At 51.0% G+C, this 70,706-nt stretch overlaps 2 protein-coding genes across 4 annotated transcripts; one reads left to right on the forward strand and one right to left on the reverse strand.

Annotated features, from left to right (window-relative positions):
* Window positions 1-11,604: 11,604 nt before the first annotated feature.
* LOC101944104 (adhesion G protein-coupled receptor E3-like) lies at window positions 11,605-42,369 on the forward strand. Of its 3 annotated transcripts, none has more exons than XM_065576114.1 (18): window positions 11,605-11,709; window positions 23,066-23,122; window positions 24,894-25,049; window positions 25,786-25,941; window positions 29,431-29,586; window positions 30,599-30,666; window positions 33,391-33,495; window positions 34,154-34,331; window positions 34,870-34,989; window positions 35,644-35,846; window positions 36,508-36,732; window positions 37,677-37,871; window positions 38,411-38,646; window positions 39,393-39,459; window positions 40,234-40,325; window positions 40,594-40,762; window positions 40,879-40,986; window positions 41,515-42,369. In XM_065576114.1, the coding sequence occupies exons 1-18, from the start codon at window positions 11,679-11,681 to the stop codon at window positions 41,518-41,520; spliced, it is 2,328 nt and encodes a 775-aa protein (XP_065432186.1). In that variant the 5' UTR covers window positions 11,605-11,678; the 3' UTR covers window positions 41,521-42,369. The 3 variants fall into 3 exon arrangements, with proteins under 3 accessions (XP_065432186.1, XP_065432187.1, XP_065432185.1); XM_065576115.1 differs by having other exon boundaries at window positions 36,508-36,678; XM_065576113.1 differs by having other exon boundaries at window positions 24,912-25,049; window positions 38,384-38,646.
* Window positions 42,370-53,317: 10,948 nt separating this feature from the next.
* On the reverse strand, window positions 53,318-54,427 carry LOC135977173 (ultra-long-chain fatty acid omega-hydroxylase-like). The gene is made up of 2 exons (XM_065576467.1): window positions 54,201-54,427; window positions 53,318-53,874 (listed from the first exon to the last, which is right to left on the reverse strand). Exons 1-2 carry the CDS (start codon window positions 54,425-54,427, stop codon window positions 53,670-53,672), a joined length of 432 nt encoding a protein of 143 aa, XP_065432539.1. The 3' UTR covers window positions 53,318-53,669.
* Between the last annotated feature and the right edge of the window lie 16,279 nt (window positions 54,428-70,706).

The raw sequence follows: 70,706 nt of genomic DNA on the forward strand, positions 1-70,706 counted from the left end.
TCTGTTCCCCCAGCTCATCTCTCCACGTCAGAGGGGAGCTCAGTCCATCCCCACTTACACAGCAATGAAGAACGTGGAGAGAAAGTGGAGCCTTGCATGTCAGAAACACCTCCCTGCTCCCGCCCAGCTCCAGACACTGCAGCCTTCGCATGGGAGAGGAAGCTGCTGGTTCATTACAAACAGCTGATTGCAGCTCCTCGAGGTGGGGGAAGGGAGCTGGCTCTGTCTTTCCTGGGCGTGGGAACCCTGTTAGAACCACCCCCAGCAGCTGGAATATTCCACAGAAAAATCAAGCGTAACCCCATTGACTTTGGTAGAGTTACTCTTACCCTACACCTGGGTAAATGAGAGCAGTAGCTGGCACTTCTCAGAAACACACTGGTGTCCTGCAGCTCTGACTTATCTCCTAAAGCCCTGGGAAGTGGACAGTCTCCAATCTTAAGGGTGGATTCTCAGGGGAAAGAATAACCAACGTCCTGGTCAGGAACCCAGAGGGGCAACATCCCTAGGACATTACAAGGCCTTGTGGTTGAGGAGCTACCAAGAGCCTTTCACCTCCAGAGCAGCAGCTGACCCCTTGCTGAGGAGAGGGGCCAGATCAGCCTGTGTTTGACCTGCACCCTAGGACTACCTACCTCTTCTGTAGCTCATTTCCTCAGAAGGTCTCAATGTCCTTTACAAAGGAGGCCATCGTCAGTATCCCCATGTTACATAAGATTCCTGGGAAGCAAGTGGCAAGTTTTGGAATTGAAGGGCCGGGAAGCGCAGTCCCTGGGGATTGTTAGAGAGTGTTGGCAGATTCTCCACACCCGAGTCTGGTGACATGGAGCTGAGCTGCATCCACACTACAAAGCGTTTGGGCTCTGACTTGCATCACAGTGGGACTTTGGCTCTGACCCCATCCCCTCGCAGGCTCTGCAGGCCTGAGTCAAACTAACTTCTGTGTGGGCAGATGTGGGACTTAATCTTAAATCTGAGTCAGAGTAACGGCTTAGTATGCTGTGTAGACATACCACTGGGGTCTACCCTCCGTCAGGGCCGGATTTCCAAATCGGCATAATAGGCACATGTCTAGGGGCGCCGGGCATTCTAGGGGCACTTTACCTCTCTAAAACTGTATGCAACACGAAGGTCAGTTGTAGGTGGGGGGGCGCTGAAGATCCTGTGCCTAGGGGCTCATAAGCTGTAAATCAGGCCCTGCCCTCCGGGGTTTGAGATGCTGCCATTTTAAAGTTACAAACTGATGTCTGAGTCACTGTGATTGTCCCTGCATTTTACATGCAAAGCTTGTACGTTTTTCCACTGCTGCCTCCATTGCTGTTGCTCAGTCTGTCGCTTTGGGCCAAGTTACGTCCCCTTCTGCCAGCAATCGGCTTTGAATTCCCCCATTGGTTTGTGGTGTTACTAATCTGCCCTGCAGCACATAGGACATTTCCAACCGAGCGCTAGTCAGCTAATAGTTTTAGCTCTTCCACGTACACAGCTACGGTTTCACCTCCTCACTCTGCCATGACACTTGAAACGTTCTACAATAACGCTTGGCTGTGGTGTCTGTGCTTGCTCTGTTCAGATCTCTTGCAGATCTTCCCAAGTTTTATCTCCTGCTTCCTGGGAGTGCAACAAACTCCTGAAGATGGAGTAGGTTGATTTAAGCAGCCCCTGAGGAATATCCCTCCATTTGTCTTTTATTTATAATTTCATTTGCAAGGAAATTACTGGCTCCAGGTTTCCATTTTCCTATAAGTTGCCAGTCTTACATTTTTCCTCATCACCAATGTTGTAAAGTGACTGCTCAGTGCAACTAAAATAAGTGTTCAAGAGTGCCCGCTGGGAACTCGCTGCTTCACTTAACTGCATCCTCACAGAATGTGTGTACAGGAACTGGAAGCCCCGTGGACCAACGCCTCCCCCTCACTCCCAGCACTTCACACCCGCTGCGATGAGCTGTTCAGCGGTATGCAGGAGGTGCTGTGGTGGGGGGAAGAGGTGCGGTGGGGGCTGTGGGGAAAGCGTGGAGGTCTAGCACCCTGCCAGGAACTGAGGAAGTCGGTGCCTGTGTGTGTGTGTGTGTGTGTGTGTTTTCCTCCCATAATGTTCTGGGCAACTCAGCCAAGACCACTTCACACACACACCCCACCCCAGACAGACAGGCAGAGTCGTGGGGCCCCCTTTTACACCCCCAGGAGCAGGCAGTAGGGCCCTCCCCATATTTACCTTTCTCCAAACCATGTGCAATTCCGCACATGTCGGCTTTCCCTCAGCCCTTAGTTTAAAACCTGCTCTATGACCTCTTTAATTTTAAGTGCCAGCAATCTGGTTCCATTTTGGTTTAGGTGGAGGCCATCCTTCCTGTATAGGCTTCTCTATTCCAGAAAGGTTCCCCAGCTCCTAATAAATCTAACCCATTCCTCCCTACACCATCGTATCATCTATGCAGTGAGACCCTGCAGATCTGCCTGTCTAAATGGCCATATGTGTGGAACTGGAAGCATTTCAGAGAATGCTACCATGAAGGTCCTGGACTTCAATCTCTTACCTAGCAGCCTAAATTTTCCCTCCAGGATCTCTCTCCCATCCTTCCCTATGTCACTGGTATCTACATGTATCAAGACCACTGGCTCCTCCCCCGCACTACACATATGTCTGTCCAGATGTCTTGAGAGATTCGCAACCTTCGCGCCAGACAAGCAAGTCGCCACGCGGTTCTCCCGGTCATCGCAAACCCAGCTAACTATGTTTCTAATGATTGAATCCCCATTACTATTACCTGTCTCTTCCTAATAACTGGAGTTCCCTCCCCTGAAGAGGTATCCTCAGTGAGAGAGGATACCATGGCATCCTCTGAAAGGAGGGTCCCAACTATGGCACCATTTCCCTCTGTTCTGCTTTGATGTTCTCCTTCCCTGAGACTTTCATCCTCCTCAATAACACAGAGGCTATTGGAGCGGGGGTGGGACTGTTCTACCATGTCCCTGGAACCCTCCAGAAGCCTAAGGACCCCACTAAATGGACAGCTGCGTACAAACGGCTTAGATGCTTGTCAGACCTGAGTGAGATTTTTCCCCATGACCAATGTATACATCTCATCCCGTTGCTTTGCTTCCATCGCCCAGTTCCTGAGACGCTGACTAGAGCATTTCTCCAGGTTTGAAACTGTTGGTAAATTTCAGGCTGAAATGTAATTAACCAGCTTTGGCCCCCATTCTCTGCTGTGCCCCGTCTGGGAATGGGGCCCTCAGGGAACCTCATTGGCAGATACTACACCAGCCTTGTTGGGGGCTGGAGGAGCCTGGGGCGGGGGGGCTGATTTAAACCTCAACAGCTGATAATGGTCCCTACAGTCCGTCCCTGCCCTGCCTCTGATGCTGGAGCTGGAGGGGAGGCTGGCTCAGGGACTAGCTACACTGGCCCCACCCTACTAGGGCCTCTCCTCCCTCGGGGACATGCAGTCAGTGTCCGTACAAAGGGAGAAGAGTGGGTCAGACGCTCAGACCACAGGGCATATTGCAAATATCACACTAGTTATTCCCTGTTCACTCTCACTGGCTGTAACAGGAACTGTGCATGGAAATCTTATGGATGGAGGCCAGGCTGCACAAACGTCACTGGGTGATTGAACTCTGGGTGCTCAAAACCTGGTTGATGGGGAAAGCAGGTTCACCGAAGCCTGATTGTGGAGATGGGAGGGCATATCAAATCTTCTCTGTTTGGGGCTGCTTTTCTGCCAGTGTCTCCTCCAGCAGAGAAGAGCTCGTGCAGCTGCTGGATCAAGCATTCTCCATCAACAGCTGTTCTTCTCCCCCTCCCCCACTGCAACCTCCAGTGAAACATGAAAAACACTGAGGAAATGAAATGCACAAAAAAAGGAAATAAAAATCCGGTCAGCGACCAGCACATGCCCTCAACGTCTCCACTCCAGGCAGGCTGCACTGTCACCCTCGCTACTGCGCCACACACTGCAAGCTTAGCGCTGCCCCCCAGGAACACCAGCCTTTCCTCAGCCGTGTGCGCTCAGCCCTTCGCCAAGTGACTCTGCCAACAGCACCAGCTACTGCCCCAAACAGCCACAGCCACTAGAGGTGGGGAAGAACTGAGCTGGGGAGGGGAGCAGAGGTCAGGTCGCAGGTCGCAGTCTGTGGCGTATGGGGATGTGTAACTCAGCCAGGGGTAAGCAGGGAGCCTCGCTAGCTCTTGGTGTCTGGGCTTTGCCTCCATCCTTGGCCTGATAGTCTGGTTCCAGCAGCCTTTGCACTGCGTCTGAGGCAGTTTCCTCAATGTAGACGTAGGGTAGTTTCTGACGAGTTTCGTCATTTTTCATTAACTCCCCATTTCTAATCCCTAGTTTTGGGCACGACTCCACCCCAGAGCAGTTGTCCACTCATAATATAGGGCCAGAACCTCAGTTGGTGTAAATGGGTGTGTGGACGCCTTTGGACTGATGCCGATTTACACCAATTGGGGATCTGGGAATATCTGTAGTTCTACACTGGTAACTTGTGTTTGTGAATCTAATTAAGGGCGCTGCTCAGAACAGCGTTGCCGACGCTCATTCAGGCAGGGACAGCTGAGTTTACGCTTGTCTTCAGGAAGGCACTCGAATGAGGAAGCTTTGGAGAATGAAGGCTTGGTTGGCACGACAATATAATGGGGCCCCAACTAATGACCCCAGCATGCATGCCATCAGAGAGAAGGCTTTGGATTCCTCGACCATGGGATGGTGTTCCAAGAAGGAGGAGTGCTAGGCAGAGACGGGCTCCACCTAACGAAGAGAGGGAAGAGCATCTTCGCAAGCAGGCTGGCTAACCTAGTGAGGAGGGATTTAAACTAGGTTCACCGGGGGAAGGAGACCAAAGCCCAGAGGTAAGTGGGGAAGTGGGATACCAGGAAGAAGCACTAGCAGGAGAGCACAAAAGGGGAGGACTCCTGCCTCATACTGAGAAATCAGGATGATCAGTGAGTTATCTTAAGTGCCTGTACACAAATGCAAGAAGCCTGGGAAACAAGCAGAGAGAACTGGAAGTCCTGGCACAGTCAAGGAATTGTAATGTGATTGGAATAACAGAGACTTGGTGAGATAACTCACATGACTGGAGTACTGTCATGGATGGATATAAACTATTCAGGAAGGACAGGCAGGGCAGAAATGTAGGGGAGTGCATTGTATGTAAGAGAGCAGTATGACTGCTCAGAGCTCTGGTATGAAACTGCAGAAAAACCTGAGAGTCTCTGGATTAAGTTTAGAAGTGTGAGCAACAAGGGTGATGTCATGGTGGGAGTCTGCTATAGACCACCAGACCAGGGGGATGAGGTGGACAAGGCTTTCTTCAGGCAATTAACAGAAGTTACCAGACCACAGGTCCTGGTTCTCATGGGGGACTTCAATCACCCTGATATCTGCTGGGAGAGCAATACAGCGGTGCACAGACAATCCAGGAAGTTTTTGGAAAGTGTAGGGGACAATTTCCTGGTGCAAGTGCTGGAGAAACCAACTAGGGGCAGAGCTCTTCTTGACCTGCTGCTCACAAACAGGGAAGAATTAGTAGGGGAAGCGAAAGTGGATGGGAACCTGGGAGGCAGTGACCATGAGATGGTTGAGTTGAGGATCCTGACACAAGGAAGAAAGGAGAGCAGCAGAATACGGACCCTGGACTTCAGAAAAGCAGACTTTGACTCCCTCAGGGAACTGATGGGCAGGATCCCCTGGGAAAATGACATTAGGGGGAAAGGAGTCCAAGACAGCTGGCTGTATTTTAAAGAATCCTTATTGAGGTTGCAGGAATAAATCATCCTGATGTGTAGAACGAATAGTAAATATGATAGGCGACCAGTTTGGCTTAACAGTCAAATCCTTGCTCATCTTAAACACAAAAAAGAAGCTTACAAGAAGTGGAAGATTGGACAAATGATCAGGGAGGAGTATAAAAATATTACTCAGTCATGCAGGAGTGAAATCAGGAAGGCCAAATCACACTTGGAGTTGCAGCTAGCAAGGGATGTTAAGAGTAACAAGAAGAGTTTCTACAGGGATGATAGCAACAAGAAGATGGTCAAGGGAAGTATGGGCCCCTTACTGAATGAGGGAGGCAACCTAGTGACAGAGGATGTGGAAAACGCTAATGTACTCAATGCTCTTTTTGCCTCGGTCTTCACAAACAAGGTCAGCTCCCAGACTACTGCACTGGGCAGCACAACATGGGAAGGAGGTGACCAGCCCTCTGTGGAGAAAGACGTGGTTCAGGATTATTTAAAAAAGCTAAAGCGAGCACAAGTCCATGGGGCAGGATGCGCTGCATTGAAGGGTGCTAAAAGAGCTGGCGGATGTGATTGCAGAGCCATTGGCCATTATCTTTGAAAACTCATGGTGATCAGGGGAGGTCCACGATGACTGGAAAAAGGCTAATGTAGTGCCCATCTTTAAAAAGGGGAAGGAGGAGGATCTGGGGAACTATAGGCCAGTCAGCCTCACCTCAGTCCCTGGAAAAAGCATGGAGCAGGTCCTCAAGGAATCAATTCTGAAGCACTTAGAGGAGAGGAAAGTGATCAGGAACAGTCAGCATGGATTCACCAAGGACAAGTCTTGCCTGGCTAAGCTAATTGCCTTCTATGATGAGATAACTGGGTCTGTGGATGAGGGGAAAGCAGTGGATGTGTTATTCCTTGACTTTCGCAAAGCTTTTGATATGGTCTCCCACAGTATTCTTGGCAGCAAGTTAAAGAAGTATGGGCTGGATGAATGGACTATAAGATGGATAGAAAGCTGGCTAGATCATCGTGCTCAATGGGTAGTGATCAATGGCTCCGTGTCTGGACGGCAGCCGGTATCAAGTGGAGAGCCCCAAGGGTTGGTCCTGAGGCCAGTTTTGTTCAAAATCTTCAGGAGGATGGTGTGGATTGCACCCTCAGCAAGTTTGCAGATGACACTACACTGGGAGGAGTGGTAGATATGTTGGAGGGTAGGGATAGGATACAGAGGGACCTAGACAAATTAGAGGATTGGGCCAAAAGATGAGATTCAACAAGGACAAGTGCAGAGTCCTGCACTTAGGATGGAAGAATGCACTGCTACAGACTAGGGACCGAATGGCTAGGCAGCAGATCTGCAGAAAAGGACGTAGGGGTCACACTGGACAAGAAGCTGGATATGAGTCGACAGTGTGCCCTTGTTGCCAAGAGGGCTAATGGCATTTTGGGCTGTATAAATAGGGGCATTGCCAGCAGATTGATGGATGTGATCATTCCCGTCTGTTCGGTATTGTTGAGGCCTCATCTGGAGTACTGTGTCCAATTTCTGGCCCCACACTAGAAGAAGGATGTGGAAAAATTGGAAAGAGTCCAGCGGAGGGCAACAAAAATGATTAGGAGGCTGGACCACATTTCTTATGAGGAGAGGCTGAGGGAACTGGGATTATTTAGTCTCCAGAACAGAAGAATGAGGGGGGACTTGATAGCTGCTTTCAACTACCTGAAAGGGGGTTCCAAAGAGGATGGATCTAGACTGTTCGCAGTGGTACCTGATGACAGAACAAGGAGTAATGGTCTCAAGTTGCAGTGGGGGAGGTTTAGGTTGGATATTAGGAAAAACTTTTTCACTAGGAGGGTGGTGAAGCACTGGAATGGGTTACCTAAGGAGGTGGTGGATCTCCTTCCTTAGAGGTTTTTAAGGTCAGGCTTGACGAAGCCCTGGCTGGGATGATTTAGTTGGTGTTTGCCCTGCTTTGAGCAGGGGGTTGGACTAGATGACCTCCTAAGGTCATTTCCAACCCTGATATTCTATGATTCTATGATAGACTCCTGGGGCTAATGGCAAAGAGGATAGCAAAGAAATTTCTTTAGCTACAGGGAATGTGTTGTTCTAAAGCAGACAGAGGAGGAAATAAGGCAAGTGAACCATACCCCACTACTCACTACAATCCAGACTGGACGGAGCGAACCACCAGGAAACGTCTGAGAAAGGGGAAGTCACTGAACAGAAACTGACTTTATATGGGCAAAACCCACATGTGTGTGCAGTGTTTTTTCTCAGTGGAAGGTTGATCTATTTGGAGGAAGCATGTGTGTGACACTGATTGGACCAGAGCTGTTCCTCTAGGAGGGGGCCACAAGAAAAGGGGACCTGGTAAGACCCCACATGAGAATGATCCTAGGAGGAGGAGCTTGAGTGTATTTCTTTGCCTCTCTTCACCTTGAGCTTATGGACAACTGGATGGGAGGCCTGGAGAGCCCCAAGTCCTGAGCAGTCACTTCCTTGAAAAACCTGCCGTATGGGACCATTGCCAAGGACCATCTATCAGGAATCAGGGCCTGCTGCAGAGCCAGTCTCCAGGCAACCTAACGAGTGCAGCTGGCCTGTATCAAACTGCCTGATTGGTGAGAAGGGTCAGCAGACAGGCTCTGAAGCCCAGCAGTAGCAGTTCAGTAGCTGCTCAAAGCTTTTGCCCACAGCTATGATAGCTCCGGCCTTGGTCCAGCCCAGCTCCTGCCTGGCCTCTCTCCAGGTAACCTGGTTCTGACCCTCAGCTCTGATTCCTCATCTCCAGCTTCAGCTCCGACCCCGATTCTGACCCTGGGTTCCGACTCTTGGCTCCTGACCCTGACTCTGACCCTTGGCACTGGCATTTGGCCCCTGGCTCTGACCCACAGCTCTGGTTATTTGCTGCCAGGTCCTGCTCTGACCCCTAGACATGACCACCCACATCCCGCTCTCTGACACCTTCAAGCATGGATAGTCATTAGCCACCTATTTCATCTTCTTCCCATGTTAATCCTGTTACTACGGCACCACCTGGACCAGGACTGATGTTCTGTCTGCGTCTCCAAGACGACAGCTGCAGACAAGAGCTATAATCACAGCTGAGACTTGGACAGCACCATCTCACGCATAGGGAGCCGCACTGTGAGCTGGATGAAGATCTGTTCTTCTGTTTGGTTTTTGTTAAGAAGAGCTACTGCTCAGAAAGTGACTTCGGCATTACAGCTGCACCACCTTAGATGACTACTTACAGCAAAAAGAACAGGAGTACTTGTGGATAGACTTCACAAAAACTAGACCTGTCATTATGCAAGACTCTGAAACCTATTTACAGCAAGACTCATTAACAACCCCAATGACACTGAGATCTCTGACCATTATGTTAGCAACCAACCACTCAGTATGGGCACCTCTTACGTTTTACTGAATGCAGGATTAAAAAGATTAGTTGTGACCAGATACTTCACATGAGTTAATTTTAACAAGAGGGAAGGAACACTGGCCAGAATAGGGAAATAACAGATGAAGAATATTTAGCTAAGTTAGATCTATGCAACTCGGCAGGGCCTGATAAAATTCACGCTAGAGTACTTAAGAAACTAGCTGAAGCAATCTCTGAACCATTAGCGATTATCTTCCAGAACTAATGGAGAATGGATGAGGTTCATAGCAAGGGCAAACTTCAAAAAAATGTAAAAAGGAGCGCTTAGGGAAGTACAGACTAGAGAACCTAACTTCAATACCCAGAAAGATACTGGAACAAATGATTAAACTACCAATTTATTAAAACCTAGAAGATAATAAGTGATAAGTAATAACCAACATGGATTTGTCAAGAACAAGTTATGCCAAACAAACATAATTTCCTTCTTTGATTGGGTACCCAGTCAAGTGCACTGGGAGAAGAGGTGGACGTGATGTATCTTGAATTTAGTAAGTGTTTCGACACAGTCCCACACGACAGTCCAGAATTATACTGGCACTAGAAAAAGTTCAGAGAAGGGCAACTAAAATGATTAGAGGTTTGGAGAGGGTCCCATATGAGGAGAGATTAAAGGGGCTAGGACTTTTCAGCTTGGAAAAGAGGAGACTAAGGGTACGTCTATACTTACCTCCAGGTCCGGTGGTAAGCAATCGATCTTCTAGGATTGATTTATCGCATCTTGTCTAGACGCAATAAATTGATCCCGGATCGATCCTGGAAGAGCTCGCCATCGACGCCGGTACTCCTGCTCAGCTTGAGGAGTAAGCGGCGTCGACGGGGGAGCCTGCCTGCCGCGTCTGGACCCGCGGTAAGTTTGAACTAAGATACTTCAACTTCAGCTACGTTATTCACGTAGCTGAAGTTGCATATCTTACTTCGAAGTGGGGGTTAGTGTGGACCCGCCCTAAGGGGGGATATGATAGAGGTATATACAATTATGAGTGATGTGGAGAAAGTAGATAAGGAAAAGTTATTTACTTATTTCCATAATACAAGATCTAGGGGTCACCAAATGAAATTAATAGGCAGCAGGTTTAAAACAAATAAAAGGAAGTTCTTCACACAGCGCACAGTCAACTTGTGGAACTCCTTACCTGAAGAGGTTGTGAAGGCTAGGACTATAAAAGTGTTTAAAAGAGAACTGGATAAATTCATGGAGGTTAGGTCCATTAATGGCTATTAGCCATGATGGGTAAGGAATGGTGTCCCTAGGTGGAGGGGGGATGGCAGGAGAGAGATCACTTGATCATCACCTGTTAGGTTCACTCCCTCGGGGCACCTGGCATTGGCCACTGTCGGTAGACAGGATACTGGGCTAGATGGATCTTTGGTCTGACCCAGTACAGCCGTTCTTATGTTCTTATGTTCTTACAACATTTTCCTATTCAGACTAAGGAAATATGGATTAGAGGAAACTACCACAAGGTGGGTGCAAAGCTAGTTGGAAGTCCTTACTCACAGGAGAGGGATGGGGACTCACTGGCTTGGCAGCAGCACTGCAGAAAAGGGTGTGAGGTTTCTGATGGATCACAAATGGAATGTGAGTCTACAGTATAATGCTGATGAAAAAAGGCAAATGTAATTCTAGGATGTATTGACAGGAGTGGGGTGGGTCAGAGATGGGAGGTGACTGTTCTCCTCTACACGGCGCAGGAGAACCATGTCCAAGTTTGGGTGCTGCGCTTCAGGAAGGATGAGAACAAATTGTACAGAGTCCAGAGGAGACAAAACAGAACTGATCAGAGGTTTAGAAAACATGACCTGTGAGGAAAGATTGAAAGAACTGGACATGTTTTGTCCACAGACGAGACAGCTGAGGGGGGACATGATAGCAATCTACAAATATGCAAAAGGTTGTTATGAAGAGGACTGTGATCAATTGGTGCCCATGTCCACCAAGGGTAGGAGAAGAAGGAATTGGCTTAGTTAGCAGCAAGGGAGCTTTAAATTAGATATTAAGAAAAACTTTCTAACACTAAGGATGGTTCAGCACAGAAACAGGTGACCTAGGGAGTCTTTGGAATCCCTGTTATTGGTCGGTTGTAAGAAAAGGTTGGACAAACACCTGCCAGGGATGGTCTAGGTGCACTTGGTCCTGCCTCAGCGCACGGGGATGGATTGTTTGACCTCCTGAGGTCCCTTCAACTCCACATTTCTGTGATTCTGTGAAATCGTGCTAGACCCTCTGCCCTGTGGTCAGTTTGCCCCATAGGTACTCAGCAAAGTAAATGCTTATGGGGCTGGGAGAAGTGGTAGGGCAGAAGGAAGGAGAGCAGGGCATGCTGAGAAGACAGTGCTTTCATGTGTGGAGTACTATGGGTTAATACGATATAATGCAACAGGAAATGAGTCATCTTTGCTTCCTGTCTAATTTCTCCAAAATAAGGAGGCTGCAAAGCTCAGAATCCTCAGAACTCGACCTGCCCTGAGAGCGTCTGAGCCACCATGGGAACCCGAGGTGACGTGTATCCATTGGGTGAGTGGAACAAAGTGCATGGACCAAACTCAGGTGGGGTTAGGAGAGTGCAGAGGGGCCCACGGGTCTGTCTGCACTGGGGTTGGAAGGTGAATGTTTCAGCTTGAGAAGACATAGTCGCGCTAGCTCTCATCTAGCTAGAAATAGAAATGTCACCATTGGGGCTGGAGGGGCTGGCCAGCCTGAGTGCATACCTGTGGTCTTGGACAGGATCGTAGTCAGGGCAGGTAACCTCTCCTGTTGCTTGCCCAAGTGCGGCCACGCTTCAATTTTTGGCATGCCACCTGGCTCAGAGCAAGCCCGGGTATGTCTCCTCGAGCTAGAATTTACACCTAGGCATACGCTACATTGGTGTAACGTGCAATTCCTCTGCTCCCTCCAGTGCTCACATTGCGCCAACGGAGACTCCATCCAGACTCACTGAAACGCCCTTAGATTTACTAGGCTAGATTCCCAGGGCTGGCTGAGATGGGCTCATCTGAGATGGGCTCACTAGGAGACCAGAGCGTGGAGGGGTCCCAGATGGCTTTTCACCTCTTTCACAGCTACTGAATCCCAGGGGATAACTGCGGATCAGTCTGGTCCCTGGAAGCAGAGCAGCCCAAAGCCTTCCCTGGTTCATCCTCAACTGTCTGTAGCCCCAAGGGATCATTCCAGCAGCTGGCAATAGCCAGAGTGGAGGAGTACATTGGCCATAACACTCACCTCTGGGAATGCCCACTGTGCCTGGGGGCTGTAACATAGAGCCAGTGCACCAGGGGAATTTCCAGGTAGCTGGTTGAGCCAGATTTCTGTAGGGGCACAGAGCTGGGGTTCTGAAATATCACTACAGTAAAAATAGTTCTTAATGAAAGTCTTGACTTCATTGGATTTACACCAGAATCACAGTGGGGTAACGAAGCAAAATTTGGTGCATAGACAGGGGCCAGGGGACATCTCTCTGTCATTCACTCTCTTTCTCTGTTTCTTATTTCTGTGTATAACCTTTTTAAAACACGTATTTAGTTTTTATTTCTCTCAAGCACAGATTGCTCACTTAAAGAATTAGCAAGGAGACATTCCTGTTTCAACACCATTGTCTTCCGAACAAGCTGGCCAAACCCAGCCAATGGGTTATAGGGCTGCTCAACTTTCTTAACAGCTTTTACTCCATCTGAGACCTTTTCAAAGCTATCCAGACACTGGATCTTTCAAAAGGAAAGTCAGTGGATCCATTCACAACAGAAAATTTCTGGCTGTTAGGAACTGAAACTTTCCTGATTGAATCATACCCTTTAGTTGCAGCAAACGGCTCGTACAGATTACCATGAGGATTCCTCCTCTTAGGAGCTTCTCTAAGCAACAATTCACCCTTCACAGAAATTCTTCCCTTACCCTCTGTACCTAGGGCTTGCTCTAAAGAAACACTTTTCTGAGCAACAACAGACCCTTTCTGGGTCTTACTTACATCCAGGATCACCTTTGGCCCATCAGGCAGATTTTTACACAATCCCCTTTCAGGCAAACCCATAGACTCACTAGATAAAAGGTTAGAAGCATTCTCCTTCCCTTTGCCACACATAAGTTCAGGGATTTTTTTCTTCTTGCTATAAGTTTCCACACCATCAGTAGGTAACACAATTAAATCACCTTTCTACTCTCCTTGTGCCCTGGCTAGGATATCACCCTGATTAGACCAGGTTGCTACAGCCTTTTCCAACCACACATTAGCAATAGGCAAAATACAAGCACCAGAATTGTCTTGTCTCTGGGATTTTGTTAAGACACTAACTGGATGCAACCTGGTTACATCCAGTTCTCCCTAGCAGACACAGACTTAGGACCATTCCCTTTCTGGAGTTTAGTTGAATTCAGAACCAACTCTGAGACAACTGAATCACTGTCAACCATCACAGGCTGAAAGGCACCTTCTATCTGCTTCACAGACAAAGAAGAGCTGGAGACACCTTCTCCTTTAGCAGCCACACAGCTTGCGATCTCATTTCCCTTGTCCCAGCACACAGGGCTGTTCACAGCTTGGAGACCGAGGTAGCGTCCTCCATAGGCAAGTCAATACCCCTGACAGCCACAGGCACATTGCCATCCCCAACAGATAAACTGCTGCTCTTCTCACTGCACTGAGCTACTTCCAGCAAATCACTTACCCTTTTCAGGTTCCCTTTTACAAGCTGTACTAGCCACGATCCATCACCCATCAAAATTCTACTCTTTCCCTCCTCAGTTAGGGCTTCCACCTGACCAATGAGATCTTTCTGTGCTTGACCTAATTCCAGATTCACTTCTGCGACATTAGACAGACATTCAGAAATTCCATTCACAGCCACACTGCTTTCTTGCACAGACAAACAGCTATTACCCACCAGGTTAGAACTCCCCTCTCCCTGGCCAGAGCAAAACTGGTTGAACACAGAAAACTGCCCAGAGTAATACCACATATCAACTATCAGAGGGGTAGCCGTGTTAGTCTGAATCTGTAAAAAGCAACAGAGGGTCCTGTGGCACCTTTAAGACTAACAGAAGTACTGGGAGCATAAGCTTTCGTGGGTAAGAAGCTCACTTCTTCAGATGCAAGTCTGGTCCTGAAGTTTATATACACCAATGTTATATACGCCAATGTTATATATGCCATCATGTGCCAGCAATGCCCCTCTGCTATGTACATTGGCCAAACTGGACAGTCACTACGCAAGAGGATAAATGGACACAAGTCAGATATCAGGAATGGCAATATACAAAAACCTGTAGGAGAACACTTCAACCTCCCTGGCCACACAATAGCAGATGTAAAGGTAGACATCTTACAGCAAAAAAACTTCAGGACCAGACTCCAAAGAGAAACTGCTGAGCTCCAGTTCATTTGCAAATTTGACACCATCAGATCAGGATTAAACAAAGACTGTGAATGGCTAGCCAACTACAGAAGCAGTTTCTCCTCCCTTGGTGTTCACACCTCAACTGCTAGCCGAGCACCTCACCCTCCCTGATTGAACTAACCTCATTATCTCCAGACTGATTTATACCTACCTCTGGAGATTTCCATTACTTGCATCTGAAGAAGTGAGGTTCTTACCCACGAAAGCTTATGCTCCGAATACTTCTGTTAGATTAAAGGTGCCACAGGACCCTCTGTTGCTTACCACATATCAATGTAGTTATAAACTGGATTTTCAAGAGGATACAGTTCCTGCTGTTATTCTCTTGCTTTTTTGACTTGGAGCTGAGTCTGGCTGTCTCCTGTTCCATCTTGTGAGTCTCCTGTTCTCTCTGTCGAGCTTTTTCCTCAACAGCCAGCAGCTCCAGACCCCCCTTATGTGCTTTTTTTCCTCTCTTAGGCTAGATCTACACTACGGTGGGGGGGGGGCGACCTAAGATACGCAACTTCAGCTACGTGAATAGCATAGCTGAAGTTGTGTATTTTAGGTCGATTTACCTGGCTGTGGGGATGGCGGCGAGTCGACCGCTGCTGCGCCGCCGTCGACTCCGCTTCCACCTCTTGCCGCGGTGGATTTCCGGAGTCGACGGCAGAGCCATCGGGGATCGATTTTATCGCGTCTTCACTAGACGCGATAAGTCGATCCCCAATAGATCGATTGCTACCCGCCGATTCGGCGGGTAGTGAAGACGTGCCCTCGGCAGCCTCTTTCTCCAGCTGGGCCAAGCCTTGCTTCTCTTTCATTCGAATTTCTGCCAGTTTTTGTTTATGTTCAAATTGCCAGCTGTCCATTAGGGCTTGCAGTTTCATGCTTTTGCTGATGCTTTCTGGCTTATGGTCAACAAAACTCTCAATACCAAAATTCAAATTTGGATAGCGTGGGGTTCTGACCCAAAGCTTAATTGACCTGGTTCTGTGGATCCTGCCGACTACGCCACTGTAATGATGCTGGTTCTGGCGGGACCCAACTGAGAGTGCTAATTCAGGACAAATCGCTTAAACAGGGCAGTTACAGCCCAAGGCTGGGGTTTTTTCACCTCTAAGGCAAACCAAACCAGCCAGACAAATGGTTATGAAAACCAATACCCCAGTAAAAGAAAAAAGGTTCTCCTAATCCCATAGGACCAAGCCCCAGACGCAGGTCAATATACAAATCAGATCTTACCCACAAATCACGCTGCTGCCAATCCTTTAGAATCTAAAATCAAAAGGTTTATTCATAAAAGGAAAAAGATAGAGATGAGAGTAGAATTGGTTAAATGGAATCAATTACATACAGTAATGGCAAAGTTCTTGGTTCAGGCTTGTAGCAGTGATAGAATAAACTGCAGGTTCAAAATCAAGTCTCTGGAATACATCCCCAGCTGGGATGGGTCATCAGGGGCTGGAGCACATACTTATGAGGAGATGCTGAGGGAATTGGGATTGTTTAGTCTGCAGAAGAGAAGAATGAGGGGGGATTTGATAGCTGCTTTCAACTACCTGAAAGGGGGTTCCAAAGAGGATGGATCTAGACTTTTCTCAGTGGTACCTGATGACAGAACAAGGAGTAATGGTCTCAAGTTGCAGTTGGGGAGGATTAGGTTGGATATTAGGAAAACCTTTTTCACTAGGAGGGTGGTGAAGCACTGGAATGGGTTACCTAGGGAGGTAGTGGAATCTCCTTCCTTAGAGGTTTTTAAGGTCAGGCTTGACAAAGCCCTGGCTGGGATGATTTAGTTGGGAATTGGTCCTGCTTTGAGCAGGGGGTTGGACTACATGACCTCCTGAGGTGCCTTCCAACCCTGATATTCTATGATTCTATGATCAGTCCTTTGTTCAGAGCTTCAGTTTGTAGCAAAGTCCCTCCAGAGGTAAGAAGCAGGATTGAAGACAAGAGGAGATGAGGCGTCAGCCTTTTATAGTCTTTTCCAGGTGTAAGAACACCTCTTTGTTCTTACTGTGGAAAATTACAGCAAAATGGAGTCTGAAGTCACATGAGACAGTCCCTACATACTTTGCTGAGTTGCAAGGCATATCTGCCTTCTCTCAATGGGTCAATTGTATAGCTGATGGTCCTTAATGGGCCATCAAGCAGGCTAGGCAGAGCTAACACCAACTTGTCTGTGACGTCACCCAGAAGCATAGCATAAGTTTGAAATACAGACAGTACAGAGCCAATATTCATAACTTCAACTACAAAAATGATACACCATAACCAGCCAACCATAACCTGGTCTTAGACACCTTATATGACCACCTTTACATAAGATTTGGTGCCACTACAGGACCTTGGTTGCAACCATGTTCTATATGGTCCCAGATTATATCAATAACGTCACATTCACCAGTATATGCCGGGCTAATATAATATATCACATGATTAATAGATATTATTCACATTATATATATTAATATGGATAGTATGTGCTTAATACATATAACATTATATTGTATGTACACTTCTGGCAGTTACATGGCCTGGAATGGTGGCCTGTGTCTTTCTATAGTCTTATTCACCTATGCTAAGTATCCCATAACACCTTGCATTAGCCAGGAAAACTGTCAGGATCAGCACATGTGGGTGTTCTACTGTAGTAACAGGCAGGGAGTTACTGTCACTGGAGTGTCCCAAAGATAAGGACAATATATATGGGACAAGCCGAGGAGGTGCATCATGATCTGTCTTGATACCTGGAATTCCTGAGTCAGGAACAAAGAGCTAAGGGGTACCGTGTGGTACCAGAAAAACAAGGTAGAAAGATGGTAGGTTAAGACTAGCCTCAGAGGATGCATACAGTACCTCTTTCCTTGTAAACAGGTTGTGTATAAAAAGGACGGCTTTAGGGGTGTGACTTTGGACACAAGCCCTCTTTGTAAGGCGAATTCAGCACTGCTGCAGGAGACGGGGTCCCGGAAATTGGAGTTGTATTGAACCTTTGTTCCTGTAATATGCTGTTACTAAGGCTATGTTTTAATCACAGGTATTTTTAGTAAAAATCATGGACAGGTCAAGGGCAGTACACAAAACTTCATGGCCCATGAGCTGTCTATGACTTGTACTATGTACCCCTAACTAACACTTGGGCTGGGGGTCTGTAAGTGCTCTTTGGGGGTGGCCCAGGGGCACTGTGGGTGCTGGAGGGAGGTGGCCTAGGGTGCACCACGGGTCGGGTGCTCCCAAACCCAAACTACTGCTGCTGCTGGGGAGCTGGGGGTGTGTGGTGTTCCAAGACTGCCCCAGCAGGGGTCGCCCAGGGCCAGCCGCACCAGCCGCTGCAGAAGTCATGGAGGTCACAGAAAGTTACGGAATCTGTGACTTCCATGACCTCCGTGACAGACACCCAGCCTTAGCTATTACTGACTTCTAGCAATAAACCAGACCGCGATTAGTTATTTGGTCTCTTGAGCATTTTGCATAACGAACCAAAGTGTGTTTGAGCAGTTGACCATATGGTTTACCAACAGAAGGGAAAACCCTGTCAACACTGGCAAGTTTCTGCACAATAAAGCAGCTTTCTGTGCTGTAACGCCCGAGGTGTACACACTGCCAGGCCACTTAGTGCGCAGAAACTGTACAGTTGTAGCACTGAAAAAAACCACCCGAAATGAGAGACGTACAGCTTTCTGCACTGGGGATACAGCGCCACGGTGCTAGTGTAGACACCCTGGTCAATTACAGCCCTGTGATTGGCCTCCAGGAGGTGTCCCACAATGCCCGTACTCACCACTCTGGTCATCAGTTTGAACTCTACTGCCCTGCCCTCAGGTGACCAACCGTCATCCCCATCCCGTAAATTACTTTGGCATTTTGAAAGTCCCCTTCCTGTTTAATCGGTGATGCCTGGAGTGGTCTCAGTGCATCTTTCCAGGTGGCCATGCCTGCTCCACGCACCAGGCGATCTCCCACTTGGAGCAATGACGAGCTGCTGGACTTCATCAATATTTTGGGGAGAGGAGGCTGTCCAGTCCCAGCTGCGCTCCAGCTGTAGGAATAATGATACCTATGGACAGATTTCACGATGCATGACAGAAAGGGGCCATTCCCGGGACACATTGCCGTGCAGGGTCAAAGGGAAGGAGCTGCGGAACGCCTACCACAAGGCGCGGGAGGCAAACCGCTGCTCTGGTGCTGCGCCCATGAGCTGCTGGTTCTACAAAGAGCTGGACGCAATACTCAGTGGCGACCCCACATCCACTGCAAAGGCCACTGTGGATACTTCGGTGGCTCGCGTGCCAGTCGAAAGTGAACCGAGCCATGAGGAGGAAATCTTGGATGAGGATGTGGAAGGGGAGGGGGACCCAGAGGCAGAGGATGACTCAGAGGTCAGAGATGCATGCAGCCAGGAGTTCTTTTCTACCCCGGAGGAGGCTAGCCAGTCGCAGCTGTGGGATATTGGTGAAGCGCAAACAGGAGAGGAGGCCCCTGGTAAGTGGATTTGATTTTGGGAATCGCTGACGTGATGAGCGGCAGAACAGGCTGTTGATTGGTTCCCTCACTTCACAGGAATCTCCCTCAGAGATCTCCAGGAAACTGTAGTGGAGATACTGGGCAATCCGCTGCCGCAGGTTTCTCAAGCCACGTGCCCAGTGTACAGCAGGGTCTGAGAAGGGTGATTTCCCCTGCCCCTGCAGCTACTCACCATTTTGGGGGTCTTGAGGCTTATATGTGCTCGCCTGGGGTCAGCCAGTTAGTGACAGGTGTGTGAGTACTGGCTGTGTTTTAAAGCACTGAATCAGTGCTCTCTGTGTTGCAAACAATCCTGCTTCTGTAAAATGTTGTGTTTAAACTTCATAGAGATGACCCTGGGAGCCCGGCCTCCCTCTTTGTTATCCGTGGCTGAACGTCCGTGCAGAATTAGAAAGCAGTCACGAAGAACTAAAGAGGACTTCCTGCGTGATGTTATGATACACTCTGCTGCTGAGAGACAGGAATTGCAGGAGTGGCAGAACAGCAAGAAGAGGGACTGAAGGAGAACGCGGCGTGCCAGAATGAAGCATGGAGCAGCTCTTAAAGGTTATGGAGCGCCAAGCAGACACGCTCCAGGTGATACTAGCTCTTCAAACTCAGCAGCTCCACACCTGCCCTCCCCTGCAGCCGCTGTCGCAAAACTCTTTCCCATGCGCCCCCCAGACACCGTCAACACACTCTTATCAACCTCCTGGCTCTAGTTTATACCCGCGGCATTCCACTCCTCCCCCCTCACAGTCCAGCACTGAGGATTCCCACTACCCACGGCACTCAACACCCATCCCTCTGAGGTTTGGCCCTGCTGAAGCACACCACACGCTGCATGGTACTCCAAAGGAGAAGGTTGGATATGATCCCTGGACATACACAAATCTTTAGCCGTCCCAGGATCCCTCCTCCTCCTGGGACCTTCCCTTCCCCCATCCCCCTCACTGCTGATTTTTTTTTTTACTCTCTCCTCCAGTTGTTGGTTTTTAATAAAATAATTGTGCTGGTTTGAAAGGAATGATTTTATTTATTCATTTATTTTTGTATTAATTGAAAGCAAAAAGAGCCCTGCAAAGCAACATACAATTATGTTAAACCCACATATTGCATCATGTGCACTAATCACCTCCTAGCATTACAGGCACTACACTCCCGAGATAAGCAACAAATCTTAGTGGCTTTCTGCTTTAAATTGCTGCCTCAAGGCATCCCTGAACCTTATGGCCCCGCGCTGCCCCTCTAATAGCCCTGGTCTCTGGCTCTTCAAACTCAGCCACCAGGCACTGAGCCTCTGTGATCCAGTCCTGAGTGAAGCTTTCACTCTTCCCTTCACAAATATTATGGAGCATACAGCATGCGGCTATAAGCATAGGAAAATTGTCATCAGCCAGGTCCCACTTCCCATAGAGACAGCACCAGCGGGCTTTTAAATGGCCAAAAGCTCACTCAACAGTCATTCTGCACTTGCTCAGCCTGTTGTTCAACCGCTCCTTGCTGCTGTCAAGTTACCCCGTGTATGGCTTCATAAGCCACGGCATTAAGGGGTAGGCAGGGTCTCCCAGGATCACAATGGGCATTTCAACTTCCCCTATGCTGATCTTCTGGTCCGGGAAGAAAGTCCCTGCTTGCAGCTTCCCGAACAGGCCAGTGTTCCAAAAGATACGCTTATCATGCACCTTTCCAGACCAGCCTCCGGTAATGTCTGTGAAACGCCAGCCATGATCCACAAGCGCCTGGAGAACCTTTGAGAAATACCTATTGCAATTAATGTACTCAGTGGCTATGTAGTCTGGTGCCAGAATTGGAATATGCGTGCCATCTATCGACCCTCTGCAGTTAGGGAAGTCCATTTGTGCAAAGCCATCCACAATGTCACGCACATTTCCCAGAGTCACGATCTTTCGGAGTGGGATGTGATTAACGGCCCTGCAGACTTCCATCAACATGAGTCCAATGGTCAACTTTCCCGGCACTCAGTGCTTGTTTCCCAAGCCCAAAAGTAGCGTTCCGCTGTGTTCCGCACCTCCGTGAATGCCACAAGCAATCTCGTATCGTAGCTACTAAGCATGGTGAGATCAATGTCGCACTCCTCTTGCCTTTGTAGTTTAAGGAATAACTCCACTGCCACTCGTGATGTGTTGGTCAGAGCGAGCAGCATACTGGTCAACAGTTCGGGATCCATTCCTGCAGCCCGAATAGTCAGGCCACACAATACACAAACCGTTGAAAGATGGCGCTAAATGCGGACGGAAGCACAGGGATTGCTGGGATGCGAAGCAATGCATCATGGGGCATTAGGACAGGACCTAGGATGCCCTGTGACACCCTCCGCCTTCCCACAACTCTTAGCGGCAGAAGAAAAAGAGGTGTTCTGTGGGATAGCTGCCCAGAGTGCACCGCTCCGAATACAGCTGCAAGTGCCACAAGTGTGAACACGCTATTGCGCAGGCAGCTGACAGTGTGAACACACAACAGCGGTTTCCATCACATGGAGTCGAACAGACGGGCTGTCCTCTCTCAAGCTCTGCGCTAGCTCCATCCCCAGCTATGGGCTGGATGCAGGAATCCCTGGGTCATTCTCTGGCCCGTGCAGTGTGAGAGGTCGGATCAGCCTGCTCCCTTCCTGGCCTGAGAATCTCTGAATGAATGGCTCGGCCTTCGCTCCAAGGGGAACTGTGATGCCGTCACCTCCCCAGCTCCCTCGTCCTCCATGGAGTCTCCCCAGGGGAGGTTGACAGGAGCTGAATTTCAAAGCCGCGCCCCCTTTCTAGCTCCCTTCCTAGGAAAGCACAATCGGGTTCCACAGCCCGCTGTGCTTCCCCTTTTCACATCACCTCGGGCACTCAGCCCATGGGTCCTTTATCATCTGCTTCTTCGCACAGGTGTGTGGTTAATGTCTCAGAGCAACAGCAGCCTGTGTTGTCTTTCTGCCCCAATCTCCCCTTGGTGCTTCCCCTTTCCAAGTGAGTTTGTCCATTGCATGGACGCACTGGGTGACCTTTGGTAAGTCATTACCCCTCACTGTACCTCACCGTGCCTCAGTTTCCCCATCTGCAAAGTGGAGAGAATGCTTCTCCCTTTGCCTATTGCCATGAGCCTTTTGGGTCACAGACTGGCTCACTGTCTGTCTGTGCAGCACAGAGTGTGATGTGGCCCTGAACTCAGTCAGCTCTGGGCAGCACCTGGCATAATGGGGGCCGTGATTTTGTTGGGCTCTGGACGCCACCCGGCACAATGGTCAGGGTCATATTTCCGATTAGGCACAGTAGGCACGTGCCTAGGGGTGCCGGCATTCTATAGGGCACCTAAAAATTCAAACTTTGCCACTCTCAGGTCCCAGCAGGGGGCAGGGCCAGCTGAGGGTCGACAGCGTCACCTCTTAACGGGGCCAGTGAGTGTGGGCTGGGGGGCAGGGCTTGGGAGAGTGGGTCACTGGGGGAGTTCATGGGGCAGCTCTGGGCAGAGGGGGTGGGGGGTTCTGGACAGTGGGCAGAGGGAGCGCTGGGTGGCACCTAAAAGTTAAATGTGGTGGGGATCCCCTGCCACCCAAGGTGGTTAAGAGTTTCCGAGCAGCAAGGGTACCCTGCAGCTCCTGGCTGCCTCCAGGCGGCGGGGCCCCCAGAACTCCAATCTGCGGGGGTGGGGAGGAATGACCACCAAGCCCCTGCGCCTAGGGGCGCCTAAGTATAAATCCAGCCCTGACAATGGGGGCTCCTGGTCTCTGTTGCTAGTACACACAGTAAAAGACCCAGTTGTTCTGGCCAAAAGTCCAGTTCCCAACTGGAATCAGGTAAAACTATTACCAGGGATCCCAGCTGGGGCTGATTTCCCAGTGCACCAGGTTTCTGAATCTTTAATTCCACCATCGGCAGGGCACTGATTGGCCATTGGCCCAGGATTGGCAGGACTGGGGCGGCTGCGGGTGTGTGCAGCTGAGTGGCGGTTACCATCTGCCCATGGTGACTTACCCTGTCTCTGCCTTCCAGGGCTCTGCATCGCCCTGTGCCTGGGGGGCACCGTGGCCCAGAATCATGGCATACAAGGTAAGGCTGACTCCTCCTGGCTAACCTTCCCCAGCGCTCCCAGCTGCCTGGAGTCTCTGGCCTCCGCCCCCTCCAGTTCCTTTCCCTTGTGGGAGGAGAGCAGAGTAAGGGGTCGGGCGAGCCGGGAGCAACCCCTTGGTGTGGGTGTCTTGGGGTTGGTTTATAGAGCAGGGTGGGTGCATTCAGGGGAGAGGAGAAGGCCCCTGTGTAGCCCTCCCCTTCCCTTCCCTGCCCCGTGGCCAGCAGAGAATAGACACTGTGGCCCAGGGCTCTACACTGGGGGCTGGAGTGAGGGGCAGATCCCCTTTGTAGCCAAGGGCCGTGTTATTGACCAGCCCGAATCAAACCCCTGATGGCTCAGACATTAGAAGTGGCATTTGTAATTCTCCCCCCACCATCTAAAATCAGTCTGAACTGATACCTGGGACCCACGTGCCCAGCAGGGGGGTGTTTGGGATCCGGACTCTGCGCCCCGAGCCCAGCTCTGCGGCGAATCCAAAGATGGGATTCGGGCAAATTCCCATTGACCCACTGGGGTCCCCAGTGCTGCTCCCACCCTGCTCCGTCTGCTCCCATCCCAACCCTGCAGCCGGCTAAGCTGCGCTGGGATCCTTCCCCTCACGCTGGCCAGAGGGACGGGTCCCAGCGGAGCCCCAGACACCGGGCAGCTAAAGGATCCAGGAGCCCCCGTAGGCAGGTCACAATCTGGGTCATGGGAGGCAGCTCAGGATCCAAACTAGCCTCGCGCCCGACTCCGCTCTCAGTCAATCCAGAGCAGAGCCGGGCAGGAACTTCCCAAGGACCCATTTTTTGCCAGAAAATTCCGATTCGGTTCAGAGGAATGTTTGGTTTTACTCGGGGATAAATTGTGTGTGGGAGTGGGGGAGATGAAATAATTTTCAAAATGAAAAAATCCCATTTTCCGGTTTGAAGCGAGGTTTGGGTTTGTAATTGACGCTAATGAGAGTAATGACGACGGGAACAAAAAGGAGAAAAATAAGGTGAGATCAAAAAACATTTCATTTGCAGGGCCGGCTCCAGGCACCAGCCGAGCAAGCTGGTGCTTCGGGCGGAAGATTGTAGGAGGCGGCATTCCACCCAATCCTAGGGCAGCACGGCCGCTTTTTTGTTGTTGTTGTTGTTGTTGTTGTTGTTCCGCTCTGTCCGCCCTGTAGGGGGCAGCGGCATGGAGGACGGGAGTGCCATGCAGCAAGCCTGGCAGGGCAGCCCGCGTCCTTCTCTCCCAGCCGACTGGAACGGCGCGGAGCCCTCCCAGCAGGGGGCACGGCGAGAAGGGCCGAATGGCAGCGCCCCGCTGAAGCCCTGGCCGCCCCCCTTCTCTCTCTCCCCCAGCTCCCTCCCCCTCTCCCCGCTAGCCGGGGCACATCTGAAGCACAGGGAGTCCCCCTGCACCCGCGCGCCTGCCACGCCACAGGGTTTGTTTTTTTTGCTTTGCCATTCTGGCCGCCCCATTTTTTGATGTTTTTGTTGTTGTTGTTGTTGCTTGGGGCAGCCAAAAAGCCAGAGCCGGCCCTGTTCATTTGAAGCGACGCCCGGCTCTGCCCGTTCTGCCTGTCTGTGCCAGGGGCAACCCAGGTAGCCAAGGCCCCTGTGCAGCCGAGGGCAGCTTGTTGCCATGCGGTGGATGGCGTCGGAGCTGTTTGCCAGGCGCCCAAGGATGAAAATCAGCGAATGAGGCGTGTGAAAGGAGTCGATCCCAGTGGGGGTGGGGGTGGGGGGGAGCTGCTCTGCACTGGCTGACCCTGCCCAGCTGTTCCCGCCCCTGCAGGTACCACTGAGGACTGCAACAGCCATATGCTATGCCCAGCAAACGCCATGTGTATGAACAACACCCACTGCACCTGCCTGGATGGATACCAGTCACATGGGAATCGTTTCTTCACCGACACAACGGAGATCTGTGACGGTAACGGGGCTCCCACGTTGTCCAGGGTGGGCTGGGACAGAGCAGGGCATTAAGGGCCGGAGCAGCCAACTCCACTGACTCCAGGGCCTGTTGGGGGGGCTCAGCCTGGCTGGGGAATGAGGGGGGGCAGCAGCGCGGGTGAGCGCCGCCCTCCTGGGGATCGAACCGGGGCCTCCAGAGTGAGCAGCAGGAGCGGCTGCAGCAGGAGCCAGGAGCGTTGGGCTCTGTGAATGGGGCACAGGGTGGGGGGGCCCATCACACTGACCCGTCTGAACCCCAGCCTGGGCCCTAGTCAGCCACTGGGTGTCCTGGGGCAGACGGGCCCCACGGATCCCTGCCCAGAGGAGCAGATTGGGGCAGCCCTGGCTATACTTCCCCCCTCCAACCCACAGGGATCCAAGGAGGGAGGGGGCAGAGGCAAGGCAACTTGACATCCCCCCCAACACACAGGAGCCTGGAGCCCCAAGGGGACGTCTCCCAACCCACCCCCCATACATGGGGGATCTGGGTGTTTGTGGGGCCGAACCCCCCGTACCTGGGACAGGAGGCTCGGGGGGGCTGTTCACAACATTCCAGCAGCAGAAATGGGTAACTGAGAATCAGGCCCTTAATCAGGAACTGCTCAGGGCCCCAGTCACCTGGGTCCCGTCACCCAGCTCAGTACAGGGGTCTGGGGGGTGATACAGGGAACATCTCTCTGCCAGAACCGTACAGAGCGTCCCCTCTTGCATTACAGATATTAACGAGTGTCTGGGGCCGAGCCAGCCAGACTGCGGACACAACGCAAACTGCACCAACGTGGCTGGGAGTTACTACTGCCACTGCATCCATGGCTACGAGCCCAGCTCTAGGAGAGCCATCTTCAAGGATGCAAGTGAAAACACCTGCCAGGGTGAGCTCTCCCCTGGCCCCCACCTGCTGAGACCCCCCCCCCTCACAAACACAAATGCTCGTTCCAGGCCTGGTGCTGCACCGGGCCTGCTGCCATCTTTGGGAGTGTATCGAGGCTGTCAGCGAGGCTGTGATGAGACGTGACCCTCACCTGCTCCCGCAGAGCATGAGGCCGGGCTCACCCTGTACCCGGCGCTTGGACAGGGAATAAACCCTCGGGGTTAGAAACAGACCCACAGAGCAAACTCCTTGTGCTGCAGAGATGCGCTGGGGAGAGGGGACGGGACACTAGTGCCCTGCTGAGCCTGGGAAGTGGCCCCGGGAACGGCTCTCAGAATTGGGCTCAGGCATTCTTGACTTCACACACACACACACACCCCTCCCTTATTGCTTGAGCTTCCACCGGGGGGGAGGCAGCCATGCTCTGCTCTGGCCTCTAGGGCAGGGGGGGCCAACCTGAGCCTGAGAAGGAGCCAGAATTTACCAATGTACATTGCCAAAGAGCCACAGTAACACATCAGCAGCCCCCCATCAGTTCCCCCACCCCACTCCCAGAACCTTCCACCTACTGACAGCCCCATCCATCAGCACCTCCCCCTTCCTTCCCACAACTCCCAATCAGCTGTTTCGTGGCGTGCAGGAGACTGTGGGGTGGAGGGGGAGGAGTGAGGGCACTGCAGGCTGAGGGGGCGGGAAGGAGTGGAGTGGGGGCAGGGCCTGTGGCAGAGCCAGGGGTTGAGCAGTGAGCATCCCCAGCACATTGGAAAGTTGGCGCCTGTAGCTCCAGCCCCGGAGTCGGTGCCTGTACAAGGGGCCACATCTTAACTTCTGAAGAGCCACATGTGGCTACGGAAGCACAGGTTGGCCACCCCTGCTCTAGAGGTGCAGCTGCTAGTTCAAGGGACCCTCCCGCTACCCCAAGCTCCCTGCGTGGGCAGCGGTGTCAGGGGCCATGTGCTGTGACTGGCATTGCCAGCCCAGCCCCAGGCTTCCCTGAGGCACCCCGAGTTCCAGCAGTCTGGTGCGGGGACATGGGGTTGGCATTCGTCGGCTCCGTGTGCTGTCCCGGCTCTGGGCGGATCGCTGGCCCGGCAGCCCTCCATCAAAGTGCCCAGATAGCCCAAAGTCAGATCAGTGGCCAAGGCGCTCGGCCAGGTTTATCGCCAATGCAGCCCGGTGCCAGCGCCCATAGATGCCACAGGGACATGGCCACACGTCTGCCTCTGACAATGGACCCCGACAGTTACAGACTGAGACAAACCATCCGGGATAAACAACCTACATCCCAGCTTGCGTGTTTCACAACATTTCTTACCCCGCACTTGTGCCTTTCTCCTGCTGCTTCAGACAAAACATTCCCCACCCGTCAAACCATCTTATCGTGCACTAGGCAGGGGAATCTCGTGCTGGGATGTGGTTACACAGTCACTGTGTTTTGGCAATGCCGGCAATACCGGGGCCGAGTTCATGCACCAGATGGAGAACTTGCAGGAAGCTTCTGCTTGGTGACAGGGTGTGAATGGTGCCTGGGGGGGCCACACTGAGATTGCTCCATCAGGGCAAACTGCAGAGTGGGGCCGACAATCCCCCACTGGTTAGTTCTGAAACTTCGATTCACCAAACCAGCAACAAACCAGCTGCTCTGATACCGTGCGGCTCACCCAGAAGCCAGAAACACAGCTCCCGGCTCCTTTTCTAATATGGCTTCAAAGGCAGAATTTGGGTCATTTCACCTGCAAGTTGCTTAACCCTTTCTGGCTCAGTGTCCCACAGGGCCAGACTTTTGCTCAGAGCATCACTTCTGCTGACTTTGGTTCGGGCCTAGTACCAGGCCCCTGCTCCAGGCTCTCTCTGCTCCAGCTACATGTCGCTTCCCCAGGGCAGCGCTGGGAGGGGTATGTGCTGTGACTGGCATTGCCAGCCCAGCCCCAGGCTTCCCTGAGACACCCTGGCTTCCAGCGGCATGGCGCGGGGACACACGGGCTGGCCAGCTCCGCGTTGCTCCCCCAGGGCAGGGAGTTTGCCCAGGACACAGACCAAGAGGTCTCTCTGGGCTTGCAGTGCAGTGGATTGGGAGACCCCTTTGCACTGGTGAAGCTGGCACATGCACCAATGCCAGTCCCCTGGCAGGGGATACCCACATGCTGGTGTCTCCACCGGGGGACGCTGGAAGCTGCCACCTGCTAAATCGCTTTGTGCTGGTCCCTGTCTGTGCTCCCTGACCCCCCGAGTCAGCAAAGCACATGCTTAGCTCCAGCCCTGCCCAGCTACGCACTTAACTCGGCTCCAGTGGGTCTCAAGTGCATGGCTGAGCTCGTGACGACAATCCCAGGCACTAAAAAAAATCAGATTCGCTTAGAAAATCACGAGCTTTAGAAAGACCAATGAGCAAGGGGCAGAGTGTGGATTGGATTGAATTGAAAAGGGGCAAATTCAAAGCAGAAACAAGGAAATACTCCTCCACCCGGGGCAGCAGTAGCCTCTGGAACTCACTGCTACTGCGGCCTGGAGGCTGTGAATGTGTCGAGTTTTAAAGAGGGACTGGCTGTTTCTATGGGGAACGACAATGCCTGGAGCTGTGCTAGTTAATGGACAATAATTCTGGGAGGGAGGGAAAAGCTCCCACTTCAGGGCTTCAGCCGAACTCCGACTATTAGAAACCAAAACGAGACCTTCATGGGGACAGATTATCCTCTCGCTGCTGCTGCAGGTCACTTACAGCTTCCTCCATAGCACCTGTCTTAGACGGGATACCGGGGTAGATGGGCCTTGGGGCTGACCCAGGCTGGCAATGTCTGTGTGTTCCTCTGTGATTGGAACCTGAGGGGGATTTCTGCCAAGTCCCAGTGTTCCCACCCCTTGGGCAACTCAGCTTCAAACATGGACTCCTACATCTCCCCAAATCTTGGACCCATAGGGGCTTGGCCCATAGAGGCCACAGTGGCTGTTCTGGGGTCGGAAGGTCCCCTTCCCTCTGTTATGTTCACGGCACACAAACACAGTTAGAAACAAAGCATCACATCCTCTCGCTGGCGGGCTGCAGCTCAACACAGGGTTATTCTTAGAATCCAGAACATCAGCACACGAGGACCCCGAACAGAGAGAGACAAAGCAGGCTGCTCCTGAAGGCAAATGGGCACAACTAACCCCACTTGGCTCTAGGCTGGGCTCTTTGGCAGACACACTGTGGGAAACCCCAGATTATATGCTTGTCACCCGAGCTCCCTAGAAAGAGAGTCCAGGAAAGCCCCTTACAGAAGTAAAGTGAGAGCTTGTGATGCTAACACAGTTTTCAATACACCATATTCTCGAATGGCCGTTCCGCTGCCAGAGCCTAGTGTGGCCTGAGCATAGCTGAGAATCAGGCCTGTGATTGTTAAGTTCCCAGGGGCCTGGTCACCTGGGTCCCATCACCCAGCTCAGTACAGGTGGGTGATACAGGAATGTCTCCCTGCCAGGACTGTACATAACATCCCCTCTTGTTTTGCAGATATTGACGAGTGTCAGGGCCCGAGCCCGGCAGACTGCGGACCCCATGCAATATGCAACAACGTGGCTGGGAGTTACTACTGCACCTGCATCGATGGCTACGAGCCCAGCTCTGGGAAAACCAAATTCATGCACGCGAGTGGGGACACCTGCCAGGGTGAGCTCTCCCCTGGCCCCCACCTGCTGAGACCCCCACCCCACATGCTTATTGCCAGCAAGGGGCCGCACCAGGGCTGCTGCCAACTTTAGCAGTAGCCGGAGGCCATCAGCGAGGCTGTGATGAGACATGACATTTGCCTGCTCCCGCAGAGCATGGGGCCGGGCTCACCGCTGTGCCTGGCGCTTGGACAGGGAATTAACAGACCCACAGAGCAAACTCCTTGTGCTGCAGTGATGCACTAGGGAGAGGGGAGGGGACAGTCGCTGGCCCCAACACGCAGCATCTGGGCTGCTAGTGTCCCCCTGAGCCTGGGAAGGGGCCTCGTGTCTGGGCCATGGAAATAGCACAGTGCGCTCTGCCCCCTATGGGCACAGTTAGCCCCAGCCACGCTCCTGATCCTCCCCCTGTGGGTCCTGGGGGGCACAGACTAGTGCAATGCTGCGCACCCCTGCCTCGGCCCCTACATCAGGGGCTAGGAGCAGGGTGGGGGCAGGACCCCTACAGCAGCTCCACTCCAGCTGGTGTGGCCCCTTTTGCCGGGTGGGGGATTCTCGAGTGGCCGTTTGGCTGCCAGAGCAGCCTAGTGCCGCCTGAGGGTAGCTGAGAATCAGGCTCCATCCGGGTGGCGCTTACCTCGGGCGGCTCCCGGTTGGCAGTACAGCGGGGCTAAGGCACGTGTAAAGGTGGGGTCTCCCCAGCGGGCAGAGGCATCTGTACCCAGCAGGTCTCTGTGCAGAGTAGATGGAAACACATCAAGAAGTCTCAGAGACAGGAGCAGGAGGGACAGGCAAAGTGGAGTGTAAATGGAGGGGAGAGAGAGACAGAGTGAGACGGGGAGGAAGGGAGGGAGTTTTGTAGCAGCCACGTGTTAAACTATTGCCATTGTGGGACTGGCATGTGGACAGACAGCAGCCATCGGGCCTGGGAACAGAAGGGGATTTCCCCCCAGGCAGGAGTGAGTTGATATGAAAACCTGATATGAAAGCTCTAACGTCTGTTCCTCTCTAAGTCCCCAGCATTAACCCCAGCGTTGAGTTTGAGGGAATCAAAGAGACGTGCAGAAACTTCTCTCTGCAGGTACGTTCAACCCCCTCATTCATTTGTTGGGGATTTTGCCCTGTGTTTTTTACCACCAATATGGAAATTCCCAGACAAAAACCTTTCCTGTTGGTATTACAGTGACCCCTGTAAACCCCATCCAAGATTAGGGCAATGCTGTGTTTGTTCCTTTCATCGCTGGGACTCGATCCTCCTCATCCTTCTAGGCTGGTCCCATCTACATGTGATCAGCTGTTCAAGTCCTTCTCTATTCCAGTTTGCCTTGAAGCAGTTCCTCAGAAACTCCACAGCTTATCAAATCCTTTTGTATGACAGCCACCCATCTAGTCTGGGGTCTCCCAATCCTCTTATCTTCTGCGTCTATCTTTAGCACCTTGTTTCCTGTTTGTTCTTCTGACCTTCTTGTCACACACCCACACCATCTGAGCCTGGTTCCCTCAGCTTTTCTATCATTAGTCCTACTTTCACTCTTGCCCTAATTCCCTCATTTCAAACTTGTAACTCCAAGCATCCATCTTAACATTTTCACTTCCTCTGTCTTCAAAATAGGTCCTGGCTCTTCCTCAGTCCCTGGCTTTTGGAGCCATACAAAAGTGCAGGCCTAATGACTGTCTTCTAGATCTTACCGTTCTGTTTGACAGGCGTTCTCCTATCGCAGAGCACTCCCTCGCTTCTCTCCCTTTACTCCATGCTTTTCCCAATCTGCTTATAAGTTTTTTGTTGAGTTCATCATTTTCTTGTACTATCACAGAATTGTAGGAACAGAAGGGACCTCGAGAGGCCATCTAGTCCAGTTCCCTACACTCATGGCAGGACTAAGTATTATCTAGACCATCCCTGACAGGTGTTTGTCCAACCTGCTCTAAAAAATCTCCAATGATGGAGATTCCACAACCTCCCCAGGCAGTTTATTCCAGTTCTTAACTATCCTTGACAGGAAACTTTTCCTAATGCCCAATTTAAACTGCCCATTGCTTTTTATCCTATCCTCAGAGGTTCAGAAGAACAATTTTTCTCCCTCCTCCTAGTAACAACCACTCATGATTTTATATACAACTCTACCCCGATATAACGCAACCCGATATAACATGAATTTGGATATAACGCAGTAAAGCAGTGTTCCAGGGGGGCAGAGCTGCGTATTCCGGCGGATCAAAGCAAGCTTGATATCATGCAGTTTCACCTATAACGCAGTAAGATATTTTGGCTCCTGAGGACAACGTTATCTCGGGATAGAGCTGTACTTGAAAACTGTTATCACGTCCCCTCTCAGTCTTCTCTTTTCCAGACTAAACAAACCCAATTTTTTCAATCTTCCCTCATAGGTCATGTTTTTTAGACCATTAATCATTTTTGTTGCTCTTCTCTGGACTTTTTCCAATTTGTCTACATCTCTCCTGAAACGCGGTGCCCAGAACTGAACACAATACTCCAGTTGAGGTCTAATCAGTGCGGAGTAGAGCGGAAGAATGACTTCTCATATCTTACTTACAACACTCCTGCTAATACATCCCAGAATGAGATTTGCTTTTTTTGCAACAGCATTACACTGTTGACTCATATTTAGCTTGTGGTCCACTGTGACCCATAGATCCCTTTCCACAGTACTCCTTCCTAGGCATTCATTTCTCATTTTATATGTGTGCAAGTGATTGTTCCTTCCTAAATGGAGTACTTTGCATTTGTCCTTGTTGAATTTAATCCTATTTACTTCAGACCATTTCTCCAGTTTGTCCAGATCATTTTGAATTTTAATCCTATTCACCAAAGCACTTGCAACCCCTCCCAGCTTGGTATCATCCACAAACTTTATAAATGTCCTCTGTATGCGATTATCGAAATCACTGATGAAGATATTGAACAGACCCAGACCCAGCACTGATCCCTGTGGGATCCCATTCGATATCCCCTTCCAGCTTGACTGTGAACCACTGATAACTACTCTCTGGGGATGGTTTTCCACCTAGTTATGCACCCACCTTAGAGTGGCTCCATATAGGTTGTATTTCCCTAGTTTGTTTATGAGGTCATGTGAGACAGTGTCAAAAGCCTTACAAAAGTCAAGATATACCAGACCTACCACTTCTCCCCCATCCACAAGGCTTGTTACCCTGCCAAAGAAAGCTATCAGGTTGATTTGACAGGATTTGTTCTTGACAAATCCATGCTGACTGTTACTTATCACCTTATTATCTTCTAGGTGTTTGCAAATTGATATTGAACCTTCTAAAACTTCTGTAGCTTTGCTAGTGGCTGGTCCCAGACTTACACGCCCATTGTCTTCTTGCAGGAGAGCATTGAATCTACAGACCATATACTCTGATTTCTTCAGCTGGTTTTCATGCCGTTTCTTTCCAATATGCATCTCCATGTCTCTCTGCATCTTCCTTCACTTCCTCTTTCCTCTCCCCCCACGAGCACTACGTCATCGGCAAAAGGCATGTGCCGGGGGCCACTCTCTGGCTGCTTTCTGTCAATGCCTCCAGCACCGACGTGAACAAAAAGGGGCTTAGTCCCAAGCCTTGATGTAGTCCAACTATTACTGGAAACTGTTCCCTTTCGCCACATGAACCTCGCGCTGTGGCAACAGCACCATCGTACATGTCCTGGACACGTCTGATATAAAAGCTTTATTCATTCAATGAGGGGTGTCAGGATCAGGCCCCTGCATAAGGCAAACACCAATGTTGGTCGCCCTTCAGCGCCTGCAGAACTCACCCTCTGCCCTGGGTCTCTCTGCAGGGAAAGCGGAGCAGCAGAAGCAGCAGTCTTTGCTCTTTCTTTAATTCAACCTTAGAGATTTTGATGTCCACGTTCAAAGATGGGAGTGCGGCGTTATCACTGGAGGTGAGAGGCTCCTTCCCTTGAATGTGCCCTGCAGACTAGTGCCCTCCGTGTGCCCCAGACCCTGTGTGCTGCTGTGCTGGGTTAGGAGTCTATTCTTGGGGGAGGGCGACATGTAGATACTCTTCAGAAAAGATCTGTGCCCTCCACTGCTGTGGGGAGCAGGGGTGCACCGTCTAGTGGTGTTTGTCTGTGTCTGTGTGCACATGCCCTCTAGTGGTGTGAATGCACATTTGTGTTTGTCCACCCAAATACACCCTCTAGTGTTCAGAACTGTTGTTGTTCATCAGAGGTGCTATACTGCTAACAGTTAATGGGGATTCTCCTTCAGCTCATCTGTCAGTGACCTAAGTTTTTCAGGCAGCAGGATCTGGGCTCTATCCCTGCCCTGCCAGACATTTCTGAGCCGCTGCCGGATGCAGCATAGAGAAGCCGTGGGCCTGTGACAATGTTGTTCCCTGGCATCTGTAATGGAGGGATGGGGGAGTGAAGAAGAAAGGACAAAGGGTTCTACCCCAGTTGGCTTCAGGTCCCTCTGAGAGCACTGCAGCCTCCTCAACTGGGAGAGGCTGTGATGCCCGATGCCCCCTGGGAACACACGGGACGTGGCACCTAAATCCCGGACTCTTCGCTCCCAGGGCCTTTCCTTTCCTATCCCCAGAACGCAACTCTCCCTTTCAATGCCCTCCTGAACAGCACCTCCCTCTGGGATGGCGGAGACAAGGGGGACGTGGGGTCGGCCGTGACGGTCCTGCTGCAGAGCGTGGAATGGGCTGCGCTGGCCACTGCGCTCCGGTCTCCAGAGATAACCACACAGAACATGACGACAGAGTCTATGGGTGAGGGGGGACGTGTGGCTCTCGGTGCCACCTGCTGGCTGCCGTGAGATACGGGGTTACACACTGTGCCCCAAATCCACTGGAAGTTAGAGCCTATATACCATTGTGGATGTGAGCCTGTATTCAGTACAGACACAGAGCAGCACTGCCCCTGCCCCAGGAAATATAACCCAGCCCTGCCAGTGCCCCCAGGAGCAACAGCAATGCCTGAGAGGCCTTTAAATGTAATATTTGGCATTCCACCACTAGGGGCTGCCACACTGAGCCAGTCACCTCCCCCCACCCGCACTATTCCCCCTGCTGGGGACGCAGCATCCACAGGGAGACAGAGCCAACATGGGGAGAGGGGATATGGGGGGGTGATCAATGGAACTCGGGGGGGCTCCAAACTTCCCCCTCCCACAGTGCGAAGTGCCCTGAAGCCCCCCGGCTCCAAGTGGAGTGGGAGGGGGGTGGATCTGGCCCAGAATGGACAGATTCCCAGGGAAGGGGTTTCACAGCGAGGGGCTCTGTCATTCCTCACCCCCACCTCCCACAGCTATCCAGACGCGGCTCATCACAGGGAACTGCAGCCAGGACAGTGAGATCTTCATCTTGAGAGCTCACGAGGAGACGATGGACGTGCACTGTGATTCAATCCCCAGAACAGCGACACGAGGTACCATCTTGAGGGCTCAAACCACAGCACAGAGCAGTTCCCAGGCACCTAACCCCAGTCTGGGTTCCCACGTTCCTCCCTCCCTCCCCATGGATCCCCAGGCCGGGCCCTGGCCTCTGTCTCTAGCCCTGGAGTGCTCCTTGCTGGTTGAGCCAGTGGTTCTTGGACTGTGGCCATGGAGCTGACACCTTCGTTCCTGCCTGTCCCACAGCTTGAGCCCCGAGCAGTGAGGAGTTGGGGGCAGAGGGGAGACGGCTCATGAAAGGGTCTCTGGTATGAAGTGGGCCCAGAGAATGGAAAGGGCAGGAACGCCCTAGTCTAGCTAGACCCCCAAATGGAGATGTGGGGACCAGGGTAACGTATACCACAGCTGCCTTATTCAGGGGCCCGAATCCTCCAGCACCAGGGGAAGCTCATCCCTGGCCAGCCCCTCTCCTGGTCTCGCTGAGAAAAACTGAATCTTCGTCTCTGCATCCTGCAGCCGGACGCGTTCCTGGGGGCTCCGAGGTAGGAGGTAGCACAGTCCAGTGGTTAAACCTTAAGAGTTGTGGCCAGGATCTGCCACAGACTCACTGTGACCCCTGGGCCCCCGGCCGGCTCCTTCTTTGCCATAGCGTCCCCAGCTCCCTAACGAGGGATCATCTCCTCTCCCAGCATGTTTGGGGGCTGCTGCTTTTATTTCCTACTCCAACCTGGACTCCATCATCAATGCGAGACGTCTCAGCGAGGGAAATCTACCGGCTGGAGGGAAGCTGGAGAAGAGTCATCTCAACTCCAGGGTGGTGAGTGGGGCCGTCGGAGACGGGAGACCCATTCACCTCTCCAGACCCGCAAACTTCACCCTGCGCCACAGACAGGTGAGTGAACGAAGAGCCTTTCCTTTTGCTCCATATCTGGGGCTCCAGAGGGGTCTATAGAAGGCACCATCTTCTGCCGGGCATTTGGACCGTGCTGCCTTTCTGGCTCCTGATGGTCCTGAGAAGAGGAGGCCTCCTTATTCCTGACGCGTTGGGGCTGTCTTATTGGAAGAGGTTACCGGGGGTCACACCACGACACATGGCTGTGCAAAGTGATCTAGGGTAACAGCTTTGCCTAGCTCACCCCTGAGCCGGAATAACTGGAAAGCCGCTTTCTGTAGAGATGGTGGTTCAGGGAATCAGCATGAAACACTTTGATACGGTAATGAAGTGGTTAGGGTGCATATGTGTATATGTGCACACAGCACTTCCCCCTGCTGGATGCAGTCAGAACTGCTCAGCCATGTGCCACGTTCCTTATAGTGCTAACAGCTAGCAAGGATTTATTTCCCTTTCGCTCCAATAGCAGGGCCTGTGATTTTGGAGCAGCAGGATCTGCGTTCTCTCTCTACTTTCACCGGGATGGCCCCAGTGGGCACTGGGGGCTGCGTGGGGAGAGCCGTGGAGCTGTAGGTGGCCTTGGGTTTGCTATAGACATGTGATAACAGAAATGACGTTCCGTGATCCCACGAGGATGAGGATGATTCTGTTGTATTTCCAGGCCAAAAAAGAGGAGGAAGAGGCTCTCTGCGTCTACTGGAAAGTAGTGGCCGAGAGCGGCAGCTGGTCTCCGGACGGCTGCACCACCGTGCAAACGAACAGCACTCACACCACCTGCAGCTGTGACCATCTCTCCAGCTTGGCCGTCCTAATGGCTCCCACCACAGTGGCGGTATCTCACCGTGAGACTCGGGTCACAGGGCTGGACCCTGAGCTCCGCACTCAGGCATGGGCAAAGCTCTCCCTGGAGCGACTGGAGTCTTTGTTGGGGAAAAGGCTGAGTAGGAACCGAGGGTGCTGGGCTGGGGTCACTGGTGATTCTCCCTTTGCTGTTGTCAGGGTTCCTTCCCCACTCTTGAACTCTAGGGTACAGATGTGGGGACCCGCATGAAAGCCCCCTAAGCTTATTTCTACCAGCTTAGGTTAAAATCTGGTACACTGCCACCACCAAGTGATTTAACAAGAAACAGGGAAAGGACACTTGGAGTTCCTCTTCCCCCCAAATATCCCCCCAAGCCCTTACACCCCCTTTCCTGCAGAGGCTTGAGAATAATAAATTAACCAATTTGTTACAAAGTGATCAAAGACCCAAACCCCTGGGTCTTTGGACAATGGAAAAATCAGTCAGGTTCTTAAAAGGAGGGTTTTATTAAAAAGAAAAGGGAAAAAATCATCTCTGTAAAATTAGGATGGAAAATAACTTTACAGGGTAATCAGATTCAAAGAGCCCAGAGGAACCCCCTCTAGCCTTAGTTTCAAAGTTACAACAAAACAGAGATATACATCCCTCTAGCAAAGGGAACATTCACAAGTTGAGAAAACAAAGATAAACTAATACTACTTGCCTGGCTGTTACTTGCAAGTTTGAAATATGAGAGACTTGTTCAGAAGGATATGGAGAACATGGATTGATGTCTGGTCCCTATAAGTTCCAAGAGCGAACACACCGAAACCAAAGAGCACAAACAAAAGCCTCCCCTACCCCTCAAGATTTGAAAGTATCTTGTCCCCTTCTTGGTCCTTTGGGTCAGGTGTCAGCCAGGTTATCTGAGCTTCTTAACCCTTTACAGGTAAAAGGATTTTGCTGTCTCTGGCCAGGAGGGATTTTATAGTATTGTACACAGGAGGGCTGTTACCCTTCCCTTTATAGTTACGACCGTTGTGTTACAGGAGATTGACCCACTGACCATCATCACCTACGTGGGACTGACCCTCTCCCTGCTGTGCCTCTTCCTCGCCATCCTCACCTTCCTCCTGTGCCGCTCCATCCGCAACGTCAGCACCTCCCTCCACCTGCAGCTCTGCCTCTGCCTCTTCCTGGCCGACCTGCTCTTCCTCACCGCTGTGACCCGCACCGGCAGTCGGGTACGTCCTGATTCTCCCCTGCTCTGTTCCTCCATTAGCAGCAGGGCTGGGTTGTGTGGCTTTGAACCCCTTTGTTATCCCTGGATTCTGGACTCTGCCGGACACAGGGGGGATTCCTGGGGGGATGTTTGCACCCCATTATGTCCCTTCACACTGCGCAGAGTGGTCTGAGTGTCCACATCCCCAGGAATTTGGCCAGTTCTATCCCTATGTCAGTCTCCCTGTGCCTCGATTCCTCCTCTACATGACTTGCCCATGGTGACCCAGGGACTCTGTGGCAAGGCAGTGAACAGAACCTGGATTCCCTGAGCCCTGTTCCCCTGTTGTAACCAATAATCTCTGCTCCCTTCCTGGATCAGCAATGTGTACCCACAGGACCCTCCATAGACCGAGGAACCTGCCGTCTCTGGGTCACAGGGTGCTATAACTGGAGAGCTCTGCTAACTAGAATCCCAGTGTGACCCCCCCCGGCAGGTCTCCCCCATACTCAGCATTTCCCTTCCCCACCGCAGTGTCCCTGGGCTCTCTGTCTCCCCCAGGTGGTGTGTGCTGTCATTGCTGGCCTCCTACACTACCTCTTCCTGGCCTGCTTCAGCTGGATGTTCCTGGAGGGGCTGCACCTCTTCCTCACCGTCAGAAACCTGAAGGTCGTGAATTACACCAGCGCCAGCCGGTTCAAGAAGAGATTCATGTACCCGTTCGGCTACGGATTCCCAGCCCTGGTGGTGGCTATTTCTGCAGCGGTGAATGCTGACGGCTACGGAACGTCCAAACAGTACGTGCAGCGCCCATCCCCAAGGGGAGCTGGGATGTGGCTTCCATGCGCTTGTCCGGCTCACCCCAGGTCTGACTTGAACCTAGATTTCCCTGCTCACCCTGCCTGGGAGCTGAATGTCCCCCTGGGACCCTTCCCATCCCCAGGGACACTAAGCTGCCCCGAGCGCTGTAGTTGAGTTGCCCACCTGTCAGACATCTACACACCTCACTCCACTGATGATGCAGAAGAACAAGCCAGAAAGATCCCAGCTTGACTCCCAGCTCCCAGGCTGGGTTTGTGGGGCTGGTGGGTAGGAAACAAATGCACCTTCTTCCTGTGTGCAAATCCCTGAGGATCCCCTCTCTAAAGTGAGGGACTCACTAAAACAGGGCGTGGCGTGTTCTAGACACCCCAGGCCAGATCCTCAGCTGGTGTAAATCAGGGCAGATCCACTTCCTTCAGTGCAGCGAGGCCAATGTCCATCCGCTGCATGTCTGGCCCTCCAGCAATACTGAGCGCATCCACCAGAAAGGGTCATTTGAGGAGGTGGAAGAGGAAGTGGTGGCTGAAAGCAGGAGATGCTGAGGTAGATGGGGAGGGCTCTTTGCCTGCTGCCTGCAAGAGAGTTGGCCATGTCACAGGCAGGCTGAGATCCATCTCGCTTTTGAGAGCCAGCTGCCCTGTGAACCCCCCTCTCTGCCCCCAGGGCTGAAAAAGGGCAGTAATCCCATTAACGTCACCGTCTTCTTCCTCCCTCCCGCTAGCTGCTGGCTCAGCCTGGACAAAGGCTTTCGTTGGAGCTTCCTGGGTCCAGTCTGTGCCATAATCCTGGTGGGTACCTCCCAGAACCACAGGGCCCCATTCTCCTCTCACCTCTGCGACCCCATTGATTTCAGTGAAGCAGGGAGGAGAACGTGGCCCATAAAACACAAGGAAAGACCCAGTTAGGTCCCACCTGGCTCATCTTCAGTGGTCAGTCCTGGGATTAGTCTCTGTGCTGTATCCCCAGGCCTACAGCCTTTACTTGGGCACAGCTTCCATGGACGTCAGTAGGAGTTTTTACAAGTGAAGTCAGCAAGTGTTTGGTCTAGTCTAGTTACTGACCCAAGGAACGAGGAAGGGAGAGGGCTGCACTCTGCAGTGTTTTTTGTAGGGAGGGAAACAAATGTCCCTACATATTCCTCCCTACCTCCTGGGGAAGTTTCGGGGGTGCGGAGATTTGTTACAGCCTGAAAGTGGCAGGAAGTATTCTAGAGGCAGGAGCTGGTATCTCTGAGCCAGATCCTGCTCTCAGTTACACCAGTGTAAACCCAAAATAACTCCTGACTCCACTGGAGAGGCTCCATATTTAACTCTGAGCAGCATCTGGCCTCTGTGATCCCATTGATCCATCTCAGCCCTGGCTGTGCTGTCAGCTCCACGCATGGGGAGGGACCGAGAGCTGCCAGGGGATATTACAGGAGAGGGGATGATTCCCACTGGAAATGAGCAGTCCCCGGTTCTGCAGTGTTCGGCTCGGTCCCCTGGGATCGTTCTCTGCCTCAGCTGGAGTCATCAGCCCCGGATGGGATGTTTTACAGGAAATATTTCCCACTCTTCCCACAGATAAATATAACGTTCTTTGCCCTGACTCTGTGGATCCTGAGAAACAGACTCTCCTCCCTCAATGCAGATGTGTCCACCCTCAGAGACCACAGGTGAGAAGGCAACAAAACAGTCTTGGAGGGTCAGATACCTTGGTTTGGAGGGTCTTTGGCACCGGGAGGGTGTGAGGGATTGCAGGAGGGGAACAGCAGATCTAGGATCCATGGGAACGAATTCCCAGTGTGTTCGCATTGACAGTAACCCTGTCCCACACAGGAAAGCCAGGGATGGTAGCTCCACTCCACTCTACCCAGACCCTCCTGACTCAATTGCTCTCCATAGGGTTATTGTAACGGGATCTCTCCATCTGCCTTTATCCAGGTTACTGACCTTTAAAGCCATCGCCCAGCTCTTCATTCTGGGCTGCACATGGAGCCTTGGTCTCCTCCAAGTCGGCCCAGCAGCCACGGTCATGGCGTATTTATTCACCATCGTCAACAGCCTGCAGGGAGCCTTCATCTTCCTGGTGCACTGTCTCCTCAATCGCCAGGTAATGCCCCCGGCCCATATGTGCCCACCCAGCACCTTCACCAGCCTCGCGGTGGCCATGTCTGATCTTCTCAGAGTTAGTTAAATAGTGCAGTGACAATGTCCTTCATTCTCCAGGTGAGAGAGGAGTACAGGAGATGGATCAAGGGATTCCGAACGTCCAGCACGAAATCTCAGACATCCGATCTATCCATGTCTGCTGTCCCCACCACCAGCACCAAGACGGTAAGAGGTTCTCTGCTCTGTTCCAATACCTGCCTGTGACACAGTCATCTCTAGCTGGGTCTCATCACTGCTGTAAAGGTGCTTTGCCCCCCGAATGACTCAGGATTGGTTATGATCCAGCTGGGAACTTCACTGCAAGTGTTAGTGAGAGTCGGTCACTATCGAGGAGTATCCTAGATGTCTTAGGCAGCAGAACAGAATGTCCTGTCCTGGCACCTCCGCGTTCCCTTCCCTTGGCTCTCCTGGGAGCTCCAGGGGTCACTCACTGTGGGCTAGGCAGGCATTGGCTCTTGCAGTGTAATGAACTGAATAGATCAGATTGTCCCCTGGGATTGACACCTTGTCAGTGCAGACAGATCATCCCCAATGAGCAGTCAGCACCGTGAAGAATTTCCCTTGGCTCCATTATCCCTATGGGTCAGGATCCAGGGGCTTTGTGTGTTGCCTCACAGAGACAACCCACCAGTTTGCACATTACACTCTCAGTGGCCTTGGAACCTATTGTCATTTTTCTGCTTTTCTTGCCAGGAGTAACCCTTCTGCCAGGCGGAGTCGGCAGCCACCAGGGCCGGGTTCAATACCTAGGGGTTCCAATACAAAACAGAACCGGCTGGAGCCCCTGTGACGTTGCACTCCATATGCCTTATGGAAATATGCTTATGAATATGATATAACTGGAATATGCTTTATGCTAAATACCCCTTGTATGGTGTCTTTAGAAAGCTTGTAATCTACTAAGTGTGTTCATCCTATTTGTTTCCATGTATTATTTTTTATATCTGGAGTTAGGAGAATAAGCTATAAACCTGTATCACTGATGAAAAACATATTAAGTGGAGGCCATTAAGGATGCTCCAGAAACAATCAGTTGTAAATGGCCTTAGTTACCTGAAAGCCTCCCTGTGTACGTGTGGGCCAGCCCATGGGGAATGGAGACTGGGGGGCTTACAGTGACTTGTGACCATTCACCTGATAATGAAATCCATCTTAAACCTGGTACTTTTCCATTTAGAAGGAGGGGTGAGGACCCAGAGACACAAAAGATTCCCAACTTGTTGCAAAGCTATAAAAGGGCGTGGAGCAGGACAAAGGGCTGCCAGTCATGAGAAAACCCCTGCTTACCACCTGAGATGTCTGCTGGATCTAACAAAGATTGTACCGGGGAAAGGATTGGGCCCAGACTAGGAAGGAGTCTAGTCTATGAAAGAAGGTTATTGGAACATCTTTGAGGGTGAGATTTTACCTGTAATCAGTTTCTTAATGTATTAGGCTTAGACTTGCGTGTTTAGTTTTATTTTGCTTCATGACTTACTTTGTTCTGGCTGTTATTACGTGAAACCACTTAAATACTACTCTTTATGATTAATAAAATCACTTCTATTTATTAATAAACACAGAGTAAGTGATTAATACCTGGGAGGAGCAAACAGCTGTGCATATCTCTCTATCAATGATAGAGAGGGCGAACAATTTACAAATTTATCCTGTATAAGCTTTATACAGAGTAAAACGGATGTATTTGGGGTTTGCATCCCCTTTGGAGATGGGTGCTGGAGACAGGTAACCTGCTGAACTGTTTTTAGTTGAAGTCTGCAGCTTTGGGGGCATGGCCCAGACCCTGGGTCTGTGTTGCAACAGGCTAGCGTGTCTCTCCCAACAAGGCAGGGATCTGGAGACCCAAGCTGCAGGGAAAGCAGGCCCAGAGGTAATTTCAGCACATCAGGTGACAGTCCCAAGGGGATCTCTGTGACCGAACCCGTCACACCCCCACTCAGTAATGTGGGATAACTTCAGACCACCCCAGGCGCCTCTAAGGGGCAATACATTCTCTGCCACAAGCACTGATTCAGTGTATAACAAAGAGAACTTTTAATGGAAAGGCGAAAGGAACCTGGCAGTAATCTGGGAAACCCCACAGCCACGATTTGAAAGCTTGTGACCATGAGTAAGGTGAAAATATTTTTAGTAAAAATCATGGACAGGTCGCAGGCAATAAACAAAAATTCACGGAAGCCTATGACCTGTCCTGACTTTCAGTAAAAATATACTGACAAAATGAGGAGGCAGGTTCAGCTCAGCACCCACTGCTGCTGGAGCTCTGGGGTCCCCCACAGCCGCTGCGGTTAGTGGGAGCTTCGAAGTCTCCCATTCCCCATGGCAGCTGAGCAGTCGTAGGGGGTCCCACCGGCTGCAGCAGCAGGGAGCTCTAGTTCCCGGTCACCTGCGGGAAGTGGGAGGTCTAGGGTCCCCCACTGCCCATGGGGGACTGGGCTGCTGCAGGGTCCCCTTAACCCCCGAAGCGGCTGAGAGCTCGGGAGGGGTCCCCTCACTTCCCACCATGGCTGGTCAAGCGAAGAGGGTCCCCCGCCACCTGCCACAGGGGACGCTTGGTGGTGGGGAAGGCCTTCCCCATCCACGCCGCCACACCCCAAGCCGCCCCCTTCCACAGCATCAAGAAGATTGGCATCGCGGCCGAGCCCCTCGGGGAGGAGACGGGAGCAGGCAGCGGGGCCTCACCAGGTAGGGCCCAGCGCAGGCGTCTGGGGTGGGGGTGCGCTGTGGCCATCCTCCCCCATTAGGTTAGGGAGCTCCCCACCACCTGGTCAGTTCTGGGGTGGGAATGATTTGGGCGCAGAGCTAATTGGAGGGGAAAAGCCTCATGTCCAGGACCTCCATGACATAATTGTAGCTTTAGCCATGAGCAAACTCCTACCCCAGAATATATTGGGCAGTGTCCTTTGCTTCAGTTTCTCCTCTTGCAGTGTGAAAGTCCCACAAATTATCCTTTAACCTGCCTTTGCCCTTTCCCTCACCTGCACCCCACCCACAGCTGCTGTCCTTGGTCAGAGAAGTCCCAGAGTTCAGAGCGTTCATGTGAGAGGGGTGGGAGGTGGGGAGATGGCATTGAGAAATGCCTCGGCTGCTGCTGCTACCATCATGTATACAACAGAGGTCTGGTCTGACCTACAGACCTCTATTGGTATAACTACGTCGCTCAGAGGGGCGAAAAATCCACACACCTCTGTCCCCTATGCGACGTAGTTATACCAACCTGTCTCCCTGTGTAGACAATGCTGTGTGGTCAGGAGAGCTTCTCCATTTGACCCAGCTACCGCCTCGCAGGGAGTTGGATTAGCTACACTCATGGGAGAAGCTCTCTCCTGTCAGCTTAGAGCATCTCCATTAAAGCGCCACAGCTGCACAGTTGCCTCGGTGAAGCTGTGCCGATGCCGCGTGTTAAGCATAGACGTGCCCTAAGGCTCAGCGGCTAGACCTGGTTCTCAGTGATTTCAGCTCCAGCGATCGCTTAACAAAACAAAGACTCTCCAGTGTGTCTAATGAGCTCTGCCTTTACACAGTGGCGAGGGAGAGGGTCAAATGGTGTCTAGGACTCTTTAGGCAGAGCCCACACCCCCGGATACAGACACCTATCCAGACCCTTTTCTCTCTCACTCTGATGGGGATTTGGCATCCCCACCCCCCTGCGTAGCGAGTGAGCGTCAATCAGGGCAGGCTACGCACAGTTCTGCTGCCCTTTCCTCACACAGTCAGGGTGACAACATGCCATTCCCCTGCACTCCCCACTAAACTGATTTGTAACCCAATAACTGCCAAAAGGGATCACTTTGTCAAAGCAGTTCCCTCTGCTGAGTTCCTAGGCACAGTAGGGTGCTTAGGCAAACACAGTCTGTTCCTGGAGTCTGTTCCCCCAGCTCATCACTCCACGTCAGAGGGGAGCTCAGTCCAACCCCACTTCAAGAGAAATGAGGAACGTGGAGGGAAAGTGGAGCCTTGCATGTCTGAAACACCTCCCTGCTCCCGCCCAGCTCCAGACACTGCAGCCTTGGCATGGGAGAGGAAGCTGCTGGTACATTACAAACAGCTGATTGCTGCTCCTCGAGGTGGGGGAAAGGAGCAGGCTCTGTCTTTCCTGGGTGTGGGAACCCTGTTAGAACCACCCCCAGCAGCTGGAATATTCCACAGAAAAATCAGGCGTAACCCCATTGAATTCAGTAGAGTTACTCCTGCCTTGCACCCGGGTAAATGAGAGCAGTAGCTGGCCCACCTCAGCACCACACTGGTGTCCCGCAGCTCTGACTCATCTCCCAAAGCCCTGGGAAGTGGCCAGTCTCGAATCTTAAGGGTGGATTCTCAGGGGAAGTGTAGCGATGCGCAGACTCACCCAGCGGCGCCTCCTGCTGGCTGTCTCTGGGAATTAGCTCTCCACCCGTCAGAGCACCCTCTGCAAGCCAGTGGGTCTGTTTGGGGCATGGCCACAGCTGAGGTTGTTTCCACAATCAGCCCAGCTTTCCCCCCACAGTCCTCTCCCAGGGAAACCACCCCGCTACAGGAAGGAATAACTGGCGTCCTGGTCTGGAACCCAGAGGGAGATCGTCCTTAGGACATTACAAGACCTTGTGGTTGAGGAGATACAAAGAGCCTTTCACCTCCAAAGCAGCAGCTGACCCCTTGTTGAGGAGAGGGGCCAGATCAGCCAGTGTTGGACCTGCACCCTAAGACCACCTACTTCTTCTGTAGCTCATTTCCTCAGAAGGTCTCAATGTCCTTTACAAAGGAGGCCATTATCAGTATCCCCATGTTACATAAGATTCCTGGGAAGCAAGTGGCAAGTTTTGGAATTGAAGGGCCGGGAAGCGCAGTCCCTGGGGATTGTTAGATAGTGTTGGCAGATTCTCCACACCCGAGTCTGGTGACATGGAGCTGAGCTGCATCCACACTACAAAGTGTTTGGGCTCTGACTTGCATCACAGTGGGACTTCGGCTCTGACCCCATCCCCTAGCAGGCTCTGCAAGCCTGAGTCAAACTAACTTCCGTGTGGACAGAAGTGGGGCTTGGTCTTAAGCCAGAGTCAGAGCTCCGGCTTAGTATGCTGTGTAGACATACCACTGGGGTGTACCCTCCGGCAGGGCCATATTTCCAAAGAGGCATAGTAGGCACATGTCTAGGGGCACTGGACATTCTAGGGGCACTTTACCTCTCTAAAACTGTGTTCAACACAAAGGTCAGTTGGAGGCGGGGGGGGGGGGGGGGGGTGCCGATGAATTGAAATTTATACTTCATGTCCTGCCAAACAAATCAACTAAATTTTTATTGATGACACTCTTTGCAGTAAACCATATGGAAAAAATTCCAATTACATTTGTCCCTTGTTATGTATAACTTATTTTGTGTCTTTCCCTTTCTGATTTTGTCCTTACATGTATATGCTATTCTTTTGTACTTCTCCTTAGTAATTCCACATTTTGAATGATTTCTTTTTGATTTTCAGGTCATTAAAAAACTTCTGATGGAGCCATATTGGCCTCTTACTATTCTTCCTGTCTTTCCTTTGCATTTTATCTTTACTCAGAGACTTTCAGCTGGTCTGCTTCTCACCTCCTTCTGGACTCAGAACAAGTGTACAATGCAATACTTCCTCTCTTTTTTTCCGGCCTGTCCTTCCTGAACAAGCTATAGGCCTCTATGCCAATATTCCAGTCATGAGATTTAGCCCAGCACGTATCTGTGATGCCAGTTAAGCTCAGTTATGACTTATGTACTAAAACTCCCAGTTCTTACTGTTTATTCCCCATTATTATCACTCCTTGCATTTGTGTATAGACATCTAAGATGTTAAGCAGATGCCCCTGGATTTCCCTCTTGTTTCTCCTATAATTCGACTGCAATTTTCCACATCTACTTCTCCTCAAATATCTAGTCCTCTATAAGGTCACTTTTTTTACCTGGTGGCTTTTTTCACCTGCCCCCTCTGAACTTAGTTTTAAGCTCTTCTCATAAGGTTGGTGAGTCAGTGCATGAAGATGTTCTTCTCCTTCTTGGTCAGACGGACCTCATCTCTTCCAAGCAAACCTCCTTCCTGCAATAGCAGCCCCTGGTAGAGGAAGTCAAACCCTCCCATTGACCCATCTTCATAACCCTTTTATGTGGACATGCCTACCATTGAGTGTGTATTGAGCAGAAAGAACACTCAGTGCAGGAGACCAGGAGACTTAACTGCAGATGTCAAGTTCACATACTTCCATTTTCAGTGACTAATCTCTTGAGCCAGTGGGGATGGCCACGGTACAAAAGTATTTCTGTAGATCAGCATGTGATTATTTGTATTGCAGTACAGCCTTATAGTCCCAGTCACAGACCAGGATCCCATTGCGCTAGGACCTGTACAAACATGGAACAAGATGGTCCTTAACTGTCATTAACTAACACATATTAACAGCACAACAAACAGACAAGAGGATAATAAAGCAAGCAAAAAAGCCCCCTTTGGCCAGGTACCAGCATATAACTAATAGAATGCTATATATTTAGGGAATGTAAAGGCAGTTCACAGTCTGTCCCTCACGCTCCCAGGTCTCCTGCCCAGGCCCTAGTTGTGCTGCAGGGATGCTGCGGGTCGGACACTTGCTCTGGTGGTGGCCACACGTCCTCTGGCTCTAGGTGGCAGGACCCTTCTTCCCAGGGTCAGTCCCCCGTCAGGGTTATGATCCCCCTCCACGTCTGGCCTGCAAGGCCTCTTGGCTGGGGGCATCTCCCTGCGCTGCACCCGCTGTCCAGGTTCCCCCCTCGCTCCCCACAGTGCTCACTGCTCCAGCCCCAGCACTGATGCTGTTCTGCCTCCAGCTCCCTGGGCTGCTTTTCTGGTTCACTCTGTCTCTGGCCAGTGCAGCTCTGCTCCCCAGCTCAGCTCAGGCTTCTGCTCTCTCCTTAGCTCAGCCCCGCTCTGGTCCAGGCAATTTCAGCTCACATGGAAAGGACCCCCCCCGGCCTCCTGACTCCCTCATTAGCCTGCCCTGCCTTGTCAATCAGGCTGACCTGGAGCACTGGCCTCTCCCCATTGCCCCTGGGGACTGTCAGTCTCAGGGTCCTGATTTCCCATCGAGCCTTCCCCTTTCTTTTGGTACTGGGAGCTAGCCAAGCAACAAGGGCACACTGCTGACTCATATTCAGCTTCTCGTCCACTGTAATCCCCAGGTCCTTTTCTGCAGAACTGCTGCTTAGCCAGTCAGTCCCCAGCCTGTAGCAGTGCATGGGATTCTTCTGTCCTAAGTGCAGGACTCCTAAGTGATTTCCTAGGCACCGAGTGTGAGGCTGACAGGCCAAGAGCCAGCCCTTGTCCTGGCTGCAGGCATTAGCTAAGAACCGATGGCCTCAGAGCTGGAGATCAGACCAGGTTAGTTTTGCTCAAAATAAGGATTAGTCTTATAAGAATGTGTCCAGTGTAGACTCTGTGAAATGCTTGTTTGTTGCTGCTGCATCAATCTCACTGGTAATGTCTGTATCCCAATTCATAAGATAAGTTTCAGTGTTTGCTCTGAAACTGGAAGCCCCCACAGTGAGGAGAGAAACATTACCAGGTGTGAAATACTAGTTTGCCGCAGGAGCTGTCATCTTCTGACCAACACAAGAAGGCTCATAGACACCAGACAAACCATTGCTGCACATCAGAGGACAAAAGACATTTTGATTGCTCTCCCCCCCGCCTCCCCTCCCCAAAGAAGGGATGTGCACATGGACTCGTCCCATCACCTTGAACTGTGGGGGAAGGGAATAAAAATCCCTGACAAGAAGAAACAGCACCTTTGTGTCTGTTTGAACTCTGAAGGGCCGGAGACTTGAAACTGAAGCCAGAGATCCCCAGGGGCTGCCTCCTGGGGTGCCCTGAAAGACGCTTTGAATTGACAGATCACAACAATTCTGTCACTCTCAGGAGTTAGATGGTAACTCATTGGTTGTACATGTTCGCTTGCTTTGACCTGTAAATGACGCTCTTAGTCCTTTCCCCTAATTAATAAACCTTTAGCTAGTTTCTTACAGGATTGGCTTCAGGCATCACTTTGGTGCAGGATCGAGGGTACCAAGTGATCTGGGGTAGGTGACAGGTCTCTTGGGAATGGAAGCTACCTGAATGTTGGTATAAGTGACCATTTATCACTAAGGCCAGTTTGTCTGGGTGGCCGGATAGACTGGAGAGTCTAAGGGGATTGTGTGTGACTCCATGGTAAGGCTTGTATAGTGATCCAGGAGTTCACAGTTGTTACTGGCTTGGTGAAATCTAATTATCGAACACACCACCAGCTTGGGGTGTTGGCCCTGATATTGGCAGTCTGCTCTGAGTTAGGCACTTGTGGTTGTGAGCCACTGCAGACATGCACTGCACTCTGAATTGACACAAGCGCTCCTGGTGAGGACGTGCAGGGGTGACCGGGAGCATGTGTTCAACTTCCCATAATACAGTGTTCTGCATCCCATAATATTTCACACCTCTTTTCAAAATCCCCAAAAACCTGTGTGTCCCTTCTCACAGTCTGCCCTCTCTGACAGAAGCATGGAGCATGCACAGCTCTGCACTACTCTCGTGAGTATTGTGAGCACGGGGCGCCTGAGTCTGCAGGATTTGCAGAGCGTGACTCGTTTCAGCCCCATGAGGCATTTCAAAAACTTCCCTAATCACTCTGTGCTGGAATGGTAGTGAGTTGCACAGTGGGATCGCTACTCATGGTGCACTCTGCATTGATACAAGCACTCCTGGTGAGGACACGCACCGCTGACTCAAGGAGTGCAGTGTGCACACGCACAAGCAATGTAATAACTGCGATGGCTGTATGCTAATGTAATTTAGGTTGACACAAATTTGTAGTGCTGTGTAGCAAAGAGGTGTGGCCTCCCTGGGGTTGCCACTGGCGGTCTATCCCAAGGACACACCAGACTCTCACCGGACCGAGGTACCAACTGGGTCGGCTCTAGGCACGAGCAGAGGAAGCACGTGCTTGGGGCGGCACATTGTAAGGGGCGGCGTTCCTCTTTTTTTTTTTTTTTTTTGCTTGGGGTGGCAAAAAAGCTAGAGCTGGCCCTGACTCTAAGGCTTTGGGGCCTTACACCCTAATTAATTTAGCTAAGCTATTATCTTTCAGGCCTTGAGAAGTGTAGGTTCATTGCATTTCTGCCTCACCATATGCCTTACCAGGCTAATACCTATGGCTACCAATGGCTGAAGTGAGACAACGTCAGATTGGAAATATGGTGACAATGTTTAATAGGGAGGTGACTTAACCCTAGGAACAGCTGACTCAAAGGGGAGGGCAGATTCTCCATCTCCATAAAGATTGAGGGTCTCTGTCTAACAGATCTCTGGCTGTGCTCTGCAGGAGGGCAGACTGGCTGAGCACAGTGGTTCCTTCTGGCCTTGAAATCTCTGACGCTATAAACCATTAGATCCCACTCCCCTCCTAGAGCCAGAAATAGACTCCGGGAGTCCTGCCACCCAACTGTCGGCTGTGACTCCTGTCTCCTCCCCAAGACAGACGCAAAACTCCTGAGTCCCAATATCTGCTGCCATCTGGTAAATAGCTGTGTAACCCACTGTCAAAGTGAGTGTCCCCCCCCCATCCCAGTAGGCTCACATGGACGGGGGTGGGGGGTTAACCCCTGGCCCTTTGGCCCAGGCAGCGCAGCTGGGGCTGGGCTCCGGCCTACGTGGTTTAGAAGCAGCTACATACAAGATTTCTGTTATTCTGGTTTTATTTTTCAGCCGCTGGGTTGTTTGAACATCAGCCTTTCCGCCGGGTTCAAATGCCTGGAGCTGCTGGGCCTGGTGTGCTGGGCAACGCGGCCCAAGGTTCCCTGCTGCAGGTGGCGTTACTCCATATGGGTGCTGCTGTCACACCCAGCAGGCAGAGAAGATGGGGGGCAGAGGGGAGGTGATAACACAAAGAACTGGGCAATGAGACCTGGGCCTTTGCTGCCCCTCGCCCCCCTCAGCTGCCCACAGTCTCCCTGCCAGTGACTGGGCTCTAGTCTCTGGGTTACAGCAGGCAGAGACGGGTTAAAATTTATTGAGGGCCTGGGCACAAAGAACATTTGGGCCCCACCCCATTCAAACACAAATGTATGAATACAAAGACTCCATTCACTGTTTACACAATGCATTAATAATGAAGCAAACCAGTTCACGATGGCTAAATAAACTGCTCCGTTTTTCCACATAGAAAATGAATACGGCTAGAGATCACTACACGAAGGTGTTCACTACGACTCTGGACAACCTTGGTGTTACACGAATCAGTCGTTCCCAGGTCAACACTCAGTTCTTTCATCTCCCCCAATTTTCTTAACCCTGACCATTACGCAGGGGCCCCTCACCAGCGGTGGTGACTCTTGTTCCTAAAATACTTAACTAACTTTAGGAAAAATAAACAAATATGCACAGACCCATGTCCAAATCAGTGTAATTTATTTATATAGGATTTGGGTTGTTTTTTTGCAGACTGAATAATACAAATAAAGTCCAGTTGTCTTTATTCCTTACTGGCCCTAAACAGAATAGAAACGCAAACACGCTGCTTTGCACGTTCTTGTCTTTTTTGTTGTAGTTTCTTTTGCTTTTTTAGTTGCTTTGGTTATTTTTAGCCTTGCGAGCTAGTAAATCTGCTGCCGTGAAAAGTGATACTTGTATGTTAATATCACTTTTCCCAGACTCCCAGCTAACCACTCAGTCTGCTGTGAAAAGTGACATCACCAAACGTACAAATAGCACTTTTCACAGCACTTACACAGCACGAAGACAAATTAAGCCCTGGATGCGGAGGTGGGCATGGAGGCAGCAGAGACCCAGGGCACTGGAAGGAATGGATAGGGAGCTGGAGGAGGCACTGGGTGCCAGGGGCAATGGGGGGAGTGGGAGGGGCAGCAGGGGCCAAAGTTGATGGGGGTGGGGGGATGAGCTAGGGGCCTGCACCTGCCACTGCATGGCCAAGAGCCGGAGCCAGAGAGCCGAAAGCCCCGCAGCCGGGTCCCGCGGCCTGAGCTTGAAGTCCCATGGCTTGGGGATTGAGCATGTGGACAAAGCCCAGGGCCGGAGGAGGCAGAGTGGGTCGGGGCAATGGGGGGTGGGTGAGCCTGGGGCCAGCAATTGCTGCCTCACAGCTGGGGGCGAGAGTCAGAAGACCCTTGGCCAGTGGCGTAGCCAGGATCTAAGAGCAGGGGGAGCAAACATAAAAAAGGCCCCCCCTTGGCTCCTCCTCTGGCCACGCCCCTTTTGGCTCCTCCTCCACCCGCTCCATGCCTCCCCCATTGGCTGCCAGCCGCCATGCTGCGCCCCCCCTCGCTCCTCCGGCCGCGCTGCCCCCTCCCCATGGCTCCTCCGGCTGCGGCTGCCAGCCGCACTCCAGGCCGCCCTGCTACACCCGCCCTCGCTCCTCCAGAGAGATGGGAGGGAGGGGGTGAGACCAGGGCTGAAGCCTGCCGCCATGTGGCCGGGGGACAGAACCCAAAGCTCAGTGACCAGATTCGAGGGCCAGATCCTGAAACCCCGAGGCCGGATCCCAAAGCTCCGTGGCCTCGTCCCTGCAGCAGGGGCCTTGGACTTTGCCGTGCTCCAGAACGAACGTAGAAATATGAAACCAACTATCCCCCAGTTCCAGGTCCAGCCACCGCAGAGGCCACACCCGGCCCCCTCCTCCCTGCCCTCAACCATTGTTTGTCTCGTTGAACCATGAGTTCCCTGTGGCAGAGAGCGGGTCCCTGCTGGGACTGCAGCCAGCCCCCCTGGCCACTCTGGGAGTACAATTCCCCATTGTGTGTTTGTGTGTGTGTGTTCCCTGTGGCATGTGTGTGTGTGACGGAAACAAAGGCACGTACAGGTTCCCTGCCCCAACTCCCCTGGGTGAGTGCTGGCAGCAGTTGCGATTGCTAGGCAGCTGCCCCACCCCAAAGCCACCCACAGCAGGCCAAGGCAGAAGCTCTCACCCGGGCCCCTGGGGGCCCCCCAGGAAGATCGGCCAGAGCACGGAGCCACCTGTCCGCAGGCCTCTCAGCTGTTCCTGCCCCAGACCAGGCGGGTGGATTGCTGAGTGCAGAAGTGGGGGGAGCAGGACAGAGGGGGAGCGAGCGGAGGGAAGAGTCCTACCCTCCAGGGAAGGGGAGTGAGAGACAGACCAGACCTTCAGCTCTGGGCAGCAGCATCAGGACACAGAGGGGCTGGCCGTGGGCTGGGGGGAACGCAGGGGCTGATCCACTAACAAACCCATAGCATTTAGGGTTATTGACCACGTGTTCTTAGATGCCCCACCATAAGTATCTGGCACTTCACCCCCCACTGCATTTACCCTCACCCCCCATGGGCAGGGCCATTAGCCCCTCGCACTGATGGGAGTTGAGGGCCAGAGGCTGAGTGACTTGCCCAAGGCCACACAGGGAGCCTGTGACAGAGCAGGAATTGAACATGGTCTCCCACATCCTAGACTAGTGGCCGAACTGCCGGGCACCCTGATTCTAGCCAGTGGGGGCAGGGAACGCAGGCCACGGGGTCGCCCAGGCTGTGAGTGGGCCGAGCCGGGAGCCAGGCTGCTGGGCTCCATTTCTAGCTCTGACATTCAGTCACCAGGTGGCCGTGAGCATCCAGCGGGGCTGGGGAAAGGCACTTGTCCCCCTTGCTCCCAGGGGCAGGTCGGGGAGGGCTAAGCAGCTGGTGTCTGAAAGGAGCCTGCAGCACTTTCGGGGCCCCATGCCTGGACCCCACAGCACCTCCTTTGGTACAGAGGGCTGGTCTAGATTAGAGGATAGAGCTGGCCCCATCATGATCCCCACCTGGTCCGCCACTCGGCAGGCCCCTGAGCTGTGTGGAGCAGGCTGGATCCCCCGCAGTGGGTGGGAGTGGATGGCCCTAGGAGCGCGGTGCGGAGGGCCGGCTCTCATGGCTGGGCCCCAGTGGCTCCAGGTGCAGCCACAGCCCAGTCTCGCTGGGCAGGGTCAGCTCGGGCTTGCGCCGCACAGGCCTGTGCTCATCCAGCCGCACGGCGAAGCGCAGCAGCGTCAGCGCCAGCACCACCTTCATCTCTGCCATGGCGAAGTTCTGCCCGATGCAGTTCCTGCGAGAGAGCCAGGTGTGTCAGCTGGTGCTCTTTGCCCGGAAACCACACGCCATGTGAGAGCAGGGATGGGGGAGCAGGGAGAGACACCCCAGAACCCAATGCCCGCAGAGACAGACAGATGCTGGGGGAGCCCAACCCCCTCTGGGAGAAGGGACAGATCCTCAGCAATAACAGCTGACCCCAGCACTGACCAGAGGCCACCTCCTGTGTTTCCCACAATGCTTCACTGCAGCCAGGGCGCCAACAGGGAGCCGCTCGCTGGTGGGCAGCTGGGCGGGGGCAGTTCGTGCGGCGAGGGGCTCTGAGCCCGGCAGGCAGGTTACCTGGGTCCAGCAGAGAAGGGCATGAAGGCCAGCGGGGGCTGGTTCTTGGCGTTCTCTGGGTCGAAGCGCTGCGGGTTATAGACCTGGAGCAGCAAGCACAGGGCATGGTGAGGGGAGCGGGGGCGGGGCTGGGGTCCCCGAGCCAAGGAGGGAGCAAAGGCAGCCCCCACACCCAGGTACAGCATGGGCACCAGGCTCCCCAAGACCGAGCTGCTCACTGGGGCCATGCGCTGACAGCGGGGATGGTTCTGCCTCCACCCAGCACTCAGAGCCGGGCCCGGCCCAGTGACCCAGCCCTGCCCAGTGAATGGGGGTGCGACCCTCACTCCCCTCTAGGCAAGCTCGGGGGCGGGGGGAAGCTTCCTCTCTGGGGAGGGTCGCTGGGAATAGGAAGCTGCTAGACTGATGGCGTTTCAGCGTCCCCTAGTGCCATGCCAGGGCACTGAGTCAGCAGTGACTGTGAGGGGTCAGTGCCCCCTACTGAGCCCCTCAATTCCACCCCTGCAGCACAGCGCCCCCTAGTGCCATGTGAGGCACTGGGTCAGCAGTGACTGTGAGGGGACAATGCCACACAATAGCAGATGTAAAGGTAGCCATCTTACAGCAAAAAAACTTCAGGACCAGACTCCAAAGAGAAACTGCTGAGCTCCAGTTCATTTGCAAATTTGACACCATCAGATCAGGATTAAACAAAGACTGTGAATGGCTATCCAACTACAGAAGCAGTTTCTCCTCCCTTGGTGTTCACACCTCAACTGCTAGCAGAGCACCTCACCCTCCCTGATTGAACTAACCTCGTTATCTCCAGACTGATTTATACCTGCCTCTGGAGATTTCCATTACTTGCATCTGAAGAAGTGAGGTTCTTACCCACGAAAGCTTATGCTCCCAATACTTCTGTTAGTCTCAAAGGTGCCACAGGACCCTCTGTTGCTTTTTACTGAACAACTTATTTACTGTTTTGTTTTCACTACAGCCTAGATCATTTTGAACCAGGGATATGTTTAGCAAGACTGGAATAAGGAATTGAGAAGTACATCCTCCTGCGTGCATCCTCCGAGCCAAATCCATCACACAAGTAGAGACTCACCTCTTTGGAGGGCCAGACGTGATCTGCCTTTGCCCTGCACTGGATTAGACCAGCAGGGCTACATTAATGGCTGTCGAGTATGTCATGCGAAATCACTTGGAGGAACTTTTTCGGGAGCCAACTTCTGGGAGCTCTGGCTACCGTCCTGTTGTCATCAGCACTGCCCACTCCTGACACTGGGCTAACGGCTTACGGCTCTGCCTCAAAAGTGAAAATGCAAATGATTTCCCCAACCAAAGCTTGTCCCTTGGGCTGGCAGAGTTCCCAGCCCCAAAGAACTTTGCCACTTCTGCTGATAACATACTCTTCTGCCAGCAGTAGTATTGCCTTATGCCTGGAGTTCTGAGGTTAAGTCTTTCGGGACAACCGATGTCCTATCACGACCATTATGCAAGTATTGACAATAGCTGCTGAAATACAAAGCACCCACCACAATGTATGTTGAAATTTTAGTGTCGCAAAGTTTCATTGCACCACAAATCAAAAATGTACCCTCCCTTCCTATGTTCATGGGAGGCTGTAAAACAGTTTGTATCCTGTAAAGCCAGGGCCTTTAAACATTCCGGTGTATTGGGTTTAAACTGAAGATAGGGCAAGAAAAACCAGGATTCTAGATTATGTAACCAGCAGGGGTTTTATAACAGAAGTGCTGACGCAATCTTAACTATCACCATCATCCTTATAGTGTAGCACAGGGAGGTTTTTTCCTTGTATACGTAAAAAGATTTTTCTGTGACTTTCACTGACTCCTGTAACGTTCTATTGGTCCAGACTCATTCTTCAACTGTATTGCATTAAGTGAACCCCTTCCACAGCAAAATGACCGTACCTCAGCAATTACAATCCAAATGTGAACAAGGAAAACAAGATCTATAGATTTCTTCCACAGTGCCAGGTCTCCTGTGCTGAGCCTGGGACCACAATTTTGTAACACTGCGGTTTCCACTCCAGCCCTGTCAAAATGGCAGAGCGCTGATTATTTGTGACAGGAGGCATTTGTACTAAGAGATTTTTGAAAGCAGTACAGTCTTTCTTTGTGTGAAGGAGCTGAGAAATAAAAATAATAAAAAACCCCAACAAAACCCCTTCTTTTCATTGTGCGCTGCCAAGCAAATCGATCCCAGAAACATGCTCTCTTTATTCCTTAACTGATGGAAATTACATTAGAGGGAAACCCAGCACAAAGGACGTTTTGGCAGGGAAATGTGCCTTTTAGTTTGCATTCCATAAAAACTTCCAAAGATGTATTGATTGAAGTCTGCAAAGATGCTCCTCCATATACCCATATATTGTGTCCGCTATAATTCCTGCCTAATCTACCTTCCATATTTGTCATTTAAAACAAATAACATTCCATCTTTAATTATTTTAAATGAACAAAGTTAAAGGAAATCCAGAACTAAGAAAATAACACTGTCCCACTGTACCTAGATATTATATTGTATCCATGATATAGAACAGGGGTCGGCAACCTTTCAGAAGTGGTGTGCCGAGTCTTCATTTATTCACTCTCATTTAAGGTTTCACATGCCAGTAATACATTTTAACATTTTTAGAAGGTCTCTTTCTATAAGTTTATAATATATAACTAAACTATTGTTGTATGTAAAGTAAATAAGGTTTTTAAAATGTTTAAGAAGCTTCATTTAAAATTAAATTAAAATGCAGAGCCCCCCGGACCGGTGGCCAGTATCCGGGCAGTGCGAGTGCCACTGAAAATCAGCTCGCGTGCCGTGCTATAGGTTGCCTACCCCTGATATAGAAGTTATCACCCTACTTCCATCTGACTTTCTGTCCATTTCAGAAAAAAAAAATATTATCTTAAAAGGGTAGCCAATTTTTCCTTATTTATTAACTCAAAAATGGTGCCCATTACAGTAAGTTGCAAGTGTATATACAATCGTTGTTACACAATAAAAAGTCACAATAAATGAAGAAATGACTGATTTGTGAAATTTCCTTTTATAAACCTGAAAATTAAGACTATTCCTCTTGTTGGTTTTGTTCTTTTCTGCCGGCAACCCTGATTTTTTCCTACCACTTCTAATGGGACTGGAAGTTCAAAAAGCCTTTTGATTAAATTTGTGCACCATTTTTCAGTGATGGCAACAGCGGTCTGGAATAGCTTTTTGTTAGTAAACAGATGGCTTGCTGGCTCTGCACTACCACAAAATACAGGTAATGGGTGTACAGTAATGTCAAAATAAGCAGCGCTCCCCGGCACACGTTTCTCTCTCTACAAGTGAGGCATGGGGGTTTAGTTTTAGATAAACTGTTTTGCTCAGTGATTGTGCTGTCACATTCAGCTAAGAATATAGTGATTATTCCTGCTAATAAGGCAGAGTCTTAAGGGCTCTGCTATAAGGCTTTTTAGTACCAGAGCTGGTTGGAAAATGTCCATCAAAATGAAGTTTCAAGAAAGAAAGCGATTTCACTAAAAAGCACTCCCCTCCACCCGAGCTAGTACGGAATTTAAATAAAACACAGCTCTTCCAGTAAGTTTTATTTATTAGACTGTTCACTCCTGAGACCTTGCTTAATTTATATTTGCAGAGCACCTTGCACACCTATGACACTGTGTAAATACTGAATCCACCAGAATAACCACAGCAGCAATGCAGAAGCAATAATGGTGACAGCAAACTTGTGACAGCGGTAGCTCAGGCATGAAAGGCTACACTGGTGACAGTCACAAGGGACTTCCTTCTAACCAACTGAACCAAATAGGCCAGGGTCTACACTAGCAGTTTGCTGGCATATTATTAAAAGTGTAATTTTTGGTGACATTTTTATATCAGTATAAAAGTGGTTTTGCCTATCTTATTTCACTTGGGAAACCAGTACAAGTTACACTAGCAAAAAGACTTTTTTGCTTCTATAAGATGCATCTAACACTAGCAGGGTTTTCCAGTATAGCTATACTGGCAAACTTTTTCAGATGTAGGCTTGGCCTTAGACTGGAGCCCAGAAGGTGTGTCTATACCTGAAAATCATTGGTAGGATTGAGCTGATCTCTTCTGTCCTGCAAAATGTAGCACAGGCCTCTCAAGCAGAAATAGTAGTGATTTTTAATCTGAAATTTGCAGCACAAAAATGAAGCATGTCAGCAATTTGGTGCATATTTTTCATAGTACTACCCACTTTAACCATTCTTCATTGCAAAGAAATTTTGAAAGTTAGATGCACTTTTAAACTGTTACTTTATGTCCTGTCAGTTCTACAGTAATGTTAAATACTGCAGTTTAACTGCTCTAGACTTTAAAGGAAAAGATTTTCCCAATAAAGTTGAGAATTAGTGTTGTCTATTGTTTAGAGCAGCAGACTCAGAATACTACTGACCCTGCTTTACTTTTGGCACATAACTTAACCTATTTGCCTCAGTTTACCTATCTGCAAAATCAAGCTAACAATTACACACTCTTGGGCCGTGAGTTAATACTTCAGTTCTATTCCTATTCTTAGCTCCATCTACTTTACAAATTCCATTATTAGACTAGTTTTTGACTTTCATTTCTGGGAGGAAAAGAAATGCTTGATTGAAAGACTCAACTAAATAAAAGCCACAGGGGTTCTATTCTCCCATTACTGTACACGTGTCACACCCATTAGTGTGACTGGCATTTAGACATAGAACAGAGAATCACGTACAGAGAAAAAATATTTTAAGTTGATTAGTCTTAAAAGATAATACCAAAATGCAACCTTTTAATAGCTTGTCGGTTACGTTGGTACATCACAAAGGTGTGTCTATGTAAAAGAGTGTGTTGCTATAATCAGAACAATGATTATCGTTTAATAAAAAATAATATTGCATAAAAATCCTTAAGTCTTTTGATAAAAGAATCAACATAAGGAAAATTAGACTGGTAAAATGGCATACTTTTACACCGTTGTACCTCTTCCAAGAGAAAAATAAAAACTAAGCTTTAAATAAAAGATAATAATCAAGAAATAGTTTGGGGGAAACTATACAATAATTATGTCATCATCTACTAGAATTTATTTTGTTCAAAATTCTCATGTTATACATGTCTTGCTTCCCTAATGCATCACTGTTACAGCAAGATCATTGAGCTTCCAACCTCTTGCCCCTTTCCCCACTCCAGCAATACACTTCTCAGTGTTAATTGCATTTTAAACACTAATCACACTTAAAATTCAGACTCTGGCTATACGATTTATTTCTTAATGTAACTTGATGTTCAAGGCAAAACACACAATTACTGTATATAAAGTTGTACCAAATATAAACAACAAATAAAGCAGGTAACTTTTTTTAAAGAAGGATTTTTGAAAATCATTTAGTGATATATATTCATCGGTTAAGTTAAAAGAACTCCTGTGTTTCCACAAGTTCAATAACAAGCACAGAGGGGACGGTTTTTGACAATTCCATTCCTTAATCTGGAAAGTAATGCCCGTTGTCCACGAAAGCTTATGCTCTAATAAATTTGTTAGTCTCTAAGGTGCCACAAGTACTCCTGTTCTTTTTGCGGATACAGACTAACACGGCTGCTACTCTGAAACCCGTCAATAATTTGTCACTCGTGTACTTTAGCTGGCGAGTTTTCTTCAGTTTTTGTTTTTTAATGAAGTACACAGACCTCCATTGAAAGCTACTGCATTGCAACACGAGTTAGAGTACATCAGCCATGGCACGAGTTCTTCCATTAATAAACCTGAAACTTGATGTTTTCATGCTCCACAGATTAGAGCAGTGGCCATCAGCATTGTACTTACCGTACCAAACTGCAGGTCAGGTACTAGGTTTCCACGCTTGGCAACAAAGAAGTGGGTTTAGTTCTAGCATTCATAAACACTGCCGCAGGAACGCTTTTATTCTGATGCATCAGCTGATATAAGGCTCCCCTGAGCTCCATTATATAGAAGAATGAAAACAATTAAAACGTATATTCAGGCCATGCAACACAGGAACACGGTTTTCTCTGCATCACTGCTAGTATGTAGCGATGCAATGTTTTTTCCTAATTAACCCTTTGATGTCACAAATCAGGATTTCCTCCAAAACAAATCATAACGAAAAGTAAGGACAAAATTTCCTTTGTCGCTGGGTTGGGGGGAAAATATAAATCGATTACTCCTCCCAGACACAGACCACTAATGTCTCCACCCACAATAACTCTTACCTTGAACATTCACTTTTAACATGGGTACTCGTAAGAGGATTCCCTGATACTTTTTCTTCAGCTAACTCCTGCAAAGGAAAGCTACTGCAAGAAGAATTATTGTGAAATAGCAACCAGAGCTGTCTTACACTCACTAAATCTCTGTGAGACATTAAGTTCTTCATTCAGACATATGGACACCAAAATGGCCAGCATTTCAGCTCCTGGATATTTGGGGTTATTTGTGCCTGTTTTATTTAAAAAAAAAAGGAGGGGGCTCAGAGCTGGCAAAGGGAGTTAGGGTGTAGGAGGGGATTCTGACCTGGGGCAGAGAGTGCGTGATCTGGAAGGGGGATGAGGGCTGGGGCAAGAGGTTGGGGTGTGGGAGGGAGTGAGGGGTGCGGGCTCTGGGCGGTGCTTACCTCAGGCGGCACAGCTGTACACAGCGCCTCCCCCTGTGGGGTAGAGATCTTTTACAGACAGGGAAACTGAGGCACAGAGAAAGTGACTTGCCCACAGCAAGTCTGGGGCAGAGCTGGGAGGTGAATCCAGCCCTTCTGAGGCCCAGCCCAGTGGCATTCAATCTGATTCAAGTCAGGAGTTCCCAGCCCTCTCACCTGCATCTGGCCAGGCCCCCTCCCAGTGAGCAGTATCAGAAAGGCAGGGTGGTCCTGTCCCGTCCCCCCCCCCCCCCGACACCAGTCGAGAATTCCTGCCTTGCCCAGTAAGGATTTTGCTTGAGTGAGGATGGCAGAATAGAGCCCAGGGAGAGCACTCCGGGACCCATTGATATGACAGGTCCGAGGGGAGATATTCTGCCATCTGATTCCATTGTCCCTTCAAAGGTGCACAGAGAACCCATGATGCCAACTTTTCAGCTCCCAGATCCCAAGCTAAGCCACCCCTTATGGGAAAATCGGAAATCCTATAGCCCTTCAGCCAATACGACACTACAGAAATTTCCTAGGGACCTATAGAAATCACACTAATTCTAACCTGTAGATTTGAATAGATTGAAATGCCTTCTATAGGGGTTTTTAGAAACATACTGTAGAAGTCTACAGCAGCCATCTGTTTAAATTCTACAGGATGGTGCAAAAAGAAAAAAATGTGACAGAAAAATGCTGATGTGCTGCTTTCTAGGAGCCAGCGCCATTAAGAAAGGGATAGATGATAAGACGGAAAATACCATAGTGCCTCTGTATAATTCCATAGTTCGCCCACATCTTGAATCCTGCGTGCAGTTCTGGTCACCCCGTCTCAAAGAAGAGATATTAGAACTGGGAAAGGTGCAGAGAAGGGCAACAAAAATGAATAGGCATATGGGACAACTTCTCGTACAAGGAGAGATTAAAAAGACAGGGACTTTTCAGCTTGGAAAAGAGACGACTAAGAGGGAATATGATGGAGAACTATAAAATCATGACTGGTGTAGAGAAAGTGACTAAGGAAGTGTTATTTAGCTCTTCACATAACACAGGAACAAGGGGTCACCCAATGAAATTAATAGGCAGCAGGTTTAAAACAAACCAAAGGAAGCATTTCTTCACACAGTGCAGTCAACCTGTGGAACTCCTTGCCAGGGGATGTTGTGAAGGCCAAAAGTATAATTGGGTTCAAAAAAGAATGTAATAAGTTCCTGGAGGAAAGGTCCATTAATGGCCATTAGCCAAGTTGATCAGGGCCCCAGCCCCATACTCTGCTTGTCCCTGCTTGTCGCTAAACCTCCGACTAACAGAAGCTGGGACTCGATGACAGGGGATGGATCACCCTCTAATTGCCCTGTTCGGTTCCTTCCCTCTGAAAATGCTGGCACCGGCCACTGTCAGGAGATGGGATACCGGGCTGGATGGACCATTGGGCTGACCCAGCCTGGCCGTTATGTTCTTATCTTAACTGAGGGCAGCCGTGGCTTCAATCCAGTTTAGAGCAATGGGAGGCAGGAGCCATTTTGAAAGGGGGCAAAACTGATGCGAATTTGTGCCTGTTCTTCACTCAGGAGAATGCTAGTGACTGCGGTGTCACTGGCCTGGTGAGAATAGCACAATATGCTGACAATGTTGTGAGACTGGTTACCGTTGGGGAGGCAGGCTGCATGGGGAGCGCAGGCCCGGGGGATTGTGGGAGACGAGAGATGGGTCAGGTGGGTGCTGGGGAGCAAGGGGGGCGAGTCGGGTGAGGGGTGGCCCCCAGAAACACAAACACAATTAGTGCTGCTGGTTCCCCCATGTCACTTCCTTTGCTCGGTACACAGCTCATTGTGTAACTCTGTGCCGTCCGATTTCCTGGGGCCCTTGCACCATACTCAGCCTATGGGGCAATTGGCCCCGGCTCTTGCAAGCTGCTTCCAGATAGTAACAGAGCTTGGGAGAACTGCTGACCAGCACAGGGAGCTGGAATCCTCACCCAGGGGAAGTCGGGGCCTCATATGGCACCAAAAGCAGGACACGAGGCTCTGCCTTGGGGCTCGGCACAAGGGGATGGACACTAAACTTGGAATCCCTACTCCCTACCAGGCATTTTTCAGGAAGTGATGTCACTGCTCCAGCCAATCAGGGATGGGATTTCCCTGGGCCAGGTAGCACCTGGGCTGGAACTTGCTGGAGGCAGTGAGGATAGAGCTGATAAGCCCAGGCTCCTGCCACTAGAGCTAAAGGAGAATCCTTGTTAACAGTATGGAGCATATGACCCACAGTCACCAGCTCTGCTTCCCTCCAGCAGAGGGCAGTGGTGACATAAACCTGGCAGCTCATTCCAATGCACTACTGGTGGATGAATCTGCTTCCCAAGTTACGAATGAGGAATAGATCCCAGGAGTCCTATGTCCTACCCACTGGGCAACTCCACCAGCCCATGCCACAATGTGGCCTGCTCCTTCCAGAGGCAGGACTGTCCTGGCACCAAGACTAGCAGACACACTGAGACCATGGAGAGCGAATTACAAGGTGTGTGAGGCACAAGGCTGGGACCGAAGGATTCCATCTGGATCGGGACTGCCCCCGAAGCGCAGTCATGTCTGGGTTTGCTGTTCTGCTGTGTCGCAGTCATAAGGCTGTCACCCAACGGGGAGGCAGTGTGGCCTAGAGCTTAGAGCACTGGGCTGGGGACTCGAAGAGCTGGGTTCCAGTTCTGGTTCTGCCAATAGGAAAGTCACATATCCTTCTGTGCCTCAGTTTCCCCATCTGTAAAATGGGGACAATGATACCGACCGCCTTTGTGAAGTGCTTTGAGATCTGATGGAAAGCGCTGTATGGGTGCTAGGGACTAGCTTTGCTTGCACCCAGGTTTCGTTGACTGCAGTGGAGTCACTCCCGATTGACACCGGTGTGAGTGAGGAGGGAAGCAGGCCTGAGTCCTTGCCCCAGGGTGCTCACGATCCAAGGAAGTGCTCGGAGGAGAGGGCAGGACCTGGGGATGGGGTTCCAGGGATAGGGCAGGTGCTGTCTCCTTGGTCTACGTTCATGCAGCACCCTGCACAATGGGGTCCTGATCCATTGGCACCTAGGCACTCCAATAATACACCTAATCAATAATGCAAAGCGCCTAATACAATGGGGTCCTAGTCCATGACCTGGGCTCCGGCACTACCGTGATACACCTAATAAATGATCGAGACCACACTGGGCCAGTTTGCCACGGAGATACAGATTCTGATCCGAAGAGCCCCGGAGGATCTGATTTCCCACCTCCCCCCAACTTTTCCCCCAGATGATGTCTTGAAATTCCCACCCTTTGCTTGGGTCAATTCTCAGCCTGGGCTGGAGAGAACCTCCCTTCCCACACCCACGCATCTGCAGCGGTTTTCTCTCCTGCCCTGTTGCTTCACAGCTAGAGGCAGCGCTGGTCTGAACAGCAGCCCCCAGGCACTTGGTCTCCCAGGATCAGCGTAGTCAGGAGAAGCTGTGGTAGTTCTTTGCTCTTGGGCCCAGCAGCAGCTTCTCAGAAATACAGCTCCATTGGTTCCCATCTGGCTCTGATGCCATCTGGGGTTACACAACAGGGCCCGTTGTTGAAATCAGATGCTCTGTTGCGTGGTCAGGATCAGAGTTGGAGAGACAGCTCATGGAATGGTTGAACGTAGTCGCAGGACGGAGCCATGGAAATGAACGACATATATGTGAACCACGTGGTTGTGGAGAGGTCGCCAGGCAGGAGGATGAAAAGAACCAGTCCCAAGCCAGCAGGGCATGGAGGTAAAAGCCAACACCAGTCGCCAGCTCAGACCCACGCGGCATCCAAGCAGCGGGTTCCAATAGCGCGGAGCCTGTCCTGACAGCACCCCATCCTCAATAACAGCCCTGTGGCCACTACAGCGCACGTGGAAGAGGAGCCATCTGTCCTCAGACCACCAGCGAGCTGTCCCCGGGCCACAGCATGGGAACCTCTGGCTTAGGCAGCTCCGTAGAGCAGAACTGCAGCCAAATTGGGATCACTAGAAAGATTTGGGGTGGCTGATTAGAGCCAAGATTTAATTTCAACCCCAGAGGGGGCTGATCACAGCACTGTCAGGAAAGGCCGTACTATAGTACCCAGCCCCACAGCTGAGCAGTTTGGAGCCAGTGTTAGCAGGGAAGTACAGAGGCCACAGCGGGCAGCGGTTTTTGCCAGTGGAGGACAGCCGTGGCACAGAGACACCAGTCAGCTCGTGACTAGATCAAATCAGGATTTTTTTCCCCCACAATGTAGAAAAATTTCAGCAAAAACATTGATTTCTATTCATCACATTTGTTTCTAATATTTTGGGGTTCTTCAGCAAATAAATATTTCCAAGAACCTAAAAGCATTTTGGGGTTTTTCCACAAGGTTTTCGACGACAATTGATTTTTTTTTAAATGTCTGTTTTGTAATAGACCAAATAAAATCACACACACACGTTTAGATGGAAAAATGTTCCATTTTCAACGTTGCTAATCGCAGCTCTTAAAGTAGCCAAAGGCTGAGTTTGTTAAAGTTTGAAATCATCTTTTTTTTTAAAACCCTGCCGGTTTTGCAGCAGCGGAGTTTTCTGATGATGAAATGCCTGATTACGAAAATATATCCGTGATGACGGACAAGAAGAATCCCCAGCCTCCATCAGAAATGCCTCCCTCATACCCAGGTAAGTCAGAACAGCATGGCACTGGCACCAGTGGTGGTTGCTACATCCCACCCCAGAAGTGGCTGCATTCTAATGCTAGGTGAAGGGTCTCAAAAATGCTTTTTACTGCTTACGTAGAAAGGGATCAGTTGTCCCATGCTGAAAGGCAGCCACTTCTCGGGTGGGATGTAGCAACTTTTTAACTGCTACACAGCGGTGCCGCATGAAGAGCACTCACACGGTGCTGAAATGCAGCCACTTCTGGGGTGGGATGTAGCAAATGTTTAACAGCTTCACAGCGGTGCTGCACGGAGATCACTCACACAGCGTTGAAATGAGCCACTTCTGAGGTGGGGGCAAGACAGCTGTTTAACAACAGTTCAGGACAGGAAGTGAAGAGGAATCCTGTCTCCAGGTGGAAGGATGACAGAATGGAATGACTCCAGTGGAAATATGGCCTGGACGCTGGGGTAAGAGGGAGTAAGCAGTAAAATGGGATGCCTGTCCACGGGGGTTGGGAGGAGGGAAAGACACCTTAGCCAAGCAACAACTCCCCTGCCTTCTCCATCCCACAGGGCTTCACTGTACCAGTGGGAGAGGCTGTGCAAGGGTCTTGCTGGGGAGACGTCTACCTGGAAAGTTGTGAGGGGCCCGACCCTGGGCTCGGAGACAGCTGCTGTCAGTTACACCAGCCCAGCTAGCTGCAGGCATTGCCAACACTGGGGCAAACACAGCGTCCTTCCGAAACCACTGTGAGAGATGCTGGAATAAAAACCGTTCCCAGCTCTCAGGGATTAACACCCCCTCCTAGAAGCGCCAGCCTCTTCATGGTGGTGGGGGCTGAGGTGGGCCTTAGCTGCTCCTCGCCACATGGCCCCACACCCTGCAGGCCCCGCCCCCTGGCCAGGCTGGAAGCCAGAGCGGGGCCATGGTAAGAGCTACCCAGGGAGCCGGGGCCATGTGGGGAGCCCCAGACCCTCCACCTGCCCTGGGCGATGCACCCCAGGGGGCAGAGACATGGGCTAGGGGCTGCTCTCAGACAGCCCCCCCCGGGCAGGTGGAGGGTCTGCGGTTCCCCCCAGCATCCCAGGCTCCGTGGGCGGCTCTTATCATGGCCTGGCTCCGGCTTCCAGCCTGGCCAGGTAGCAAGGCCTTGGGGAGAAGAAAAGGAGCAGGGGGTGGGGCCACAGTTCCAGCACCGGTGGCCTCCTTACACTTCTACACAGGTTCCAGTGCTCCTGCGGGGGCCCCCAAATTGGCCGGACCCTTGGCCAGAGGCCCCGTGCCCCAAGCATTAATCCCCCACTGTGTTCTACACATGTATTAGAATCTATGATTCTATGATTCTATGTATTAGCACATACGGAACATACCCAGAACCTGCTCAAATGTAACAACAGCTGTTTTCCAGCCCCTACAGCTCCATCCACCCCCCAGCCTGCCAAAGGGAGAACCCGGGAGCAGAAACACATGCTGATGCTGTACCTCCTGGTGGCCATTTGCTTTCTCATGTGGATCGTTCTCCTCTCGCTCACAGTCGTGAACGGTGAGTCTGCCCCCAGCCAGCCCTGGGCACCAAGCGGATGGGGGATCACTTGTGAAAGGTTCAGAGAAGTCACCAGGTCCTATGAGCATTCAAGGTCTGGAACACCTGCCTGAAAGTGAGACATCATCTGTTTAGCTTATCAGAGAGACAGTTAAGAGGTCACTAGGGATCTATGGGGAGGAGCTTCCGCAGCATGGCCGACCGTAAAGGAGCTACCACAACTTCAATATGAGTCAACAATGTGATGCTGTTGTGAAAAAGGCAAATGTCATTCTGGAGTGTTGCAGGTGAAACACACAGGAGCTAATTGTTCTGCTCCACCCGGTTCTGGGGAAACCTCAGCTGGAGTCCTGTGTCCAATTGTACGTGCCGCACTTTAAGAAAGATGTGAACAAATTGGAGAGTCCAGAAGAAAGCAACGTAATTGATCAGGGGATTAGAAAACCTGCCTCTGCAGAGAGGTTGGAAGAATTGGGCACGATTACTCTAGAGAAGAGAAGGCTGGCGGGTTTGGAGAGCGGGGGACACACCCGATGACAGTCTATGGGTCTGTAGCAGGTTGTTACAACGAGGACAATGATCAGTTGTTCTCCATGTCCCAGCCTTGAAGGAACTGGTGCAGTTTGCAGCAAGGGAGATTTAGGCTGGATATTAGTTAAGCTCTGGAACAGGTGACCTAGGGAGTTATGGAATCCCTGTCATTGGAGGTTTCTAAGAAGAGGTTGGACAAACACCTGTAGGGATGCTAGGTATACGTGCTCCTGTGAATCAGAGAGTAAAAATCAGGGGAAAGCACGAGACCCCATTGGGACAAGATTCTGGAGCTACAGAGATGAGGTGCAGGTGGCAGTTTTAACACAGATGGTTAGAGTGGGAGGAAAACCCTCATTCCAGGCAGGGAAAGATCCTTCCACCCCTATACAGCCCAAAGACCCCTCTCTGCTGAGGGCCTGAAATATGGGAGTCTGTCCATTGATATCGTTGGGCTCTGGATTAGTCCCCAAGTCTGCCTGCATGTGATCACAGCAGTTCAACAGAATGTGAGATCCTTCTGAGACAGAAACATATAGACTTTTTTTCTGTTTTGGAATAGATGAGTACATGCAGTGTGATGGCTAAATATATGTGCTAATACCGATGGAGGGGGTTGTGTATGTATGTCGATGGATGGATAGACAGAAGGATGAGTATTTATGCTGATGAGTGAATGGATAGAGAAGTATATATACCAATGGGTGGAGGATGGATGCCTATGAACGCCGATGGATGGATGGATGTGTATGGATGCTGATGGATGGATGTGAATGTATGTTGATGGATGGATAGATGGAAGGCTGAGTATGTATACTGATGGGTGAATGGACAGAGAAGCATATAAGCTGATGGATGGAAAGATCATAGAATCATAAAAGATTAGGGTTGGAAGAGACTTCGGAGGTCATCTAGTCTAACCCCCTGCTCAAAGCAGGACCAACCCCAACTAAATCATCCCAGCCAGGGATGTGTATACATATGGAAGGATGGAGGTTGGATGGATGTGTATGTATGCTGAAGGATGGAGGATGTGTTGATGGACGTGTCTATACGCCGATGGATGGAAGTGTATGTATGCCACTGGATGGATGGATGGATGAATAGATGATGGATGCTAATACGTAGGTATGCACAGAGAGATCCTTCCTACCAGACAATCATCAACTCTGCTCACCCTCTGTGGGAAATGTCCAGACTGATCGAGTTAAGGGAATTGTAAATCTGCAACGAAAACGACGCCTGTTTAACATTTTGTTGTTGTTTCTTTAAGACCAGAAGATGACTGGGGAATTAAAGAGGATAAACACGTCCCTTTCCCACAGGATAAACCAAGGTACATTTGGTTCTTGTCTTGACAGCAGAACCAGTATTTCTAGGTCAACAGACAGCACAAGAGGCTGGAGCATCATCCATCACACACGGCCTGTAAGGAGCAGTCATGGAGTCCAGGGGCATGGGCATTGCCAATAGAGCATCTGAGCCATTGATGGAGCGGGCCCGGGGCAACCCCCTGTGGGGAGAGGGGGGGTTCTGTGAGCATGAGGCCAGGAGAGTTATGCCCAGGTAGCCCCAGCATGTGGTGTAATGGGTAGAGCCGGGGGGGAAATTTTCCATCAACACTTTTTTCTGACAGAAAATTGGGCTTTGGACTAAAGTCATTTTTGCAGAATGTATCTGCCTCCTGCAAAGATTTTTGATTTTTCATAAAAACAAAACAAAACAAAAAACATTTTTTTTTTGGCCCAAACTGAATTTGTTGTACATTTTGGGGTAGTTTTTAGCTGCAACATTTCAGCTGCTGAACACCAAAAAGTTGTAGATTTTCTGAAAAAATGTGAAAATTTTGGCAGATATGATTTTCCCCTCTCATCATTTTAGTTGAAATTTTCCATGGAATGCCCTCCCCGCCATTCTGTGGCCAGCTTTCATAGCTGGGGACCTGGGGGGCTAGGAATCCTTGGGATCTGAATTACAGTAGCGCCTAAAAGCCCCAGCCATGACCATGACCTTGTTGTGCTGGGCACTGTACATTATTAGGTGTATTACGGTAGTGACTCAGACCCCAGTGTTGCTGGTTGCTGTACATTATGTATCAGGTGTATTAGAGTAGCGTCTGCAGGGTCCCACTCATGACCCGGGACTCTGCTGTGCTAGGCGCTGTACAAACTGAATACCAAAGAGGGTCCCTGACCCAAAGAGCTGACACTCTCAGTAGATGGAAGTGATTGGAGTGTGGGGGGGGGGCTTCATACAGAAATCTCCTTGCTGTGCTGAGATCAGATGCCTCTTCCTTTGTCTTCAGTGTCTAAGGAGGTGAAAGAAGCCCAGGGTCAGCTAGGAAAGGCATTGACAAACCAGAAGGCAGCGGAGGCAGGTAAGAACAGCTACGGAGGGGTTTCCTGGCTCTCGCCCCTCCTGGCCATTGGGCTGCACCTTGGTAGGGGGATCGAGTCAGGCACAGGTGGGTGCTGCTAGGATTGGGGTCAAGGAGGGTCTCTAGGACCAGGAGTCTTACCCCCTATCCCGTCACCCTACAGCTGCAGAGCCTGCCCCATCTTAGCGCATCCTCCCCGTGCAAACGGCCTCTCAGGCACCATTTCCCAGCCACCCGGACTGTGCGAGAGTCCGCTCCCTGGCTGGAGGCTGAGGGTGGGAGCAGAGCACAGGCAGGACTAGCAGACGGTGGTGTAGCCCGGGCAGCCAGCAGGGGATGGGGGGAAGGATGTTTCCAGGGGCTCCTAAGGGCTCCACAAACCTGACGCTGGGCTTGGGCAGACGGCAACAATACCAGAGTTTATTTCAGCCCCAAAAGACTAATCCTTAGCAAGCAGGGAAACTGAGGCGCAGGGCAATTGACGTGACCCTCCCGGGATCAATGGCAGAGGTGGGAATAGGCCCCGGTCGTCCTGCCCCACAGCTCCTTCTCCCGTCACTGCCTGGCTGTGTAGGAACATAGCACAATAGTCCTCTGTGAGGAATGGGTGAGATTCTCCATGCTCAGCATTGCTGGCCAAGGTAACTCCACTTCTCACAGATCCAGACCTCGGTACATGGGTGGGTTCCTTCATCTGCCCCCCGTCCCTGCTCACCAGCTGCTCAGAGCCCCCGTCATGGGCCAGGCCCCTGTTGTGGA

This window comes from Chrysemys picta, chromosome 22 (genome assembly GCF_011386835.1).
Source record: "Chrysemys picta bellii isolate R12L10 chromosome 22, ASM1138683v2, whole genome shotgun sequence".
Lineage (NCBI taxonomy): Eukaryota > Metazoa > Chordata > Testudines > Emydidae > Chrysemys > Chrysemys picta.

Coding starts and splice junctions, on each gene's coding strand:
- LOC101944104 (XM_065576113.1), top strand. CDS start 11,679: ATGGGAACCCGAGGTGACGTGTATCCATTGG. Junction 23,123..24,911: donor CCAGAATCATGGCATACAAG/GTAAGGCTGACT, acceptor CCGCCCCTGCAG/GTACCACTGAGGACTGCAAC. Junction 39,460..40,233: donor CAGTCTGTGCCATAATCCTG/GTGGGTACCTCC, acceptor CTCTTCCCACAG/ATAAATATAACGTTCTTTGC.
- LOC135977173 (XM_065576467.1), bottom strand. CDS start 54,427: ATGGCCCCAGTGAGCAGCTCGGTCTTGGGGAGCCTGGTGCCCATGCTG. Junction 53,875..54,200: donor CCCTTCTCTGCTGGACCCAG/GTAACCTGCCTG, acceptor GCTCTCTCGCAG/GAACTGCATCGGGCAGAACT.